Below are 72,089 nucleotides of genomic sequence, written 5' to 3'. Positions count from 1 at the left end.
ATACTTCCATACTGCATACTGCATACTACATACTGCATACTGCATACTACATACTTCCATACTGCATACTGCATACTACATACTGGATACTACATACTACATACTTGTATACTTCCATACTACATACTACATACTTGCATTCTGCATACTGCATACTTCCATACTGCATACTGCATACTTCCATAGTACATACTTGCATACTGCATACTTCCATACTACATACTACATACTACATACTAAATACTTGCATACTACATACTGCATTTGCATACTACATACTTCCATACTGCATACTACATACTACATACTACTTTTGCATACTACAGACTTCTATACTGCATACTGCACACTAGATACTTCCATACTGCATACTGTATACTACATACTGCATACTGCATACTGTATACTACAAACTGCATACTGCATATTACATACTGCATACTGCCTACTACATACTACATACTGCATACTGCATACTACATACTGCATACTGCATACTTCATACTTCCATACTGCATACTGCATACTGCATACTACATACTTCCATACTGCATACTGCATACTACATACTGCATACTGCATACTACATACTGGATACTACATACTACATACTTGTATACTTCCATACTACATACTACATACTTGCATTCTGCATACTGCATACTTCCATACTGCATACTGCATACTTCCATACTACATACTTGCATACTGCATACTTCCATACTGCATACTACATACTACATATACTACATACTACATACTACATACTTGCATACCACATACTACATATTGCATACTACATACTGCATACTACATAGTTGCATACTTCCATACTGCCTACTGCATACTTCCATACTGCCTACTGCATACTACATACTAAATACTTGCATACTACATGCTACATACTTGCATACTACATACTACATGCTACATACTTGCATACTGCATACTACATACTTGCATACTTCCATACTTCATACTGCATACTCATCGATCAGACAGTATGCAGAGCGTTTACCCACAATGCATTTCGCTCCTGCCCGAGCCGAAATCAGCCGGCCTGAAGCTGATTTCTCTTAAGCTCTAAACTCTGTAAACTTTAGCAATATTTGCAACATTTTCAGGTGAGAAAGTAGTCGTTTAGATCCCCAACGTGTTGAAAACCTGACAAAATACCGGCTATTTACAGTTTTGTTCCCACGAATTCGGCGCTACTAAAGCTAGCCGCAGTGAGTAACACACTTCCGGTTATTTTCACAAAATAAAATACCCGTCGCCTTTTATCATAGGAAAAGCCATTACCATACGATTGGTGCTTTTGTTTTGAAAACAGGATGTGAACTTACCCTCGTTGTAGCTAGCTTGAAACTGCCGTTTTGACAGGAAATGACGATCGGCGACGTCACGTTACGTTGCATCTTGGTTAGTTTAAGTATGAGTAGTAACCTCATGATGCATCCAAAACATTTCGGAGAATCTAGTATGCATCCGGGAACTTCTCGCTTACTCAAACTCCCATACTAACTCAAAAAGTTAGTAGGAGTAGTAGGAGTAGTAGGAGTAGTAGGAGTAGTATGCGGTTTCGAACACAGCCTCTGTTCTGTTTTTTGGTTCCGTTCCTGTCTGAGTTCTGATATTTTGTCTGGGCTTTATTCCATGTGTACTCTGTGTTAGTCTTTAGCCCTTTGCACTAGATTCTGATGTGTTCCGGTCTGTTTAAGTCCTGTTTAGTTCCTAGTTAATTTCCGGCTTCTGTTTACTTTAACTTCTTCTATTCTCATCATGCTTGTTGCATACTTTTGAGGTTTCAGTTGGACTCGGTATGATAAAAACTCCTCTTCCTTTGACATCTTTCAGCAGCCATTAAAAGTATAGGGTTCGGGTTAGGGTTAGGTAGGTTACCCTAACCCTACAAATCCACAAACATAGAATAGCAATGACTAACTTTTCTTCCCCACAAATCATCTCTTGCTTTTCTTTTTCTATCCCTCCCTCCGGCTGCCTTTCTCCTCTTCCTTATTTCTCCATCTGTCTCATCCTGGCAAGGCCATTAACTCATAAATCCAATACAGGCCACCTCAACACTATTTGTCTTCTGCCAATGGAGAACAGGATGGGATGGAGGGAGCAGAGTGGAGGATCAATGGCTCCCCTGTCAGTTTGTTCACTCGTTTTCACATCAATCTACCCATCGCCTCTTCTACCTCAGCCCCTCTGCATCAATGTATTTTTCTTGTTTTATTCTAAACCTAGTGGGCTGTTGCCTGGGGGACCAAATGCTGACACAGCTTTTATGTATATGTGATCTGAAGTTTCAAGCATTTCTAAAGAAAACACAAAAAAGGTGGCATTGTATCAGAGCTGTACATATGTGTGTTTTGGTTGAGTGATCTATTTCTGGTCAAGCTAGTCATTTAAGGGAATGACATGTTTCATGCTCTCCTCAGTTGAACTTTCTTATGCAAGTGGTAAGTCACACATAAAGTGCAAATTATTCGAAGAGATTGTGTATTTTTATTCCTGTTTGTGTTAATATATACCTAAAGGATGTCTTCTCTGCTTGTCCGGGAAGCAGACACCCTTTCCACTTTTAAGACCAGGCTTAAAACTTTCCTTTTTTATAAAGCTTATAGTTAGGTCTGTTGAATCTGATAGTGTATCTGCTAGTGTGTCTTGTCCTGCCTCCACCTCTGGCACCCTCTATACTTTCATTACCCCCTACCCGAACCAGGGTTTGAATCCCATTCCCGCTTATCTTACCTCTTTTATTTCTCCCCCTACCCGAACCAGGGTTTGCATCCCCACCCCGCTGTGACTGGTGTGCAGTTGGTGAGAGGCTGAGGTAGCTTGTGGCTGTAAAAAGATGGTTGTTGTGGTGTGAGGAGCATATCTATATAGGGAGTATAGGGAATTACTCACTGAGTCTGGTCCTTTATTTATTTATTTATTTTCGTTAGCACAAGTTTCTTGTGTTTACCTTGAATAGGGATGGCTCAGGTAATCCTGAAACATCCCATATTTAAGCTGCTATAGGCCTAGACTGCTGGGGGGCCTCATCTGTCACACCTTTCCTCACTTTACTCTCTTTATGTATATGTGATATTATTGTGGTCATTAACTCGTGTTTCCCTGTTCCAACAGATATCCTTTGAATGGTGTTACAGTGCCGCCGCCGCCGCCCCCCCCCCCCTTTCTGTCTTCTCAAACCCCAGCTGGTGGAGGCGGATGGCCACCCTTCCTGAGTCTGGTTCTGCCAGAGGTTTCTTCCTGTTAAAAGGGAGTCGTTTCTCTCCACAGTCGCCTCAGGCACGCTCAGTCCGGGAGATTGGACCGAAAAACAAAAAGTTTTCAGTGCAATCTTTGGTTTTCTTAGCTAGGAAATTGTTTTTGAATTGGCTCTATATGAACGAATTGGATTATTTTATGAATTATGATTATTATTAATTAATTGAATTCCAATTGGGTTGAATTGGACTTACTATCTAAGTGCCTTGAGATGACATTTGTTGTATTTGGCGCTATATAAATAAAAATGAATTGAATTGAAAATTAACCACAACACAGAGGCTACTAGCTAAGTTAGCCAACTAGTGACCAACTATCCACAGACATATTATTTTATATACACATCTACATATTCACATATTGTCACGCCTTTGCTTGGAACCCAAATATGACACCAACTGACCAAGAACAAGTTTATCTATAACAAGGAAGGTGTGGGAAGGTGGGGCTCTGGTCCAGGGGGGGTTATGGGCCGGAGAGGGGGTCCAGGGAGAAATAGCTGCAGGTTGGTTTGAGGAAATGGCTGAATGGCAGGCAGGCAGGCTGGCACACAAGCTGATCAGGAAAGTGAACAAAAATAGGTTTAAGTTAGCACACATAGTTCGGGTACTAAGACTGTGCTCGGCTAGAAATCACTTCTGACAAACCGTGAGAACAGAATGATGATCCGGCAGCTACTGAAGGTAGGACAGAAACTAAATGCAGACTAGGTGATGAGCTGAACATACAAACAGGAAGAGACAAAGACAAAACAGAAACAAACAATACAAACAAGCACAAAAACTGTCATGACGCTGGCTTTGTGACACATATACTCACTAGTTCCATACAAAATATGCAGCATATTTCCAACAAGATTCACAAAAACACCCATACTCATGCTGACGATACCCAGCTATATCTGTCATTCCCACCAGAAGATCTTTATGCAGAAGTCATCAAAATAGATGTTGGCCCTTTTGCTTAAAAACAATACAAAACCAAACAAACAGAAAAAACTGCATATTTTGTTCTGTCAACTGACAAATCCATAGATGATTGGGTGTACAGGTCAGTGGAACTCTAGTTCAGATGTGAATAGATCTGGTTATGGCTTGGGAATGATTGTGTACATGGCTGACTAAAGTCTGTCATAGATGTTAAATCAGTTTGACATGTGTGACTGTGAAGGTCAGAGCATGTCTTTTTCACTGTTGTTGTTTGTATAAATTTGTTTTGGACAGGGGCATTGTTAACCTTAAAGAAACCCGTCCCATCAGAATGGAAAGGCTTTACCAGAGAGTAAGGGATAACTCGTGTGCACTTTGACACTGAAGACAAAAGCCATGTGTTAGTGGGAGTAACTATGCCATCAAAGTGTCCCCTACAGTATAATGGCTGCAACAAATCCCCCGATGTAGTGGTCAAGTGATCTGTATGCAGGAGAAAACGAGGAGAGCTTGGTTTCCTTCAGTCACATGATGGGGTTGAAGGGTGTCAGCTCCCATTGAACCACACTGGTTCCTGGTGAACCACAGAATCCACATGGTGTAGAGTGACAGGCTCCCTTTCTCCCCTCTCGCTGGCTGCATACTCACACAGTAGGCTACAGAGTTTTAATTACAGCTTAGATGACTACTTATCTCTCTCTCACACACACACACACTGGGCCCTGGGGGGTGAGTGTGCTGCTCTTTGAGCAGGTGGACTGCTTGGAGGGCTGCGCTCCCAAGGTTGCCTGCCCCTCAATTTTAACTGCCCACCATTAGACACTGAGGGCCTTTGTCCATCAACAGGGAGGAGGATTCTCCCATACTTGCCCTCAACCCATTCAACTATTGAAGAGCCAGGGGGGCGAGAGGGGAGGGGTTTCCTACACCCCTGTTGCCTGGGTGCTGCCGGGGGCGGGAGGGGCTAGGAGGAGGTCTGTGGTGGCTGGGATGCTGCTGGCCCCAGATGTGCCCGTCGCGCTACACCTCAGAGGAGATGGGGGAGGGGGCTGGGAGTGGAATCATGAGCGGATGCGTGTTTGTGGGTGTTTCTTTCTTTCTTTTGTCCTTCTCTGGTTTGTGTGGGAGTACTTGGGTCTGGGGCTTGCTGTCCTCTGGCCTGCTTGTGCTGTCCCTCTCCCCGCTGCTTGCATCTGTACTAGGGCTGAGCAATTTTATCGATACTGCGATATATACCGATATTTTGTTTCCCGATAAATTATCGATTTTTCAGCCACGAGTATCGATTATTTATTTATTTTTATTAATCTTTATTTATTTATTTATTTTGAAGCAAACTTTATTGAAAAGTCAGACGTTCCAATTAGTGAAAACACAGAACATTAAGGTAATACAATACAATGCCAGGGGGTCACATTAAAAAAAACAGCGATAAATGAGTTCATAAAAATGTTGTATAAAGTGCACAGCTCTCACGTTTGTTTCTGTTTGTCTGGCGGTGTTGTCCTTCCGCTTCAAAGGACGGACCACCAGTCCAATCAGCGACGATTCATGTCAAATCACACTGTCCCTTTTTTTCAGAAAATGATGTAAGTGTATCGTATCGTATGGAATCGTTGGCTGAATATCGTGTATCGTATGGTGAGATTCGTGTATTGCTACAGCTCTAATCTGCACCCACCTGTCGGCACGTCTTAGGGTGGCCCTATCCACCCATAACTGAGCATGGTTCATGTGGGCTTACTGAGCAGTTGCTGTGTCGCTTGTGTTGTATGTGCTTGCTGCTGGTGTTGTTGCTGCTTGTGCTTTTTTTCTCTGTTTTTGTCTGCTTACAGGTGCTTCTCCGCCTGGATTCTCCACCGAGGCCGTGGGACTCCTTCTGTTTGGTGTCTGCAGGTGTAGCGGCTGGTTGTCTGGTTTTTCATCGTTTTCTCCGATCGTTTCTTCCTATGTCTTTCCCCGTTTCCTTTTCTTTACTTGTCCTCCTGTCAGGGTTGGCATTATTATTAGGGCTGGGCAACGATTAAAACGTTTAATCTAATTAATCACGATTAATGGCATCGGTACGCAGAATCCAAAAATGAATCCAAAAGTAGTGTATAGCCTTTAGTATTTAGCTTTATTTGAAATGTGCTGCCATATGAATGAAAGTGCCATAACATTTGTTGTGCAAACACACTTTTAACATCAGCATCTTTCTGTAGTTTTTATGTAGAAGCCTCGCTCCACTGTCTGTTTCCTTGAATGACTTGCTGCTATCAGTTGTGTGTTTTGCCTTTAAGTGATATTTTAGACTGGAACTACTACGCTGAGCAGACAATTCAACTTGGCAGTGTTTACAGATGACTTTGGTTCTGTCGACTCCGCCGTCTGGAAGAACTTTAACATGAAAATGGCCGAGTAAAAGTTCCGTACCCTTCTCCATGTTTGGTGGATCCGCCGATTACTTTCTTTTCCGGTTCCACAGCAGACAGCAACAGACTTTTACAAAATAAAAGCCTGTGAGCAACAGACTTTTACAAAATAAAATCCTGTGAGCAACAGACTTTTACAATAATAAAATAAATAATAAAACAGGGGTGGTTCGTGGCGTAGTGGGCTGAGCAGGCGCCCCATGTACAGAGGCTATAGTCCTCGCTGCAGCTGGCCCCGGTTCCAGTCCCGCATTGGACGGCCCTGTGCTGCGTGTTGTTCCCCCTCTCTCTGAACTTTCCCATCTATTAAAGGCACAAAAGCCCCAAAAAATGATTAAAAAAATAAAAAAAATTAAAATTTAAATAAAAAACTGCATTAAAATATTTATCGGCGTTAAATAATTAACGAGTTAAAGGTGGGGTAGGGGTTCTTTTTCTGGAGCATTTTTTTACATATTGCTTGAAATACTCTTCACACCCCCATTGCAACCAATTAATTAAAAGTTTTGACACAAAAATGAAAAGTTTTAGTGGCCTCTAGAACGTACAATCTAGGAAAAACACTATCCAATCATACTGAACGGACCGTTAACAATGATTGGATACTGATGCCGTCTATCAAACTGCAATCTGCTCCTCCCTCCCCCTCCTTCCCCCTGTGCGCGTACCCTGCTCCGTGAATGAATTACGCGTCCAGAAGCTTGGCAGGAAGCTAAACTAGAGCCAGCTTGGCTAGCACCTAGCATTATTAAACGTATAGTTAGCACCTTCGTGCTCGTGCGCGTTCATGTACTCTAGAGGCGTGGCTTCGGGGGGAAAGTGAGGAAAAGGGTTGGGACTTTTGACCTGTGTATTTTCAAAATGCAGCTTCACTGGACTCAAAATCCAGGATCTCCTACTCTACCTTTGAATTACTCATACTCAAATACTCATGATTCTAGAATGCGCTGCTGAGGGTGGCAGCACGTTGGAGTAGCTCTGAACCTCACATTGAGATTTTTCTTTTTTCAAAATTTCATTCCTGTTATTTCTTGGAAGAAATTGCATTTTTTGGACAACTGTTCCTTCCTGCCTTGGATGCTGTGCAGCTGGATTAATTTTTCCCAATACTTTTGTATATTTTACTCTTGTCATGATGCATAACCATAGCAACAAGGTGGTTTACAACAGGGAGCAGCTGATTAACATTGGAAAAGCAGAAATAATTCGACAACTGAAGCCAGAAATCCCACTGGAATTGAAAAGGAGGCGTCGTGGATGCAGAGCAGGAGCAAAGAGGAGAGAAAGAAAGAAGAAGTTCAAACCATCTCTGCCATCCGTCATCATGGGAAATGTAAGATCGTTAGCTAACAAGTTGGATGAACTTCTAGCCTTGACAAGGACTCAGCAAGAATATCGGGAATGTAGCATTATGTGTTTTACTGAGACATGGCTGCAGGATCATATCCCCGACTCCAGCGTCTCTCTGCCGGGCTTCCTGACTGTACGAGCAGATCGAGATTTAAAGAGTAGCAGGAAAAGGAAAGGGGGTGGATTGGCAGTGCTTGTCAACAACAGATGGTGTCACCCAGGACATGTTACTGTGAAGAGTCGTCTCTGCAGTCCTGACATTGAGCTATTGGCAGTAAGTTTTCGTCCATATTATTTGCCAAGAGAGTTCACCAGTGTTGTTTTGGTGGCTGTTTACATTCCACCCTCAGCTGTTGCCGATACTGCATGTGATGTCATCAGTTCCGTTGTTGCTAAGATACAGACACAACACCCCAATTCTTTTGTGGCAATATCTGGTGATTTTAATCATGCCTCACTCTCTGCTACACTGCCAACTTTTCAACAGTTTGTCAGCTGCTCTACCAGAGAAAACAAGACATTGGATTTGTTTTACACAAATGTCAAGGATTCATACATTTCCAAATCAAGACCTCCACTGGGTAAATCAGATCACAACCTTGTTTTTCTCTGCTCAGCATATAAACCCCTTGTCCAGAGACTACCTGTCACAAAAAGGACTGTTAGAAAGTGGTCACAGGAAGCTGAAGAAGCCTTACAGGGTTGTTTTGATGCAACCGATTGGATTTCTCTTTGTAAGCCACATGGAGAGGACATTAATGCCATGACTGAGTGTGTGACTGACTATATAAACTTCTGTGTGGACAACACCATCCCCACCAGAACAGTGAGATGCTTCCCTAATAACAAACCCTGGATCACCAGTGAGCTAAAGGAACTATTGAACAAGAAAAAAAGAGCCTTTAGGGAGCGAGACAGGGAGTTACTGAGGAGTATACAGAAGCAGCTCAAAGTCAAGATCAGAGAGAGCAAGGAGGTGTATAGAAAGAAGCTTGAGAGTAAACTGCAGAGGAACAATATCAGAGATGTGTGGTCAGGAATGAAGAAGATCACAGGCCTCAAGCAGAGGGAGGATCGGATGGATGGAAGTCTGGACAGAGCAAATGAGCTGAACACATTCTTCAACAGGTTCAGTTCAGGAACAAGCTCACCATCCTCCCCTCCTGTTCCCAGCCAAAGAGACATCCCACCCTCCTCTGACCCACAGCTTTCCTGTAACATCTCCACCTCCACCTCAGTCATGGATTCTTCTGCTTCCACTAGTTTGTCTTCAACCCAATCAGGAGATGCTGCTGTCCCCTTTGCCTCCCCCTCCCACTTTTCTGTTTCTAGAAGTCAGGTGAAGAGGCAGTTGGAGAGACTGAACCGGAACAAGGCTGCAGGTCCAGATGGTGTCAGCCCCCGAGTCCTGAAGGCCTGTGCAGAGCAGCTCTGTGGGATTCTGCAACACCTTTTCAACCTTAGCTTGACCCAAGAGAAGGTACCACTGTTGTGGAAGACATCCTGTCTGGTTCCGGTACCAAAGAAAACTCACCCTTCAGACATCAATGACTACAGACCTGTTGCCCTGACATCCCACATCATGAAGGTCCTGGAGAGACTCCTGTTGACCCACCTGTGTAAGCAAACCAGCACATATCAGGACCCCCTGCAGTTTGCTTATCGCCATGGAGTTGGAGTTGAAGATGCTATCATACACCTGCTTCAACAAACCCACTGTCATCTGGACAAAGCAGGCAGCACTGTGAGGATCATGTTCTTTGATTTCTCCAGTGCATTTAACACAATCCAGCCTGATCTGCTTCGTCTGAAACTCCAGAAGACTCAGGTGGAGGCCTCAACAATCACCTGGATTAATGACTACCTGACAAACAGACCACAGTTTGTCAGACTGAAGAATTGTGTGTCTAACCAGGTGATCAGCAGCACAGGAGCACCACAGGGGACTGTACTCTCACCATTCCTTTTCACTCTGTACACTTCAGACTTCCAGTACAAGTCAGACTCCTGTCATCTACAGAAATATTCAGATGACTCTGCAGTGGTCGGGTGTATCAGAGATGGACAAGAAGCTGAGTACAGAGAGCTGGTGGACCGCTTTGTGGCATGGTGTGGGAACAATCATCTCATCTTGAATGTTAACAAAACAAAGGAGATGATTGTAGATTTCAGGAGAAACAGGGTCAGATCAAACCCTGTTTCCATCATGGGAGAAGAAGTGGAGGTGGTTGAGGAATATAAATACCTTGGTGTTCATTTGGACAACAGACTGGACTGGAGACACAACAGTGAAGCCATCTACAAGAAAGGACAGAGCAGACTGTACTTCTTGAGGAAGCTAAGGTCCTTCAAGGTTTGCAACAAGATGTTGCAGATATTCTACAAGTCTGTTGTTGAGAGCGTCATTTCCTCTTGCGTCATCTGTTGGGGCAGCAGCATCAGAACCAGGGACCTAAAAAGACTCAACAACCTGATAAAGAAGGCTGGTTCTGTTCTGGGGACGACTGTGGAACCTCTGGAGACAATAATGCAAAGAAGGATTTTGCATAAAATCAAGAGAATTATGGACAACCCTGAACATCCTCTCAATGAGACTGTTATCGGAAAACAGAGTCTCTTCAGTCAAAGGCTTCTTCAGTTTGGATGCAAAACGGACCGCTACAGGAAATCTTTCCTGCCCACAGCCATCAGCATCTATAATAACTCCCTGATTTAATTGAGCTACATCAACATTTAATTTCCCTCTGGGATAAATAAAGTATTTTTGAATTTGAATTGAATTGAATTGAATTGAATTTAACTCGCCCGGCCCTAATTATTATAAATAAAGTATTGTAACAAAAATGAATGAATAAGCAGTACTTACTGCAGTTCAGTGTCTTACCCACGGACGCTCCGACATGTGGTCCAGGAATGCTGGCAGTCAATCCATCAACTTTCTAGCTAACAGTGGCAACACTTTTTTTTTATTTATCTCCTGGGGCTGAACCCCCCCTTTAATCCCAGAGACCACAGATACGTGGCTGAGCCCCCAGCACACACAGCTTTTCTCTCCAGGCTAACTCCAACCTTCCATCATCCAGATGTGTTCCTAAGGATAACTGAAGCATTGACCTGCAGATGCAGAGAAGCTGCTCATTTAATCAGAACAGGTGTCTGCATCTAAAGTGTGCAGAAACAGCCACACTTGATCTGATTGTGTCTTTGTCTTTCTGTGGCAGACGCACACACATCAGCACACATGCAGGCAGGTCGTGCCCTTCTCATATTTCCTTTGACACATGGTAATAGATTCCGCTGTAGCTCTACGCCTCGGCTAAGTGGCCTCACCTTTCACTGAAAACAAATCACTCCCCCCCTGCCCCCCCCCCCCCCTCCTGCACACACACACACACACACACACACACACACATTTCTTCTTCTTTTCCAGCCACAGCTCTTTTCTTCACACATTTTCTCTTCCACCTGCTCTTTCATCTTCATCCACATCTCTGACCTTCCTCGTCTCTCTCTCATCTCTCTCCCATGGGTGCTCTCCTCTTCCTCCTCATCACTCAGCCCACCATCCCTTCATTTTCATTCTCTTTTTTCTGTTCCCTCCTCTTTTTGCCACTTACTGCTCGTCTCTTTTTAACCTGCTATTGTCACATGATCAGCTCAGAAAACACAGAAATGAGTCCTCTGGGAGTTTTATCTCTTGGAGTTCAGTTGGAACTTTTGAAGGGTAATATTCAGTTATACAGTCCACAAATACCTAAACTTAAGAAATAAAGCATTTTACTTTAATGTATTACTGTTACATTTAGGGCTGTAGCGATACACTAATCGTAACGATACACAATATTCAGCCAACGATACGACTCGATACGATACGATACGATACGATACGATACGATACGATACGATTCGGTTCGATACGATACGATATGATATGATACGATTCGGTTCGATGCGATACAATTCGATACCCTTACAGCCTTTTCTGGGGGGAAAAAGGGACAGTGTGACAGAGCTGTGCACTTTATACAACATTTTTATGAACTAATTTATCACTGTTTTGTATAATGTGACCCCCTGGCATTGTATTGTATTTTATTAAATTGTTCTGTGTTTTCACTAATTGGAACGTCTGACTTTTCAGTAAAGTTTGCTTTAAAAAGAAAAACTTAAATAAAAAAATGTAAAAATCTATACTTTTTCGGGAAACAAAATATCGATATATATCGCAGTATCGATAAAATTAATCAGCCCGAGTTACATTGTTACACATTTAAATGCTTTTTTAAACTGAATACTTTCTGTCATCAGGAGGACATTTTTTCTCAGTTATACACTTTATATATTTAAATGAAACAGCGAGTGTGAACAATGTTTGGCTGTGTTCCATTCCACTCTAACCAATTAAATTGATTTCAGTACCACACTGACTACAGTAGATGAAGATAATGGCTGTGTTCGAAACTGCATACTTCCATACTGCATACTGCATACTCATCAATCAGACAGTATGCAGAGCGTTTACCCACAATGCATTTGGCTCCTGCCCAAGCCGAAATCAGCCGGCCTGAAGCTGATTTCCCTTAAGCTCTAAACTCTGTAAACTTTAGCAACATTTGAAACATTTTCAGGAGAGAAAGTAGTCGTTTAGATCCCCAACGTGTTGAAAACCTGACAAAATACCGGCTGTTTACAATTTTGTTCCCACGAATTCGGCGCTACTAAAGCTAGCCGCAGTGAGCTAACGCACTTCCGGTTATTTTCACAAAATAAAATACCCGTTGCCTTTTATCATAGGGAAAGCCATTACCATACAATTGGTGCTTTTGTTTTGAAAACAGGAAGTGAACCTACCCTCGTTGTAGCTAGCTTGAAACTGACGTTTTGACAGGAAATGACAATCGGCGACGTCACGTTACGTTGCATCTTGGGTAGTTTGAGTATGAGTAGTAACCTCATGATGCATACCCAACATTTCGGAGAATCTAGTATGCATCCGGGAACTTCTCGCTTACTCAAACTCGCATACTAACTCAAAAAGTTAGTAGGAGAAGTAGGAGAAGTATGAAAAGTATGCGGCTTCAAACACAGTCTGTGTCAAAGGGACAGACGTGCTTAAACAAGTATATTCAATTCTATATTTTGAAAAAAAATCTTGTGAGCTTTTCTAGAGTAAAGCCGTATTAAAACATGTAAGAACTGACCTTCAAGGACAATTAAGCTGGCATTATGTTTAGTAGTTTTATTACATGACTGGAAAGGTGGAGCTAAAAGGAAACAGCTGGAGGTTAATTAGGTTGCATGGCAACAGGTCAGTAGAATGATTGGGGATAAAAACAGCACTTTAGAGTGTGTCATGTGTGGGTGGTGGCGAGGAAGGAGGAGCAAAGCTGGAAATACATCAAACTGAAACATGGAAAATAAAAACAAAACACTGAATAACTAAAACGGATAGACTGACCAAAACAGAAACAAGACACTGGGAACAGCACGAGTGACCGTAACGGTGAGGAAACCGGGAGTTTCCGTGGAGGAATCATCGTCTGTGACCTTCGGGCCCGATTCTGTCCTGGAAATCACTGCCTGGGCTCAGGAACACTTCCAGGAATCATCGTCTGTGACCTTTAGACCCGATTCTGTCCTGGAAATCACTGCCTGGGCTCAGGAACACTTCCAGGAATCATCGTCTGTGACCTTTAGACCCGATTCTGTCCTGGAAATCACTGCCTGGGCTCAGGAACACTTCCAGGAATCATCGTCTGTGACCTTCGGGCCCGATTCTGTCCTGGAAATCACTGCCTGGGCTCAGGAACACTTCCAGGAATCATCGTCTGTGACCTTTAGACCCGATTCTGTCCTGGAAATCACTGCCTGGGCTCAGGAACACTTCCAGGAATCATCCTCTTTATAAATCAGTTGTTCAACAATGTGTTAAATTCTCATCTGTAGAAGTTAATGAAATGGCTGAAAGATGAGGAAGGAGACGCTCTTATTTTGGAGGGACTGTATTTCATAGAGAATACGTCACATCTAAACAGGGTGATGAAATAAACCACTTTCAGTTCACACTTTGAAGCGTACTCAGCCCCAGGTTTACTCTTTAGTCTCCAGGCCTGATAGTGGTACCTCCTGCCTGTTTCCCAGTGGATGAAAGGGTGGGTGGTCTTCTGGAGAGGACCACTCCCCTCTAACTGTGACTGAGGGAATATACTGTGGAATATATATATATTCTATATAATATATATACTATGGAAGAGGACGCATTTGTCTTTCTGGAAGGAGGACATGTTACACATTCTGAAAGTAGAAGAGCCCAGTAATGGAAACCAAATAAATATTCTTACTTTAGCCAATCCTCAGTCAGCGGTTTCATCAGCCAACGGATCCACGAGGCCTTTATTTCTTCAACATGTGACCTGGAAAAGCCAGGAGTCGGACCACCTTCCAAAGGAGTCGGACCACCTTCCAATGGCTGCAGCCGCCCCTCATGCAAACATTTTCATTTTCACTTTCACTTTTTTTTGCATTTCTTTTATATACCTTCCTCCTCCTAAACAAGAGAAATCGGTCATCAAATCACAAAGAGCTCCACACATTCACTCCTTTCAAATAGCCCAGGTCTTTTTATTTTCTGACATGACAGGAAATCCAAATGATTTCATTCCCAAAACAAGCCCTAAAGTGGCCTAATGGTGGGGCTGTGATGATGATCTGACAAAGAGCAACGCAGAAATAAGAGATCAACCTCAGACCAGAACAGCCTGAATCAGTCTTTCTGCACATTTTTTCAAACACTAGTTAAATATTGTGAAATAAGTTAATTATCTCTTGTTGTGAAGAGTCGATGGTTATGACTTTATGACAATTATGTACAAAAGTACAGACAAAACCAAGTCAACAATAACACTTAATTACAGATGAAGTGATGGTTGCATTGTCTGTGGTTACTTAGGAAGATCTGAAACAACATGTTTAAATAATCAAAGAATAAATTCAAAGGGAATTTCAGTGCACCTGAGTGGTGATAAATGTGGAAACTAGCACAGTGAACAGTTAAAATGACTCTAAACCAGGGGTCTCCAACACGTCGCTCGCGAGCTTCCAGTAGCTCGCCACCCATTTCCAAGTAGCTCGCCAAAGGGCCAATGAAAAATTCACAGTGTCAGTGGTGATGTGAGAAGGTAGCCTAGAAATCTAGACGCCCCTAGCGACTGCAAATTGAATTTGCTCCCGGGCTGGTGCAGTCACTTGTGGTCGTTTTGCGAGGCTGAAAATCGAAACTTAATCAGGCCAATCAAATCGTGAGGAGCGGGGTCGGAGGCCGGTCTACCTAGTGACGACAGAGGTGCTACGTTTCAGTGTGCAGTTCCAGAGGTAAACAATGGCTGCGCCCAGCGAACAGTCTTTCGAGTTGGCTTTGGCAGCGACTCTAGAAGATTTCAATATACATTTTTCTTTGTGAGACGAACAGATAACTGCACTTGAGTTTTTCTTGAAATAAAAGGACGTTTTCGGAGTTTTGCCCACCGGGTATGGTAAAAGTTTAATTTACCAACTTGCTCCGTTGGTGGGACGACGCTCTGATTGGTTGTTGCGCAACAACCAATCAGAGCGTCGTTGAGACAACCGTTTATCCCGCCCACACTGCTATCCAGCGTCAATAAAAAGCTGTACAGGTCTGGCTTGCTAGGCTAGTGAGAAGGCGTTTACGATGGCGACAACAAGTGGACAAACCAACAAGCGGATTAAAACGTACCATTTTCACCAAGAGTGGGAGACAGAATTTTGTTTTACCAACGTGAACGACAGGTGTGTGTGTCTGATCTGCGGTGCCAGCGTGTCGGTCGGTAAAAGGTGTAATGTGGAGCGCCATTTCACCAAAGTCCACGGCAACTTTTCGCGGGATAACGGAGCTGAAGACAATGCTTCAACGGCAACAGTCTCTGTTCACCAAACCGACAAAGAAAGCCAATTCAGCAACAGAAGCTTCATTTAAAGTGGCGCACATTTTAACAAAGCGCAAAAAGCCGTTCACCGATGGCGGGATCGTGAAGGAGGCCATGACCGCGGTGGCTGAAACGTTATTCAGGGACCATAAAAATAAGGAGGACATTTTGTCTGCTATTGCCGATGTACAGCTTGGCGCCAATACCATGGCAAGGAGAGTGTCTGCGCTGTCTGAGGATGCGGTAAAACAGCTGGAATCTGACGTTAACACGTGCAAATGGTTCTCTATTCAGTGCGATGAGTGTGTGGACCGCAGTGATACAGCCCAGCTAGCTGTGTTCATTCGGATGGTGTTTGACGGCTTTTCCACCAAAGAGGAGTTTTTGACCTTACTCCCATTGAAAACAACAACCAGGGGAGTTGATATTTATAATGCAGTAAAGGATTACTTTGTGGAAAAAAAGATCCCTATTGAAAAGCTGGTGTCTGTAACAACTGACGGAGCACCTGCAATGAAAGGTCGTCACTCCGGATTTATTGCGCACTGCAAAGCGGACCCGGACTTTCCAAAGTTTTTGAACTATCATTGTATCATTCATCAGCAGGCTATATGCGCAAAAGTGATGGGATTTGACCATGTCATGACGCCTGTTATCAGGATCATCAATTCCATTCGAGCAAAGGCAAAGCAACACCGGAGCTTCACGCTGTTCCTGGAGGAATGCTCTGCGGAGTATGGGGATCTCCTCCTCCACACCGAGGTCAGATGGCTAAGTCGGGGCAAGATACTACAGCGCTTTCTTTCCTTGCTGGCTGAAATCAAGGCATTCATGGAAACGAGGGAGGAGGACACCACCCTATTATCTGATGCAGAGTGGCTACTTGATCTTGCTTTCCTGACCGATGTAACTGAGAAAATGAACCACCTGAACCTACAGTTACAAGGCAAAGGTAAAAATATATGTGACATGATCAGTGCTGTCAAGGCGTTCAGTGTAAAACTCTCATTGTACATTCAGCAAGTGAAAAGCAGAAGATTTCAGCACTTCCCCTCTATCTGAAAGATGCTGGACAGTCACACGGTGCAGCCAGCGTTTTAAATGTGTCCAAGTATTGTGACCTCTTATCAAGGCTTGGACAGGAGTTTGCTGACAGATTCAGTGACTTTGAGAAACTTGAGCCCTGTGTGACATTTATGGCCAACCCTTTCATGAATGTGGACATAAGTGAGATTTCAGGACAGATGGCTGAACTTTTTGTCGATCCTGTGGAAATGGAAATGGAGGTTATAAACCTTCAAAACAATGTGCAATTAAAGTCTCAGCAGCATTCACAGCATTTCTGGAGCTTGGTAGAGCCAGATAATTATGAAAATCTTCACCAAGCAGCTCTGAAAATGTCTGCTTTGTTTGGGTCTACATACCTCTGTGAGTCAGCTTTTTCTGACATGAATGTCCTGAAATCAAAGCTCAGAACGAGACTGACTGATGAACATTTAAATGACTCCATAAGAGTGAACTTAAGTGGATACACTCCAGCATACACCTCTCTTGTTGACTCCTTGCAGTGTCAGTCATCTCACTAGCTAAAAAGGCTGAACTTCTGAACACATTCACACTCACACACACACACACACCTTCACTGCTCAATATTGAACTGAACTAAATGGTTTTTATTCTGAATGCAATTTTTGTTCTTTATTTTTGATGTTTTAATACAGAATGTGAGATGTGGACAGTAACATATTGTAAATGTTCAGGAAAAGAAGGCTTATTAAGTTTGTTTGTTCAAAATGAGCGATGATAATAAATGTTACAAAACACGAGTAGCTCTCGGCCATTTTTATTTTGTTAAATTAGCTCTCGGAGGGAAAAAGGTTGGAGACCCCTGCTCTAAACTATTTGGAGTCCTGAAATAACTGACTGGTGTTACACTCAGATTCCTTCCATTTGGCACCATCTAGTGGCCTTAATTGGAAACGCTTTTAGCGTTTAGCTTTGAGTTAAATATAAATTCAGGAACTTCAGAACAAGAAGCAGAGAGTAATGTGTGATCATAGATGGAACAGTTGATTGCTTGTGAATATTAATGATAATTAAGCTCATTTTGTTATTTGCCAACAAATGTATTAATAGATATCAATTTAATTCATAGCTAATGAGACAGAACTACAGTGCTCTGAAGGCCAAGGTGTTGTGGGTAGCACCGTTTAACTTGTTTCTATGCTAAGTGTAACCACAAATCTTTATTTTAAATGTCTAATAAGATGCCTCAGGTGACCCTGAAACATCCCATAGTTTAGTTGAAGTTTTAGTTTTAGAAGTTTTAGAGTAATCTGTTGGTTTCCTTAGCCAGGAAATTGTTTTTGAATTGGCTCTGAATGAATGAATCAGACTGTATTATTGAAGTGCCTTGAGATGACATTTGTTGTGATATAAATAAAACTGAATCGAATTGAATTGTAGCTGTCTGCTGTCTGTAAATTTGGCCAAAGGACGCACAAACTTTCTCACCAAAAGCATTTATTATATTCTTCATGGAAGAAGAACAAACTTTGGATCCGCACATTTGTTTTCTCAGTTGTCAAAGCTGTACAAAATCCCCATGTCAAAGATGAACTAAAACCTCTTTTTCTAATAAGGAAAGAATCTGAGTGTCTGTGCATACATTCAGCTGCTCGGCTTGGCTCTGTATTCACAGATTTCCAGCACTCAAAAGATCTCATGTGCTCACGTTTATGCGCTAAAAACGTGTATGTCCTCTCACAGTGCCATAGTCCTGTTCCATCAACTAGTTTCAAAACATAAAGAACCATAAATTTAACTGGATTTGTTTGGAATATTTTATTTAAGGTAAACACAAGCAACTTGTGCTAAAGAAAAAAAAATGGACCACACTCGGTGAATAACTCCCTATACTTCCTATAATATAGATCAGTGAGCAGTGCTGACCAACATATCATTGGGGTCATCAGGTGGGAACCTCCTTTCATCAGTGTTTGTCTAGTTGGGCCCACGACACCTCCAGGAGGCTAGACAATGACCACTGGCGTCCCAGAGTCACCCCCCTAATGCCAGCCAACACTGCCCCTCACACCACAACGACCATAATCTACCTCAGCCTCTCACCAACTGCACACCAGTTAAAGCGGGGTGGGGATGCAAACCCTGGTTCGGGTAGGGGGTAGAAATAGAAGAGGTAAAGATAAGTAGGAATAGGATTCAAACCCTGGTTCGGGTAGGGGGTAGAAATAGAAGAGGTAAAGATAAGTAGGAATAGGATTCAAACCCTGGTTCGGGTAGGGGGTAGAAACAGAAGAGGTAAAGATAAATAGGAATGGGATTCAAACCCTGGTTTGGGTAGGGGGTAGAAATAGAAAAGGTAAAGATAAATAGGAATGGGATACAAACTCTGGTTCGGGTAGAGGGTAAAGAAGGTATAGAGGGTGCCAGAGGTGGAGGCAGGACGACACACTAGCAGATTCAGCAGACAAACTCACCTAAACAGTCCTATAATCACTAAAAATGCCAGCAGAAACAAAACCATACAGGCCAACTCACCTGAACAGTCCTACAGTCACTAGAAATTAGAGTTGTAGGCCTTAGATTTGTAGAGGCTATCTCCTGGGGAACAACAAGCTTATTTCCTAAATCTACCTGCATCTCCCAATCACAAGCATCCTCTAAGCTGCTGTGCCTCCTTACCGTCTTATTAACTTTCTGCCCCTGTCTAATATTCCTTTCGTCCATACTCCACAGCTCTTTCCAACTACGAACAGCCTTCGAGATGGCAATGATGATGGCACCACGGGCCGAGTTGCCGACAGTCCGCACCTTGGGCTGTTATTTCCATTTTTGCCAAAGCCTGTGGCGGAAGGTCCAGGAGCTTGGGTTCGGGTCTGGCAGGTCAGTGTTCATGTATAAACAGGACAAAGGGGCAGGCTGGGCCTTATCTGTCCCTATGAAATTGTGGCGAGAGCTGGAACCCATTTCTGTGTGTCGTCATAACACAAATGTTTTCTGACCCTATGTTGACGACACCCTTAAATAGAATCAAAACATTTGATTAAAGCAATAATATACAAGATGCCATTCTTTATGGTCAGTTATAGTATGACAGTGCAGATCATTAGACCTACAGCCATTGATTTAGTTGTATATCTGTGCCTACAGCATCATATGAACTCAAGTGAACAGGCTACAGTAGGGTACAGTACAGTAGAATTATTATTATTTATATTATTATGTACAATAATATATGTAGAATCAATGCATTGTGCCCCCCAAATATATTTAGATATTACTTAAGAGTATTATAAGCTGTTTATTAATATTTTATTATAAGCTAAGTCACTGCCCATCTTTGGCCGCAGGCTGCAAACCCATCTCTTCAGGAAACACTACCCAGATCCGCCCTCTGAGGACATCACCTGTTTCCTCCCAGCTCCTTACGCAATGATTTGTTTCCTAAATTGTCTTTTTTCTCCCATCTGTCTCGGTACTTAACTTACCGCACTTACTTTAGCACTAGTTATGTTTGGTTTTGAAGGTAATGCACTTGTGATTTCTTGTGACATGAAGTTCTTTTGCCTAACGATGTGGAACACACTGATTGTAAGTCGCTTTGGTTAAAAGCGTCTGCAGAATGACCGTAACGTGATGTAATGTAATGTATTACATGCAATTTTCAGTAATATCTCAATCAAATTTCAGTGAGTTATTTTGACTTTTTCTCCTCAACTTCTGCAGCTCCATACAGAGTGGATCAGGAAGGCCATGTCGGTGGGCTACCTTCCCCTAACCGTGTTGCGCCAAAACTTCCCCCTCATGGCCACATCCCGACAGACCACCCAACACTGGATGATTTCATCCTGTGCATGGAGAATGTCTGTGGCAATAGGACCAACAACCGTGTGGAAGGTAACAACTTACATTCCTTTACTGTAGCCTAATGGGTAGCATACTATTTTACTGTGGAGACTGGGACAAATTGAAGGTGCAATAATCAGTAACTTGCAGACAAAATGGGATTCATTAGCCTAATTTCACAGAGCAATGTATGAAATAATGTCAATGGGCTGTGTGCCATGTGTGCTGCATGTAGTTCTTACACATGTATGATTATTTCAGCTTTCCATCACAGCTGGAACGCTGCAATGGAGCGGCGCCGCCCGACACTCTGGGTGTTCATACGCCGGCTGAAGGATGAGCAGCGGAGACCAGGTGTGGCTTAGCCGAGCGTGGGGACCCTGCACCCCAACAGCGGAGGGGGCGGAGGGGATGGAGGAGGCTGGAGGAGAGGCTTCAGCAACTGCAGCGTCCATTGAACTTATTGATTTGAAACTGATAAAAATGATAATAATATACCCATATTTCGATATTTGAAATTTCAGGGGGTTTTGATAATGATTTATTATAGTTGGTTTGTGAGGTTGTGCAGTTCTTCTAAAAAAAAAAAAAAAAAAAAATCGGCTTTAATAGCTGGGAAGGCTGCAGTGGAGGTCGCTGAGCTGATTTTCCTCGTTAACTCCTCGAAGGGTTCCAACACGTCATTTTTTTCCAGCGAACATCACACGCACAGAGAGGTCGCCACTCTTTCAGAAGGCTCCTGATCATATAGAAGGAGCTGCTCCATCTTGTCTGAACATCTTGAACAAGGTGAGCTGGGGTGGTCGTGGTTCCCACACCGTGCATTTCATGGTTCCAGTATAACATCAAAACCATACTTGTGCAGATCTTGTACGTGAAAAAGTGATACCAAATGAATTTTCCTCAAAACTGAATTAGATTTGTTAGGGGGGCAAGTTTCTTACAACTAAATAAAGACAGCCAATTTAGTGAATTCCACGTTTGGAGCCAAGGGGATTGGCTGTTTCAAAATCATCACAGTACACTTGAATTTGTTAATGCATGTCTTTGTGCTGTAAACAAAGGATTTAAAATAACTTCCATCAAAAAAGTCAGTATAAGTGTCAGGCTCTGATCAACACTCTTTCTTTAGGAAAACACAAATGTCTGGATTTCTGCACATGAACTTCAATGTTTCTAAAATCGGCACATATATAAAAGTATACTTCACAGGTACTTGATCATAAGTACCGGATTTCTGATTTCGCCTGTTGTCATATCTCACTCCCAGTGTTATTTCTACTGGCTCAACAACTCCCCATTTTAGGTTGAAGTATTGATTTAGTTTCCATTCTATATTCAGATTTGTCAACGGGTTTTCAAATTTTTCCAAAGATTAATTTATCACAGATATGTTGGGGTCAGTTATAGGTGAAGCAGAAATAACAGTATGCTTAGCTTGTTAGTTACTCTAAATCTCCTACAATTGAGGTTACCAAACTGTTGGAAATCCCACTCCCCTGTAATTGGGCCACGATGGATGCCCACATTTCTTCGCTTGGATCTTCAGTAAGTCCTGAATCATGGCTTTCAGAAGAAACACTGCAAGAGCTACATTGATTTGGGGGATTAAATTGGTCCTCCAAAGCATGCCCCTGAGATGAAGTAGCAACTGGCTCAATGGAGGAACACGCAACTGTTGAAGTTTGAGCAATTTGCTGAACGTTGCTATGAACACTATCAAGGTGCTTCCGAAAACCTGAATATGTTACGAACTGGTGAACAAAGCAATTTAAACTTGGGTCCAGGATAGTAACCATGTTCAACTCTTCAATGTTAAATCAACCGCTGTCTGCTGGGATACAGTTTCTGACACTTGAGACGGGTCAGCATTGATTTAGCCTCTTACTCGCAGAGTGTGAGCACTACTGGCTGGTTAAGCAGTCTGGCTCTCAAGTCCCTAACTCTGGGTGACTCCTTCATTTTCCCCACATTAATGTTATACACTGTTGTCTGCAAGAATGTGTCAAAATTCACCAATGCAGCATCATAAGACAAATTAAACACAAAAAGTGCTTTGAAAAGTTCATCAAATGCCCCGATGGAGCGGTTTGCCTGGCATGGGATGAAATGTGTATCCATGGTGATGTAGAAGCTGCCAATCCTGCTCTTTTGACGCCCAACAGCGAGGAGGTATGGCTGCCGACCCTGCTGGTTGCAAAGATGCTCCTCCAAACTGCAGCATGACTAGGGCTGAGATAAGGAAACTGAACATTAAGCCCCATTTCCACTATGCAGTCCAGTACGGGTCGGTTCAGTCTGGTACGGGTCGTTTCAGAACGGTACTTTCTGTGGTCAGAAAATACCACCTGTTTACAATTTGGTTCCCACGAATTCGGCGCTACTAAAGCTAGCAGCAGTGAGCAACGCACTTCCGGTTATTTTCACAAAATAAAATACCCGTTGCCTTTTATCATAGGGAAAGCCATTACCATACAATTGGTGCTTTTGTTTTGAAACAGGAAGTGAACCTACCCTCGTTGTAGCTAGCTTGAAACTGCCGTTTTGACGGGAAATGACGATCGGCGACGTCACGTTACGTTGCATCTTGGGTAGTTTGAGTATGAGTAGTAACCTCGTGATGCATACCCAATATTTCGGAGAATCTAGTATGCATCCGGGAACTTCCTCGCTTACTCAAACTCGCATAGTAACTGTTGTGTATGCAGTTACACACATTCAACCTTATGTGCCCCAATAAGCACAGACAAGAAGTTTCCGTTTTACGAGCCGTGGCTCCTTTACTTTGAACTTGCTCAGAAGAAAAACATACACAGTGTCCTCATGCGCTTGTTACCTGTTAAACAAATACTATCAATGCGCAACTAACATAACATAAAATAGGTCCCCATTTCCCATACATAACACTCCTCCCTTCCAGCATTAATATCCCCATTTAAACTAAAGGTGGTTTACCTGAGTATTAACTAGAACTAAATAAACCCTAACTATTTATCTACTCTCAATCTATCTCAACATATTTCAGTCCTGGAATCTCTCTGGAGGTCTCCGAATTCTTTCTGGGTAACGCCTCACTGGTGAAGTGTTTACAGTAGGACTTTGTGGAGCAGGTGGTGCTGGGGCAGAGCCACCTGCATCATCTTCAGGGCCGCCTGTGTCTTGAACTTCGTCATTGAACTAGTATCCCTGGAATGGTGTATCGTTGGCATCTACGCTTGTTGATCCAGATGCATCCAACAGCTGATCCACGTGTCTACGCCACACCAGGTCCTGTCCGACTTTCACTTGGTAGGTCAACGGTCCTGTTTGTGAAACAATGGTGCCAGGCTGCCACTTTCGTCCTTGATTGCGGTAGTCTTTGGCTATCACCTGTTGTCCCACTTGGAATGTACGCAATGAGCGTGTCTGGGATCGGAGAGCAGATTCAGACTGTTTTCTCTGTACATGCTGCTGTAGACTGGGTTTCAGTAAGTCTAAGCATGATCACAGGGGACGCCCTAGGAAGAGCATAGCAGGGGTCTGTCCTGTTACAGCATGTGTGCTGTTGCGATAGGCCAGCAGAAAGTTTGCAATTTTCTGCTGCAGCGATGCACAGTCCTTATCCATAGCCTTGATTGAATGTTTGAAAGTTTGAATGAAACGTTCAGCTTGGCCGTTAGAAGCTGGATGGTACGGCACAATGGTGGTGTGTTGTATGCCATTCTTTCTAACAAAGCGCTGAAACTCTTCAGAGGTGAAAGGTGTTCCGTTGTCACTCACGATCTGGTGCGGAAGGCCTGTACGTGAGAACAGGGCCCGTAAGAGTTCAACTGTCTTTGCAGAGGTTGCGGTCTTTGTGCAGAAAACCTCAGGCCACTTTGAATGCGCATCAACGACGACCAGGTACATGCGGTCAAGGAAAGGTCCTGCGTAGTCAATGTGCACACGGTGCCATGGTTTCGTAGGCCATTCCCATACATGTAGTGGGGCTGTTGGTGACTTTTGGGTTTGTTGACACCCATTACATGTCTTGGCAACGTTTTCAAGCTGTTCATCGATTCCAGGCCACCATACAAAGCTTCTTGCGAGGCATTTCATTTTCACCACGCCTAAGTGTCCCTCATGTATCACAGTGAGAACCCTCTGGCGCAGCTTCGGTGGTATGACTACCCTCGCCCCCCACAAAATGCATCCTTGATGCACTGTGAGATGTTCACGGCGACTGGAATAGCCCGGTAAGGATGAGTCACCATGGCGTGGCCAGCCTTTCAGCGTCAACTCGTAGACTCTGGACAAGACAGGGTCACGGCCTGTCTCTCGTGCGATCACCTCACTTGTGACTGGTAGAAGATCCACTTGTGCTATCTGGAACATATCCACTGCTTCCTTGGTCTTTACTGGCGGTGCAACTTGTAGTGGCAAACGGGACAGCCCGTCAGCGTTCCCATGATGGTGTGTGCCCTTGTACTCAATGTTGTAGGTGTGAGCACTCAGGAACAAGGCCCACCGTTGCAGTCGTGCAGCGGCCATGGCTGGCACTCCCTTAGCTGGATGAAAGATGGAAACTAGAGGCTTATGATCGGTGAGGAGGGTAAAGTGCTTTCCATAAAGATACTGATTGAACTTTTTCACTCCCCAGACCAGACTAAGAGCTTCTCTGTTAATTTGCGCATAGTTACGCTCAGCTGCATTCAGAGATCGGGAGGCAAATGCTATTGGTCGCTCTGTTCCATCATTGAACCGGTGTGATAGCACGGCTCCGATTCCATAAGGCGAAGCATCACACGCAAGCTTGAGAGGCACTTGGGGGTCATAGTGTGTCAACACATTGTCTGATGTCACTAACTCCTTTGCTTGTTTGAAGGCCTTTTCACAGTCCTGGGACCAGTGCCACGTTTTGCCTTGTTGGAGTAAGCAATTCAAGGGGTGTAGCACTGAGGACAGGTTGGGCAAGAATTTTTGGTAATATTTACCAGGCCCAAGAAAGATCTCAGTTGAGAAAAATTTTGAGGTGGTGGGGCCTTCAGAACAGCATCAATTTTGTCTTTGTATTTGTGTAGCCCGTTTTTGTCAATTTTGTGGCCACAATATTCAATTTCATCCTGAAAGAATTCACATTTTGCTTTGTTGGCACGTAATCCAAATTCATTCAATCTTTTGAGCACTTTTTCCAGATTTTCAAGATGTGCGTCATCATTAGCTCCTGTAATGACTATGTCATCCAAATAGCACTGTGTATGCGGTATACCTTGAAGGACTTGCTCCATTGCCCTCTGCCAGATTGTCGGTGCTGAAGCGATACCGAAGACCAGGCGGTTGTACTGATAGAGACCCTTGATGGTCAAGTACTTTTTAGACGACTCCTCCATCTCCATCTGCAAGTACGCTTGTGCTAGGTCAATCTTGGAAAATCGCTTGCCTTGGCCCAGCGCTGCAAAGATGTCATCAATACGCGGTAGAGGGTACTGTTCAGCCTTCAGGACCGGATTGACTGTGACCTTAAAATCTCCGCAGACGCGTACTGAGCCATTTCCCTTTACCACTGGCACTGTTGGCGTTGCCCATTCAGACCAGTTCACTTTCGATACGATGCCCTCTTTTTCCAGCTTTTGGAGTTCATTTTCCACTTTGGGGCGGAGAGCGTATGGAACTGGACGCGCCTTGTGGAATTTGGGTACAGCGTCATCATTCAGCACAATCTGGGCTTTCAGGTGCTTTAGTGTGCCTATGCCATCTTGAAAAACTTCTCCTGCATTGGTAAGTATTCTGTTAAATTTTTCAGTTGTAGAGCCCTTGCTCTGCTTTTTGGCCACTGTTGCTTGCACTTCTTTAATTGACTGCCAATTCAATTGTATTTCACGAAGCCATTCACGGCCAAACAGGGGTGCACCTCCTCTCTCAACAACATACAGGGACAGCACACACCGTTGATCACTGTAGTGTACATTCACCTCGATCACGCCCATTGGGGCTATGCGCTCCCCTGTGTAAGTTTTGAGCATTACATCATCCATCCATCCATTATCTACCGCTGAATCCGCCAGTCGGGTCGCGGGCGGGCTGGAGCCTATCCCAGCGGTCAATGGGCGAGAGGCGGGGTACACCCTGGACAGGCCGCCAGTCCATCGCAGGGCAATATAGAGACAAACAACCATGCACGCTCACACTCACTCCTAAGGACAATTTAGAGATGCCAATCAACCTAACATGCATGATTTTTTGGACAGTGGGAGGAAGCCGGAGTACCCGGAGAGAACCCACGCATACACGGGGAGAACATGCAAACTCCACACAGAAAGGCCCCAGCTGGGTGTTGAACCTGGAACCTTCTTGCTGTGAGGCGACGGTGCATTACATCAGTAGACTGCAATTTCAGATGTGAGAAGTGTGCCTTGTAATCCTTCTTGGAGATGACTGACAATGCAGATCCAGTATCCAATTCCATGGTCAGTGTTTTTCCTTCCACTTTAGGTGAAACCCATATGATTCCCCTGTTGGGTCTTTTCATGGAGCATACATCAAAGCAGGCTAAGTCTTGTGCACTATCTGTATCAGAAGAGCAAGTTTCAATGTCATGCATTTCTTTTTGTTTACCTTTTCGCTTGTGGAACTTTTTCTCTTTCACTTTTTCTCTGATTTTTGTTTTGCACACTTTCTGTATGTGACCTGTTTTCTGGCACTTGTTGCACTCCTTATCTTTAAACCAACAGTCAGTTGGAGAGTGTGACTTCTTTCCACAGCGATAGCATGCATCATTTTTCTTTTGTCTTTTGTCTATCTTGTGTACATTGCACTCATGTACATGACACTCTGGCGCCATCTGCTGTTGCAGCTCGGTAGCGCCTTTGGCAGCAGCTTCCATTGACGTGGCGAGCTCAATGGCACGTTTCAACGTCAGGTCTTTTTCTGTTAACAGTCGTTTTTGTACACTTTCGTTGTGCAGCCCGCACACAAATCTATCTCGCAGTGCCTCTGACAGATTTCTTCCAAATGAACAATGCTCAGACAGCCTTCTCAACTCTGCCACGAATTCAGCTGTAGACTCTGTTTTCAGCTGGTTTCGTTTGTGAAATTTAAAACGCTCAGCAATGACGAGAGGCTTCGGATTCAAATGAGTCTCTAAAGCAGCAGTTATGACTGCATACGTTTTATCAGCAGGCTTGTCTGGAGTCATTAGACTGCGCAGCAAATTATATGTCTTAGCTCCCATTACACTAAGCAGTACAGCTACCTTTTTGCCGTATGGAATATCGTTTGCAACAAAGTACTGATCCAACCTCTCAACGTATGTTGTCCAATCCTCCGCTGCACTATCGAAACTGTCCATTCGTCCGATTATCCCAGCCATGGTTGGTGCAGTATTTACCGTCGGGTTTGCTTGACTTTGTGACATTTTCCTCAGCGTTTCAATGAGCTAGCTTCCCTCTCGGTGTAGCTACTCTTCTCCCCACTGAAGGTTTTTTTCCACTTTCCTCACGAGTAAAAGTCCAGCTCCGCTTGGTATCCATTCACAGATCCTCGTCGCCAATTGTTGTGTATGCAGTTACACACATTCAACCTTATGTGCCCCAATAAGCACAGACAAGAAGTTTCCGTTTTAACGAGCCGTGGCTCCTTTACTTTGAACTTGCTCAGAAGAAAAACATACACAGTGTCCTCATGCGCTTGTTACCTGTTAAACAAATACTATCAATGCGCAACTAACATAACATAAAATAGGTCCCCATTTCCCATACATAACAGTAACTCAAAAAGTTAGTCGGAGAAGTAGGAGTAGTAGGAAAAGTATTGAACACAGCCATGGCCTCTTGGCAAGCAGGTTAGGGTTAGATCTAGGGCTAGATCTTTATATATCCAAGTGATTTTATTTGTTGTTGCTCTTTATTGTTGTTCTTGCACTACAAATTATTTTTGCACATTGCTGTTGCAGTTTTTTGAAATGCGCTCTACAATTAAAAACCACATGTGGCACCCTGGACATCATTCATTCATTGGTATTTGCATTATTATTTATGTTATTAACTGGACCACCGCCTCAAATGTGTAAAGACATGTCAGGATAATGTAAACAACACTGCCAGAGCCGCAATGAGTTTATAGAAGGTGTGTCAATGATCAACAACAATATTATTGGCAGAAATAGAGGGCCACAAAACCCAATTTTGCTTAGGGCCCCACGGAGGCTTGGGCCGGCTCTGCCCCAGATTTAGGCTGTTATAGCAAATAGCAAAGCAAAGAAAGCACACCATAAACCAGACATGCGCCCACGCGGATTAATTTAAAAGACATGAACAAGTCAACTTTATTGGATGTCATCCTCACAAATACCCCACATAAATATACTGCTGTTGGTATATTCTGCAATGATATCAGTGACCACTGCACAATTGCTTGTGTTAGAGATTGTAAGCCACCAAAATCTAGTCCAAGATATGTCTTCAAACGGGACTATAAGCATTTCAATGAGCAGGCCTTCCTGCATGATGTTTTTCATAGTGATTTGCACTATGTGTGTAATATGACTACTGTAGAAGAGGCTTGGGACTTTTTTAAAGCAACTTTTCTTTTTTTAATTAACAAACATGCTCCATTGAGATCTTTTAGAATAAGTGGTAAAAACAATCCTTGGTTCAAAGATGATATTGCTGTGGCCATTAGAGAAAGGGACAGAGCCTGGGCAAATGCTAAGAAACATAATGACCCCAATCTGTGGTTGAACTACAGGACTCTCAGAAACAGGTGCACAAGATTAGTGAAGAACGCAAAAAGTGGTTATTACCTTGAAATGATAAATGAAAATCTAAATGACCCTAAAAAGTTTTGGAAACTGATCAAATCTACTGAAGGTACAATGGCGCCACCTACCCTTCCAAACTCTCTTTCATGCAGTAAAGGGGAAATTTTAGGGAAACAAAACATTGTAAATGCCTTCAATGAGCACTTCATAAATGCAGGGGTTATGACTCAGACTAAAACTGATATAACAAATACTGACCACATATGTACTGCATCTAATACTAGTTATTTTAATTTTACTCATATATCCACCTCGCAGGTACGAAAGGCGTTGGCAAACTTGGATTGTAAAAAATCAGCAGGTCCTGATCAAATTGAACCATTCTTTTATAAAACTGCTGCACTTTTAATTTCTGATGCCATTGCTGCTATTTTTAACCTTAGTTTAACAAGTGGATGTATCCCAGAATCTTGGAAATCAGCTCAAGTATTGCCACTTCTAAAAGGGGGTGACCCGTCTATCTTAGATAATTATCGACCCATTTCTAGGTTGTCAACCCTAGCTAAAGTGTTTGAATCTCTTGTCAGTGAGCAAATGAAACACTACTTAGCTGAAAACAATATTTTAAGTTCAACTCAATCAGGCTTCAGGCAAGGTCATAGCACTGGAACTGCCGTGACATCTGTTTTAAATGATTTTATTTCTGCCTTGGACACAAAAAAATCATATTTTGCACTTTTTGTTGACCTCTCCAAGGCGTTTGATACTGTTGATTTTAAAATACTATTGCATAGACTTAAGGCTATAGGTTTTAGTAGCCCAGTATTACAATGGTTTTCAAATTATTTAGTTGGCAGAACACAGTGTGTTGCCCTAAAGAACCTTCAATCACCCTTACTTACCATAAAAGCAGGTGTCCCGCAAGGATCAGTTCTTGGCCCAATCTTGTTTTCTCTGTATATTAATGATATAGGTAAGGGCCTAAATCCAGCTAAGGTACATCTATATGCAGATGATACCATTCTATACACTGTTAGTACCTCAGTGCAAGATGCCTTGGATTCTTTACAAACGTCCTTCATATCCATTCAAAATGCATTATTGCAGTTAAAATTAGCACTAAACACAAATAAAACGAAGTATTTGATTTTCACACGATCAAGAGCATGTCCTGATGGTAACTTAACGACACTTGATGGTACCTTCTTGGAGCGGGTTATTTCTTACAAATATCTTGGTATTTGGTTAGACCAAAAGCTCACATTTGAAGTGCATATCAATAATCTTTTAAGAAAGCTAAGGCCTAAGGTTGGTTTTTATTTTCGTATGAAAAAATGTTTTTCATTTTTAGCAAGAAAAAGGCTGGTCCAGAGTACTTTTCTCTCAGTGTTGGATTATGGTGATACAATTTATATGCATGCGCCCTTATGCTTCCTCAAGAAGCTGGACGCAGTTTATCATTCTGCATTGCGATTTGTAACAGGTGCCCCCTCAAGAACTCACCATTGTGATCTATACTCTAAAGTCCAATGGCCATCTCTGTATTTAAGGCGTAAATTGCATATGATACTTTTTATTGCTAAGGCATTGTTGGGTAAACTTCCCCATTATATCTGTAATTTATTGACTCTTCACACTTCATCTTATGGTACACGTTCCTCACAAAAGTTGTTACTTCAGTCTTGCACTCCTCGTACTGAATTAGGAAAGACAGGCTTTTCTTTTTATGCTCCTCACCTATGGAATGAGCTGCAGAATATATTGTGTATGGATTCTCTGCCCTCTTTGGAGACTTTTAAGAGGGAAATTAATGCTGTTTACACAGAGGAATGTCATTGTTTTTAAACATACACCACATAACCTTGATCTGATGCTATGTTTTATGTAGGCCTAAGTTTATCATTATTATTTTCTCTCTTAATGTATTTTTTGTAAGTTTATTTTCCTTATTATATGTTTTGTGTCTGTCTGCATCTGGAACTGTGTGTAAGCTGCCATTTTGACCAGGACTCCCTGGCAGAAGAGACTCTTAGTCTCAATGGGACAATCCTGGCTAAATAAAGGAAAAATAAATTTAAAAAAAATAAAATCTGGTAAAAAAATGATGTGTTGAAGGAGATGCTAACGATCAGAAGTATCAGGATGAAATCATTAGAGGATGCCTACAGCACTCCCAAGAGGAACACATACTGAACAAAGTAAGGAGGGCTAAACTCAAGTTAAAATAAATAATTAATAAGAAAACACAGCCCCAGGTGCAAATACTTAACTTGGAGAAATTTGAACATGGCAACTAATCTGTGATAATCAATGAAGAATAAACAGAGACATCTCTGTTAAGGACTCAGCAGGAAACACCCCCCCAAGACTTTTAGGGACTTCTACAAAAGTCACTTCTTGGTTAATTGACCTGTTGGTTGTCGTATGTTGGCTCAGGTTTATTGTCTCAAAATAAAATTCTGCTTAGGGTCCCAGTTTCCATCCAGCTACCGCCCAATATCACTGATAAATGTAGAACTCAAAATAATTAGAAAAAATAACCCGTGACCAAACAGGTTTTCTAAAGGGTAGACCTTCTTCCATGAACACATGCAGGCTAATTCATCTCATAGACTATTCTGCCATCAACAACTTGGAAAGCACCCTTTTATCCTGTCTTAGATGTCTATTGTAGTGCCTGTCCTTAAGACATCTCAGCCCAGCAGCCCTAATGACTATCGCCCCATACTAGCCTTGACACCTGCGGTGATGAAATATTTTGATAATTGATGACCTTCATCACCTCGTCTGTACCTGCCACCCTAGATCCGCTGCAGTTTTATGACTGTTTCCACATTGGATGACAACATCACCATCAAGTTCACTGATGGGCTGATCTCCCGTGGCAATGAGTAGGCCTACGAGTCAGAGGTGGCTCACCTGGGGGGCTGGTGCAGGGAAAATAATCCCCTGTTGAATGTCAGAATGGATAATCAGCCCTTCAGAGCACCACCTGTGGAAAGTCAGGAGTGGAAAAACCAAAACAAAAGAACCCCACAGATCCCAACAATATATCTAAAAGAATATTTTTTTATCAAGGTCCTGTTTAAAATACAGCTTTTATGGAATTTTCAAAATGCATTTTGGGGCTCGTTAAGTGCTTTTCAATCGATTTTCCTCATTGAATTTTGGGCCTCGCAGAGGCAAAATCGATTAAGGCAATCTGTGAGGCCCAAAATTCAATGGGAAAATTGATTGAAAAGCACTTAACGAGCCAAAAATGCCAAAAACAGTGAATGTAGGTATTTTCAATAATCATTTGAATGTCCAAAAAACATATGAATAAACAGGAAGTGATATGCCAAGTTTAGATATTTCAAATTAAAAGAGAGCATCCTAATCTGCACGACCTGAAACTAGAAACAGGACCATATGCAAATAACTTTATCTAAACAACACTTCTTTACATCACAGGCCACAATCAGGTGCTCATACACACACCAATGAACATATCAGGTTTCAGCACCCCGTCCTAGGAAACACATATCCTGGTGAAACTGGGGATGGAACCAACAGGCTTAAAAGTGATGGAAATTCTTTTTCATTAACCCTTCCATTCAGTTTTGAAGCTCATGATAAGTTTTTTGGGGTAAAAGAAATGGAGACAGACGGACTTGGACTTGATTTGGTAAAACCCTGAATATCTGCCCCTTCCTGTCTGACCCACGGTGCATTAACGTCAAAGCTGTGCAGACTGACAGAGGGCAACAATGGATGAAAGGATGTTCTGAAGCAGAATTCTCTTCACCCGGCAACTGACACACACACACACACACTGGAACTTCTTATCTTTGGTGCCGTTCTGCACCTCGACGTCCAACTTTGTTCATCTTGACTTCATCCCCAGTTAAACAGACGGGTCGAGGACGCATGGGACTGTTTGTGGTGCTTATTGACGAAGTGTCCCAGCGTCACTCCGTCAACTTCCTGTCTGAGGGATTAGCCGTCAGACAAAAGGAGAGGCACAAACCGTCTTTCTGGACGAGGGTTCTCAGCCTCTCCGTGCCCTTTGATATGCATCCTGGACTCTTTGTTTCAATCTGTGTGTGTCTCCCGACCTTTCCTCCATGTTGATACTGACCCCAGAATTTATGTACACAACTTTGTCATGTCGGTTTCTGCGTTTTAACGTTTTATTTGAGGGCTTTGTGTGTGTGTGTTCGCAGTCGGTGTGGCTCCAGGCCCTCATGCGTCAGAGAAGCTTTCTCTTTCTGTGGCCCCTGAGCAAACATATTAAGAACTACCTTATCAACGCTTACACAGCCAGCGCCGCACACACCCACACCACACGGACATTAAACGCACCCCTAAACACACACACTACATTCACAAAAAGATAGCTCTGACACCAAACACACAAAGCTCGCCGCCAAACTCCCCAAATGTCACCGATCCAGTCCGAAGGAAGGGGTGGAACCAGAGAGGGCTCGCCGCCGTCATTGGTCGGCGCCGAGCAGTCGCTCAGACGTTCAGGGCCAGACTCCGGTTTATAAAGGCCAGATTAGTGGCGTTAGGCAGAGGAACATGCTGCTGACAAGCCTTCTTTAAGAGGCGCATCCAGGGAATATGAAGTGAGAGACTTACTCGGTTTTACGGATTAAAGAAAGATAGAGAAGATGTGGAGCTAAAGTAGACGAACACCACTGTCTGGTTGGAAAAGAGGAAACTTTTAGCCGGAGTCAATTCTTTTTGGAGTTTAGAATCATTCAGAGTCGACGGTTCTTCGTGTAACAGGTCGCAGATAATAGTCAAAAACCAGACGGAATTGGATTTCAACGAAGCAACTTGGGATTCATCTCAGTGAACATCGACACCATCTGCACAGCAACAAAAGTCTGACGGGTTGGATGGATAGTTGAGCATCAGGAAGCGCAACACAGACTGAGAACTTCAGAAGAGCGTCCGGAAAACGTCCGGAAAACGTCCGAACTTTGAACCTGGAGCTTGGTTTCCCTCCCACAGCCACGATGCCAAACAGAGCAGCTGTCCTGTCTGGGATGAAGGTGGCTCTGATGGTGCTGATGATTCATGGGATGCAGGTGGACATGGCCCCCGCTGACAGAGGTAAAGTAACGTCTAAAAACCCTCATACACAATGAGAATCTCAAGGTTGCCAGTGGTATCGGCTGTCTGTAGACCCAACCCTGTGGCCACATTATTTCAAATTAGAGTATTTGTTTCTACAATATTTGGAACGGCAGCCAAGCAGTGGTTGGGATTAAGATAATATCTGACAGTCAGTCCAAAGGAGAAAGAAATGTAAGAGCCATCCATTTTCATAGCTTTTGCTTATCTACAGAAAGAATATACCCTTTCATTCATTTAACCCTAACCCTATGTTCACATTGGTCCATTTCACAGGTCACTTTCAGGGAAAAAAAGACCACCACACTATCACTTAACATTGTTATTGTCATTCAGCAAAGGTAACCCAAGTTAGTTTTATGGAACTGAAAGAGAATACTGTGAAAGTAGAAGGACCGTACACGGCTGTCTTATACTGAGATCACATCAGCAGCTCATCTTCACAACCAATCATAACCCATCCATTACAACCTTTCTCACATCTTAAAGATGTTGGATTTTTTTTTTCCACGAGTGAATACTGGATAGAAAAGAGGGAAGAGAGATGGGCGGGGCATGAAACTAAGATCCTCAAACTCTTTGGACAACCAAAACAGAATGAAAAGGTGTATAAAACAAATAGGGCTGGGCAACCATTCAAATGTTTGATCTAATTAATCACATGATTTCCCTGATTAATCACGATTAATCGCAAAAGTAGTGTATAGCTTTTAGCATTTAGTTTTATTTTAAATGTGCTGCCATATGAATGAAAGTGCCATAACATTTGTTGTGCAAATCAAAAAAAAATGTTTTTAAAGTTTTTTGTATTCTTTAAAAAAATATATAAATAAATAAAACCTGTGTTAATGTGCGATAAAATATTTATCGGCGTTAAATAATTAACGAGTTAACTCGATAATAACGAGTTAACTCGCCCAGCTCTAAAAACAACTTAGCAGACAGTAGGAAACATCAGGGGCCTAACAGGGGGTCCGCTTTGCTGCAAATAAGTTCCCAAACTCAGAAACTAGGGGAGCAAAAACAGAAGCTGTTCCTGGACTTAGCTTAATGTGGACTGTTGCAGCTGAAAACAGCCCAATAACAAGCAGACTGAGAGAAAGTTACAACAATGTGAGTGCTGTTACTCAGACTTTGCTTCAGTATCACACCATTACGCACACACTGAAATGCAATCCATACAATTCTCATGTCGCAGCTCAACGTCTCATAGCAACTCCCCAAGTAAGCAGTAAAACAGTGGAATCTGTCCAAAAATCGCATGGAAATGTGTGTGTTTAAGAGTGATGTCATAGAGAAAAGGCTGTGAGCGAGAATCTGAACTCAGCTGCTTTCTGAAAGGGCATCAAGTGTGTGTTACATTCCTTTTTATTGATGGATCATTTACTTTATGATTCCTACTGATAGTTACATTTTCACCAAAACAAACTTTAATGTTATTTCTGTTTTTTTTCCTCAGATCCTCCTCCGAGTCTCACTTATGCACCAGCAGTCCCGCCAAAACCTTCCACCCTAAATCTGAGAGAAAACATGAAACACTGGCCCCTGAGCTCCAAAACCTCTGGACCTGATAGAACTACAAGAAGCAGAACTGACAAAACGCCTGCAGGGGGCGTCAGTGCTGGCAGATCCCCCATCAGCACGTCTGCTCCGGATAAACGAGCCAAAATGCTGAAGATGATCTCAGCCCTGGAGGAGCTGCACAGGACATTTAGCAGCACGCTGAGCTCCCAGATCACCATCATGTCCCGAGGTACCGCCGACGCTGTTTACTCTGTTTACTGATGGGTTAGAACACCGATGAGAATAACCAGGACGGAGAGCTGTCCCAGCGGAAGGGCTTTCCATTAGGGCTGGGCAACCATTACAATTTTTAATCGAATTAATCACATGATTAATTAGATTCAAAATGTATCTAATTAATCGCGATTAAATGCGATTAATCAAAATTGATCGCATTTGTACGCAGAATCCAAAAGTAGCGTATAGCTTTTAGCATTTAGCTTTATTTTAAATGTGCTGCCATATGAATGAAAGTGCCATAACATTTGTTGTGCAAACACACTTTTAACATCAGCATCTTTCTGTAGTTTTTATGTAGAAGCCTCGCTCCACTGTCTGTTTCCTTGAATGACTTGCTGCTATCAGTTGTGTGTTTTGCCTTTAAGTGATATTTTAGACTGGAACTACTACGCTGAGAAGACAATTCAACTTGGCAGTGTTTACAGATGACTTTGGTTCTGTCGACTCCGCCGTCTGGAAGAACTTTAACATGAAAATGGCCGAGTAAAAGTTCCGTACCCTCCTCCATGTTTGGTGGATCCGCCGATTACTTTCTTTTCCTGTTCCACAGCAGACAGCAACAGACTTTTACAAAATAAAAGCCTGTGAGCAGCAGACTTTTACAAAATAAAAGCTTGTGAGCAGCTGACTTTTACAAAATAAAAGCCTGTGAGCAACAGACTTTTACAAAATAAAAACCTGTGAGCAACAGACTTTTACAAAATAAAAGCCTGTGAGCGACAGATTTTACAAAATAAAAGCCTGTGAGCAACAGACTCTTACAATAATAAAATAAATAATAAAACAGGGGTGATCCGTGGCGTAGTGGGTTTAGCAGGCGCCCCATGTACAGAGGCTACAGTCCTCGCTGCAGCTGGCCCCGGTTCCAGTCCCGCATCGGACGGCCCTGTGCTGTGTGTTGTTCCCCCTCTCTCTGCCCCCTGCTTCCTGTCTCTCTGAAATTTCCTATCCATTAAAGGCACAAAATAACAATAAATTTTTTTTTTTTAAACTGCGTTAAAATGTTTATCGGCGTTAAATAACTAACAAGTTAATGCGACAATAACGAGTTAACTCGCCCAGCCCTACTTTAAACGCTCATCAAACATGCCCAGAAAGAAAACCTGGACTATGAAGCACCTTTTGTCTCTGATATCAACCTGTTTTGTCTTTCATTTCAGCAAATGGCAGGAACCCAGGAAGAAAAAGTAAAATTGTAAGTTCCAAAACAATATTTGTATTCAGATTTTATTTTAGGAAATATACGTAGCTTTGAGGTTCATGCAAGAGGTGTATTTCTGGGTCAGTTTTTCAAAAACCTAGTTACCAAAGAACATCTGAAATCGTCGGTAGGCGAGGACTAAATCTCCACTATGTGACCAGATGTTCTTGCCATGTGTCCCGTCTTGGGTCATTGTTGGCATTTTTAATGCTGTGTAACTGGCAAAATCTTAGCGTAACTAACTTTTTAAAAAGTTGCAACTGGGAAAAAAATGGCATTAGAAAGCAGTGACTTATGATTCGTGTACAGCGACGATACAGAAGTATAAGTATAAACTGCTTGGTGTGGGATTGAGGTGACTGTTGCTTTAATTAATTAATTAATTAATCTGTTTGGGAAGCTTCAAGGTGCTGCAGTCGGAGAGGTGAAGCCGACCACTGCAACCCTCTCTGCAGTTGACAGCACCGCTTCCAGAGCCAGTGCAGAGGTCATAGGCCCTAAACAAAACAACAGGAAGTCCCTGGCATCGCAGAACAAGAAGACCAACAAAAGAGGTGAGAAAGTCAATGGCTGTGTTCGAAACCGCATACTTCTCCTACTACTCCTACTACTCCTACTAGCTTTTTGAGTTAGTATGCGAGTTTGAGTGAGCGAGAAGTTCCCGGATGCATACTAGATTCTCCGAAATGTTGGATATGCATCATGAGGTTACTACTCATACTCAAACTACCCAAGATGCAACGTAACGTGACGTCGCCGATCGTCACTTCCTGCCAAAACGGCCGTTTCAAGCTAACTACAACGAGGGTAGGTTCACTTCCTGTTTTCAAAGCAAAAGCATCCAATTGTATCCTAATGGCTTTACCTATGATAAAAGGCAACGGGTATTTTATTTTGTGAAAATAACAGGAAGTGCGTTGCTCACTGCAGCTAGCTTTAGTAGCGTGGAATTCGTGGGAACAAAATTGTAAATAGCCGGTATTTTGTCAGGTTTTCAACACGTTGGGGATCTAAACGACTACTTTCTCACCTGAAAATGTTTCAAATGTTGCTAAAGTTTACAGAGTTTAGAGCTTAAGAGAAATCAGCTTCAGGCCGGCTGATTTCGGCTCGGGCAGGAGCAAAATGCATTGTGGGTAAACGCTCTGCATCCTGTTTGATCGATGAGTATGCAGTATGCAGTATGGAAGTATGTAGTATGTAGCATGCAGTATGTAGTATGTAGTATGTAGTATGGAAGTATGTAATATGTAGTATGCAGTATGTAGTATGCAGTATGTAGTATGTAGTATGCAGTATGTAGTATGTAGTATGTAGTATGTAGTATGCAGTATGTAGTATGTAGTATGTAGTATAGAAGTATGTAATATGTAGTATGCAGTATGTAGTATGCAGTATGTAGTATGTAGTATGCAGTATGTAGTATGCAGTATGTAGTATGTAGTATGCAGTATGTAGTTTCGAACATAGCCAATGACTCCTCTGAGAGTGTGAGCTTTCATTCTTAAACAACAGAAAAGTAGCAACATTCGGGGCAACCCAGATTTGATATCTGAGCCAGAAGGCCCTCTTTCAGCTATAATACGATGCAACAATTCGTGGCCCTTAAGGGTACATGCAGAGGGCACCCCACGATTCAATTAGCCCTGACATCAGTACCTCTTCCCCTGTTCCATTTCGAGCATCTGGCTGACCCAAGAGAACCTTAGAGGAACAGTAAGAAACTGTGTAGAAATCTAACCAAGTCTTTCTTTCTTTCTTCCGCAGTGTGTTTTTGGAAGTACTGCTCCCAGAACTGACTCCTCCTTCCTGTTCCTCCTGCCTATCATCTCTGCCACTCCATCCACCCAACCATCACCCACAAATAAAGAATCTAAAATAACCATGTTGCAGATCAGAAAACATTTCAGCCTCCAGTCCCACGTGGCAGGAAGTTTCAGGCACACAGTGTGTACCATTGGGCTGAGTTGTGCTTATTGTTCAGTGGGTAGAGACTTAGTGTAAACACCTCCATAAAGGAGGAGTTAGACGACTAAAGAAGTCTTATTTCCAGTCTTTCATCCATCCATCCATCCGTCCGCCCGTCCTGCCTCCCCTCCCGTCCTCCGCCCTGTATTTGTCCTCTGAGTGCTGGGAAACTGTTGCCGTGGCATCGGGAAGCGGAGCGGCGCCAGCCTCGTCTCGGACGTTTTTATTCACTCATTCATTTACAAGATTGACCAATCAAAGAAGACGATGTGTGCTCACGGGCTGGGCACATGAACACACAACCCCGTTAACACTTTTCTTCTCATCAGGAGACAGATACACCTCAGTTTTGTGTATGTGTGCCAACTTTAAAATAAAGTTCATCTCTTTCATGCAAATACCACTGTGACAATAAAGAGACTTTATTTTCCTACAGTTAGCCACTCTGCTAATTTTTCAGCATGACGACAGACTCTCAGCTCTCTTTACTAAATCACTTCAACATGATTGATTGTCTTGGTTTGACTTCAGTTGGAGTGCAGGAAGCAGCAGTCCAGAGCCACAGTGATGATAGAACTGAAGTTTTTATCCAACAGAAACCAAAAGTGGAGCTCAGGGAAACCATAAACTAAAGTGGGAAAGCTGACGATGGCTTCTCACGTGCTCCGATCATTCAAATCATTCAAATCAGTTTTCATTTCTTGTCTATAACAACACAATGAAACTATGATAGAACAGCATCTATACCAGAGACACTGGGGTGGACACAGGTCTTTAAACTCAGCTGATTCCTGTTTACATCCTGAAGTTTCCAGATTACAGCACTAATGACTTTGATAAAAAATGTTCTAGGTGTAGATTCTCAGTCATCCAGGTAATCCTAAGAGCTTGAAGAAGGGCAGCTGGACTTCTTTTAGATTCTCGAAGACATTTCACCTTTCATCCGAAAGGCTTCTTCACTTCTAAACTAATTGGTGGGGAGTTCCAACTCGTCTGCCTGCAGTCCAGACCTGAAAACAGTTCAAATCCAACAAAGAAGAGCCGGGAATCCTCTCTATCATTCCTCTCCCAAAGGTCCAGCAGCTGGGCTCCTGGGTTCCAGATGGTTCCAGATGTTGGTAAAGCAGAGGGGATGCTACACAGTGGGAAACACGGAGCTGTCCTAGCTTTTTAGAGGCTGCCATCAGATTCAGGATCAACTCGTAGTTTTCATGAAACAGTGAAATTAACATTTGATGTATTTTTCTATTTTTCACGATCATTGCATTGTGTTTTTATTCTCCAGTTTGACTGTAGATGAGTTTATTAGTTATTATTTATCTCTTTATTATTAGTTTATAATTTGCCACACGTGTTTCTTGTTTGCCTGATCTGTAAACTCAGATTGGACTTTATGAGCTCTGCAGTTACAGATCTATAGATATCCTTCGTCTCTTTCAAATCCTCACAGACTTTCCAGGGGTGAGACCGTGTTTAATTATGTCTAAATATACTGTTTCATATCATTCAGATCATGGAATTTACAGGGTTGGGGTTCACGCCAGGTATTTGGGATATCCGGTGCAGTAAATGAAAGCTCTGACACCGAACCTCAAGTAATTCATTTATCTTGTTAACTGTAGAAACTAACTCTGCAGTTAATATTATGTGATGTGTGACTTTGTCCAGCGTTATTACTCCCGCTGCAGTAAAACAGCAGGGCATTCTTCCTCTGGATGTTTCCATGGTAACTGACATTTTCAGGAGAGAAAGTAGTCGTTTAGATCCCCAACGTGTTGAAAACCTGACAAAATACAGGCTGTTTACAATTTGGTTCCCACGAATTCGGCGCTACTAAAGCTAGCCGCAGTGAGCAACGCACTTCCAGTTATTTTTACAAAATAAAATACCCGTTGCCTTTTATCATAGGGAAAGCCATTACCATACAATTGGTGCTTTTGTTTTGAAAACAGGAAGTGAACCTACCCTCGTTGTAGCTAGCCTGAAACTGCCGTTTTGACAGGAAATGACGATTGGCGACGTCACGTTACGTTGCATCTTGGGTAGTTTGAGTATGAGTAGTAACCTCATGATGCATACCCAACATTTCAGAGAATCTAGTATGCATCCGGGAACTTCTGCTTACTCAAACTCGCATACTAACTCAAAAAGTTAGTAGGAGAAGTATGCGGTTTCAAACACAGCCTGTGTATACTGCAGACATCCTGACTGTAACGGTCCTGAGTTACACTCCCAGACAACAAAAACAAAATGGCAAAGTATATACAAATATTTATGTAAATACATGTTGTACTTTTGTACCAGCTGAGCAAAGAGGCATAATATGTAGAAGTAGAACTGTAGCACGACCCCAAAAAGTGAAAATTGCAAATTTGCAGGCTGGAAATCTCCTAGAAGGCAGCTGAGTGGAAACCAGGGAAACGGCTGGAACTCTGGAAGACGGGAGCACAGGTTATTGAGCTGTAAGAGGGTCTTTGCAGAAATTAAGATGATCAGAGACCCTAACCCTAACAGGTGGAGGGAGGATACAATGGGGCTCTGGAAGGTTTAGCAGCTTGGATCCTGATAGTGTTTCTTACTTTGAGCATGGCGGAGAGCGGACAGGGTTCGATCAGGGAATGAAGCATGGAAGGAGGTCGAGGCTGCCAGTCATGGGTTTGATCCGGGAATACGGAGTTTTCAGGTGAGGAATTTAGACTGCGGGTAACCAGGCTTGGTTCAACCAAGAAGGGAAGTAACCTCGGGGAACAAAGACAGGACAGGTAAATATTCATGGAAGGATCCCAAAAAGGTACAAGACTTGAGGTTCGAAGTTACCAGTATGGCTAACACTCAGGCGCCGAAGGCCTGGCAGCATGCTCCTTAAATGCTTCTCCCTGATGAAGGGAAACTGCTCGCAGGTGTGCGTGGTTAGGCTCCGGACTCCGCCACCGTGCTCACAACGCCATCTGGTGGGAGGAAAAGGCAAAAACAACTCCCGGTACCCAATGGTTTAGTGTTTAAAAACACTTAAGTTCTCTCATGTACAAAACATACACACACATATAAAACAAAAATACATTTCAATATTCTTTTCTCTCCTTTTTTTAAGCAGGAGATAAGACTCTTGATCTTTAGAATATCTTTATAACATTGTCCTGGCCAAGACTCAGATGAGTAATAATTACAAAAAACACACACAGCAAACTGTAATAACTCACCTTTTCAAGCGGAAGTAAGAGAGCGTGGAAATAAAGATTAAAGACAACCCTACAAAAGGAATGAGCAAAAAAACAGCAATAAATCTACTATTAAATGAAAAGGGCCTAAAACAAAAGGGTTACAACACCAAACAAAAATACATATTTAAAGGGGCAGTGCACATGAAGATCAGTTAAAGTGGGCGTGGCATCCAAGGTTCACTAAACTGCCTTACAAGTCAAAATAAATGTATAGCGTCAGATCAGATCAGGTAAAGTGTGCTCACCTCATGATAATCATGGGGTCAGACTGGTGTCCGATTGAAGGAGATCGCCCCCCAAACAGTGTCATACACTGCTGAGGTGGGTGAGCTAATCACAACAAAAACTGCAGGAACCACTCAAGAACAGGGTGAGAATCTTTTGAGCCATTTTCCTGGACTCAAAGATGTGTTTGATGCAAATATTCCTGTACAGTTTACCAAATGAACCCCTAAATGGACATTTGAAGCTTTGTTAAGAACACCAGGGGCCTCATGTACAAAGACTTGCGTGGATTTCCTACTGAAACATGGCGTGCGCTCAAACCCAAATGCCCTCCTACTCACAGAAATATCCGGATGTATGAATCTGTGCGCACGCATCAATCCAAGCACTTTTCCTTTGGACATCCCAATCAACGTGGAACTGAGCGCACATGTCGGAGCACCCGACTCCCCCCTGTCCACGCCCCTACTTAATAACATTTGCCCACAGAGATGATCAGGGGCTTGTTAGAAAGATCTTAAGCTGAAGTTTAACCAGCAAAAAACAGCAAGAAACTAACTTTAACCACCAACTAATATATATAATATAATAATGATGCTGTGAAGACGGGATAGAAACTGGGGGCGCACATACTCAGTGCACGTCACGGGGAATAATATTAGGACAATTACACGAATAAAGTTACTCACCAAGAAGCCAACCATCACGCACAGTCCCAGCCTGTAAGTCTGTTCCCAACGATGCTGGTACTCAGAATGTATGAATCGTGCGTTGAACCAGGCCACCTCGCCACAATGTTGGTTAATTGCATTTACGCATCACATATGATCTGTACATCGATCGAATGAAAATGTTTCCTGTTAACATACAAATTCATCATGTGATGGCGCTTTTATAGCAATGTGTTTGCAGTCGATAGCTCCGATTACAAAACCGGCTCTCGCTTCAAATTGAGCTTAAATGTTGGCCTGTTCAACTGCATTGTGGGAATTTGATATACGTGGCTGAGATGCGGATAATTCTGTCCCACACAGCTGGCATGGCTCGGCTCAGGGTAGACTGGCACAGTCCCAATCGGTTGGCCATCATGTGCCAGCAAATCCTCTCTGTCTCTGAACACACCCTCTCTTCGAATTGCACCATTTCAAAGTCTTCTAATACCACTAAAGCAGCCATTGTTTTTAATGGTATGCATTGCACCACTTTGCGCATGCTTTTATATCCACTCAGGTAATTGTCTTTTGGCATATTTTTTGCTCTTTGATTTCCTTGTAAAGAATAAAACCCTCATTATTACTGCCTCCTCCATCAGGAACTCCTGCTTTTGGGTCCTGCTGTACAATCCTGACACGCCTTCCTTGGGATGGAGGGGAGGTGACGACAGGTGGCCTCTGGGTCTTTGGTTGTCCTCAGCAGAGAGGGACACGAAGATGGGGTGGAAGGGCTGGACCTATGAACGGATGGACAGTCAGCATGACGAGACAACAGAAAACTCAGGTCACCTGAATTGTAAACACGTTTTTCGAGTAAAAATGTAGATATTAGAGCTGGGAAATATTCTTTTTTTTTATTTTTTTTTTATTTGGTTTATTTAGTCAGGGACCATGTGCAAAGCTCATTAATGACAAAAGTAAAAAGATGACCTGCACCAGATTGTAGCTTAGCAGCTAATTTCCATCTGCAGTCCCTGGGCAGGTTAGAAACATAAAATACAATAAAATAGAAGCAGTCACTCAGGCAAAGACCACACACACACACATACGCACACAACATAAAAAGATTATCATATGCAAATGCTCAGCAAAAAGTCAAAACAGTCATGTGCAAATCTATTAGTGGTGACAAGACTGATTACATAAAAGCCATTGCTTCACTTCACGTGAAAAGGTATTGATATTTGCAATGTTTTTTATGTGGGTGGGAAGGGTATTTCATTGCTTCGTTGCTCTAAAAGAAAAGGCAGATTGTGCAAATGCAGTGCGCCGACTTGGGAGGCTACAGTTTCCCCTGCTGGTAGATCTAGTTGCTCTGCTTGTGCGTTCAGAGCAAGGATGGATGAAGGTTTTCAGAGGTGGTGGAGCGGTATTGTGGATAATTTTGTGCATGAGGCGTATATCAGAATATAGGATGAGGTTGTCAAAGCTGAGCAAGTTATACTTGTCCAGTATGACACAGTGGTGAAATTGAGAGGGACGTCTGTCCAAAACTTTAAGAGCTTGTTTGTAAAGTGATGCAATTGATTTCATGGCAGTCTTGGTAGCCTGAGACCAGCTTGACATACAGTAGTGTAAATGAGACATTATCATGGCATTTACATAGGTCTTTGCAGCATCAACAGTTAGGGAATTGCGAATATGTCTCAAATTTGCTATGCTGTATTTCACAGTGTTGCCCAGTTTTTTAATGTGTTTCTTAAAAGTAAGTGTGGAGTCTAAAGTCACTCCCAAATATTTAAACTCATCAACATTTTTCAACGGTTCTCCACTTACATATATATTTGGTACAGACTTTAGTTTACATCTGTTTTTAAAAAACATGGTGACAGTTTTATCAGTATTAAGTGTAAGACAAGAATTGGTCAACCACTTGGTAACCTTAGTGAGAGTTTGTGTCAGTGTGTTTGCAACTTGTTCTAAGTCTTTGCCATGTGTGAACAATACTGTATCATCAGCATACATCAATATTTCCACACCATCACATACTTTTGGGAGGTCATTGATGTATGCGCTGAACAGAAGTGGCCCCAAAATGGAACCTTGCGGTACCCCCATAGAGCATGTTCTGAGGGATGATGTTTTATCCTTTATCCTGACACACTGGGAACGATTTAAAAGATAAGACTCAATCCAATCCAATACACTTGGAGACAACTGAAAGCTAGCTAATTTGGAGAGGAGTACTGGGTGGTTTACAGTGTCAAATGCCTTTCGTAGATCTAAAAACACTGCACCCACTACTCCTCCCTTGTCCAGATTTGCCCTAATGTGTTCAATAAAAAAACAACATGCAGCGTCTGTAGAGTGGTTAGCTCTAAATTCAAACTGCATGGGGTGTAATAAATTTCTTTCATTGAAGTGTGCTATTAACTGTTCTGACACTGTTTTTTCAAGCACCTTAGAGATTGCTGGTAGTATACTTATTGGCCTATAATTTGTAACATTCTGTCTATCCCCTCCTTTGAAGATTGGAATTACTATTGCTGTTTTAAGAGTATTGGGGAAAACGTTTTCCTCCAATGATCTGTTTACAATGTACATAATGGGAATAGATAAAACATCCTTAAAGTTTTTCAGTAGAGAAGTGTCAAAGCCCCAGATGTCTTTTGCCTTGGACTGTGATATTGTTGATAAAATTGTGGCTATTTTTGTTTCATCTACATTATTAAAATTCATAAAAGTAACATTGTTTTCAACAACCCTTGGCAGATGGAGATCTGATGAATTACTGCCCAATTCTAAAACGGAATCAATAAAATAATCATTAAAACAGTTGGCGATTACTAAACTATCGTCATATGATCTACCATTTAATTTAAGCTGTATAGGTGCACTCTTTTTACTTTCTTTACCAGAGAGTTGGTCAATTGTTCTCCACAATATTTTTGAGTTACTTTTTGCTTGTGTTATAATCTCCAGGAAATAGTTGGCTTTAGCCTTTCTAAACTGTGATGTTGCCTTGTTTCTGAGGCTTTTATATGTTAAGCGATCACTATCAAGGCCAGATTTCAGACATTTTTTCAAGGCTGCGTCCCTTTCCTTAATCAGTTGCCATAATGTGGGGTTAAACCAGGGCAGCGTTTGTTTTCTACGTTTAAGAGGGATGTTTTTTGTATGTTTAGATACAAGGCATTTAATCACATCCAGTAAATCTTTGCAGGCTTGTTCACTGTTTTTATATTCAAGCTTTACTATACCATACATCCCCCTTACAGTCGAGGGTAAAGATGTTGTTTTTCTATACGATTCTGGTGCTTACAGAACAGTTATTACATGTGAGCAGCTCCTAATTTATGTGATAATGTCAGATTATGCATGATCCGGTCACAAACAAAAGCATAACTGTTCAAGTTTTGGTGTCTGATGGACATCTTAGGCAGAAACTTCCTCAAAATAAGAGGAACGGCTGTGATTCCAACATCATGAGATCCATCATCCATTAGCATGAGAGCATTATGTTAGTCACACGAAATTACTTTACGACTGGTTCAACTGCTTTTTGTTTCAACAGCTTCTTTACATTCCAGGGCACTCAGACTAAAAGTTAAATGAACGCTTTATCTTTGCAGTCAGAAACTTCTACAGTGTTCTTTTTTGTCCCTGTTAGACTATGGGGATGTTTTCTAAATGCTTCATACTTCATCGTCTTTTCTTAGAATAACTGGATGTTCACGTATGCTTTGTAACAAATGCTTTCGGATATTCTTCTCTTAAACAGAGAAGGTTGTTGTAGCGGCTGCTGTTCGTGGCAAAGACATTGTTAATGACCCACTTTCATCTCTAGACACAAGTAAACTTCTTTTTAAAACCTGCTAACCCTAACCCACGGTGCAGTCAGACCCTCAGTGCTCCTTATGCCTGGAGTAAGCTTTAAAAGGAGCTTATTGTCAGGAAGCAGGGGTTTGGGTTCTCTTTTCTCCACCAGAGGGAGCCATGGAGCCTCATCCAGAGGGCTGACCAGCTGGTGATTGCTCCCACCTGAGTTGCATCCAGACTCATCAAGCTACAGGATAAGAGGAGGGGATTGCTATACTCCAGGCCACTCTCCCTAGAGTTCTTTATACTCCTAGGGTCTGTGGTCTATTTTAGAACTAACCTTATCTAATCTGCTACCAGGTGACTCCTCTGTGATCTCCAGAAAACAGGTCATCCAGATTCGTCTCCTGAGATCTCTGCACCCGCTGTCTGATTCATGGTTCTCAATCCACGACTGGCAACCGCAGCCTCCTCTTATCAAGCCACCACTAATGATGGCAAAACGAGGCTTCATGAACCAATGAGGCTTTCCAGCCCAAAGGTTCGCCAAAAGGTTCATTACCCGAAGCCTCATTGAAACGGTCTCTCTAGTGACACCTGCTGTGCAAAAGGAATATATGACAGACTAAATTAACCCTGAGTTAGAGCATCCTGCAATATAAAATAAACAATTGTTGTCACTGTGTCTCAATGAAAATAAATGTGTGAAAACTGCATATATGGAAGTATTATTGAGTGCTATGGTGTTGATCACTCAAATGAAATATATCAATGATGTACACTGACTACAGTGCTTATGGAACTGGGAGTATGAAAGTGCTTATGGGACCGGGAGTCAGGAATAAACTGTAACCGAGCAGTATGGGCAACAACACAAATATAAGTTATTGGTTTTTATTTAAAAAAAGAAGCTTTTTAACAGTATTCGGGTTCAAACGATTCCTTTTTTTTTACACAATCTCGCCAGCTTTTGAAAATACCCTTTCACATGGCACTGAAGATGCCGGAGTGCATAAAGATGTCAGTGCCAGCTGATACAAATGTGGAAACTGGTGCTTTTGTTTGCTCCAATATATGAGTGGATCCTCATGTGTCTCCAAATTAATCTCAGCTAAATAGCGGTCTGCTTCAATTGTTGCATCTGCTGTGGCGTTTGAGCTTTGCCTGCTCTGTCCAACAGTGCTATCCAGCAGATGCCAAAGGTCACCTATAGTAAAAAGGGGAAAAAAACTATTAATAATTGAGATTACATAATATTACTGTTTATTATATATATATATATATATATCCTACTATGTCCTATCCTATATATATCCTATATAACTATTCTAACACTATTCTAACCTAATTACGATATATTCTAATGCAGTATAATAATAATAATAATAATAATTGATGATATAATGACTGATATAATAACTGAACTTAACCACTAACTCTGATACAACCAACGCACACTCTACCTCTCACCAATACCAAACGCCAACTCAAAACCCTCGAAGTGCCGCAAGGTTCAATCCTTTTTATGCGGTAGTGACGCTCAAAATGAATCAGTGACGTGTACACTGAATCCGAGGCCTCGTTTGTCATCAGTCACGTGATTTTTACGGAAAGGATACAAGCCTCGAACCAACGCTTCATCTGGCTCGCCCCTTTTTGCTCGACACATGCTCCGAGGCCTCGCATCAAACGCCACATCACTACCCACCCCCTGCGAACCCTGTCCCCCCTCCAGCCTTCACCTTCGCCCGGCTCTCTCTGGACTCCTGGAAGCTCTAACTGCTCCTCCATACTCGTCTGGACAATCAAACTCCTCTCACCTCTCCCTGGAGGACAAACTGCCTTCACCATCAGCAGTAAGTCGTCCTTCCACCAAACCTTTCCAACTCAAAAGTACCCAGTTTTTCACCATCTCCACTTCTGTTTCAGTGATCCAGTCTCTCTTCACCGTTCCCCAGGACAAAGGACACTTCCATTCTTCATTTTTTATAACAAACTTTATTCTGCCTCCGGAGAGTCTCTGCATGTGGGTCAAATACCTTCCTAAGACCATGACACTCATTATCACTCCCAATTTTATACATTTCCAAAGATTCCACTGAGAAAAACTGCTGCTGGAACTAACATTTTAAATAGAACCAAACCGCTTCTGTGTTGAGTTAACCAAGTGAAGTGTGATTTAATCGGGTTTTCAGGCTTTGATATTATGATTGATGTTTCTGAGCTCTACTTATTTTCAGATTCACAACCAGTCCAGGGACCTCTGGGCCTCTCGCTGGGTGTCGGCTGTGGTGGGCTCCAGCCCCTCTGAGGTATTTCACATTGTGAGTTTATGCTCATTCATAGAAGTGGAATGAAGAAACGCGTCTTAAAAGTGGGGTGAGCCTAATGCCACAGGCTTACTGAGGTAAACACAGATTGCAAGGCAGTTCTATTAGACTGGGTGAGCTTTATTTAGGTCAAGTCGACTTGACCCTTTTCCTTTATTGACTTGAATATCAGGACAAAACGTTGCCAACCCTCCCACGTATCATAAAACTGTATGAGTCTGGCCAATCATGTCTGACTGGGATCTGCCAATATGACTGCATTCCAGTATTTCCTTATGATTGTTTCCAGCAAACATTTCATGTCCTTGACAGATAAAAATGATATGTTAACATCCATGTTGGTTAATCAACTGCAGACTTACAGTAATGACAACTAAATGAGTTTAGTTTTATCTGAGGACTTCTCAGGTGTGGACATATCTCACGTTTAACTGCAGAATGTGACGTTCTTATTGATCTTATCTGATCTCATCATAAACAGCAACTGATCTCACTCATACATCATCTTTCACTTCAGGAAAACTTCCAATGATTTCTTACTTACTGATCATTAAAATTAAAGAAATGTTCAATTCAATTTGACTTACATTGTGCCAAATTACAACAAATGATGGCACGGCACTTCAAAGACACGATTCAATTAAAGCCAATCAGAACTCAATTCATTCAATTCCAAATCAGTCCAATTCCAGTTAACTGGTTAATCATTAGGGCTGGGTGAGTTAACCCGTTATTATCGCGTTAACTTTTTCTTTTTATTGGCTCTGTACGAATTGGACCAATTTGGAATTGAATGAATTGGATTGTAATTAGCTTGAATTGGACTGTATTTTTGAAGTGTCTTGATAGACTTTTGCTGTGATTTGGCGCTTTATAAATAAAATGACAGTATCCAGCCGTTCATCTATCCAACCCAGGGTTGCAGGGCGTTGGAGCCTATCCCAGTTGCCCCCGGGGCAGGAGTCGGGGTGCACCTCGCCAGGTTCCCGGTCCATCGCGGGGTGAATGCACGCTAACACTTACTCCTACATTGTTCATTTACAATACAAATGTCATACGCAGGTTTTAACATCAGTGAAACAATGTGAGGAGGCTGATCAGAGTAAGTGTCTGATGCAGAGATGGGGACTCGTGTCACTGTGACTTGGACTCGAGTCGACTCGAGTCGCTGTTTTGATGACTTGTGACTTGACTTTACAACAAATAAAAGAATTGAGACTCGACTCGGACTTGGAAGTTAAAGACTCGGGACTTGACTTGACTTGAGACACGATGACTTGAATGACTTGAGTGTTATTCAGTTCATGTTTTCAGTTTGAATATAAAATTGATAAATCAATTTAAAAAATAATATGGGTTAGGAGCGCAGGCTGAGAATGGCGTCATGATTGGATCCCTACCCTGTCAATCAGTCATGCCCTCTCTACGTACCTTACGTGTTTATTGGAGAGAATAAACTCATATCAGATATGCATCAACATGTCAGCGGCAGGGGGACAGAGAGTCATTGTCTTCGGCTTTCATAATCACCATTTTGACGGCAAAAGACGAACAGCACAGTGCAAGACATGCGGCATCAACATCTCAGACAGCCAGACGACAACTTCCAACTTTGTTCCTCATTTGAAGATCCATTCTGACCAGAAAGTGCTCATCAAATTAGCTAATATTATCCTGTTAGCCTAGTCGGTAGTTAGCTAACGTTAGCTTGATATGATACGGGGTGGGGGTGGGGGACAGTTACTTATATCTTGTCTTTTCACTTTATTAAGATCAGATTCTGCAGGTAAAATTGCAATAATAAGGTGACTTTGACCTGACCAAGAAAAAATGACTTGAGACTTACTTGAGACATGAAAGCTGAGACTTGAGACTTGCACATGTGTGACTTGGTCCCTTCTCTGGTGTGATGCACCTGTGGAATTGTGGAATATGAAATGAACAGCTTTGGTTTCAGTGAGGCAGAGCTGTAGCACAGCTTGGTGTCAGAGGACCCAGATTCTTATTGCAGTCTTTTCCTAAGTTCTCACAAATGTCCCAATCTTTTCTTGGTCTCCCTGGAAAGCAGCACGAGATAAGAGAAAAAACCACCGTGCTGCCATGAAACCTGACTTACTGAGCCTAAGTAGAGCATGCCGAGTCTGTAACCAGGTCTGACATGCTGAATTATTGAGGTTTGGGAATGCCAACCCCAAAGTAACCCATTCAGGATGCGCATAGAGAAGGGAAAAGGGTCATGAAATGAAGGTCGTAAATCATACAAAGTCCTTTTTGTCCCATCAGCAAACAGATCAGATCGAGGTCAGCTGCAACTGTTTTCCTTCTTTCCGGGCCACAGATCAACACGTTTGGCACTGCCCACGCCCCGCCCACATGACCATGACCTACTGGCTGAGCTCGCTCAGCCTTTATATAGAGCCTCCTCACTTCCCTGCATCACTCAACAGATCGTGGAACAACATTTCCTCACCTCCACCAGCAAAGTGAGACTCCTGCTGCGCTGCTTTATATTCACTGAGCTCAGAGTTCTGCTCTCTTTATCCTCCTTTTTTTCCTCCACACAGAACCATCAGCGGCACTCATCATGAAGACTTTCCTGCTCTTCCCCTTACTCCTGTGTGCAGCATTTGCAGGTAAGACACCCCATTTCTGAGTTTACCAGTCAGGCGTCAGCCTCCAGGAATGGACAGAAGAATAAGATAACATGCATGGTGCTTACTGTGTTTTCCTCTGCAGCTCCAGCTGAGGAAGTACACCAGCCTTCAGGTCTGTTGGATGGGGATTTGCTTGGAATGACACAGACGGTGAGACTGTAAGATCTCTCTGACACCAACGTTCATGTGATTTTTCCACAGAGACAGCAGATGAGGTCCCACAGGAGGTCCCACAGGAGGTCCCACAGGAGGTCCCACAGGAGGACTCAGCACCTGCACCCGGTCAGTGTCCTCTCATTTAGATTCCACATGAAACACACCCACTCAGGAGACGCTTTGCTGCAGCTTTTATAGCTTTATCTTGTTGGTATAGACCATCTCTTGTTACACACAGTGCAGGGGGGTGAGCAGGACCTACTAATCCAACTTTGTTCTCCATGAAATCTCCGGCATTCCCTTCAGCTGGCCGTTTTGTGGGGATTCCGTTAATTCTTCTGCAAAGGGTTAGGGTTAGTGAAGTTGTTAGTGAAGTGAAGGTTAGGGTAACCCTAATAAAGGGAGGTAGTGAGTCTGATTTGGTTCTAGGAAAAATTATTAAGATTATGAAAATTAATATTCCCAAATTTGGCTTGGTATGGTGGACTTAGGGTTAGGGCTTTAGCCCTGTGACCCTTAAGGTTAGGGTATGTGGCAGGGAAAGGTTATATCACGGGAGGTAGTGGGTCTAATTTGTTTTTTGGGGAAAATGATCAAAATTATGAAAATGAATATTTGAAAATGAATATTTTCAAAATGTGGCTTGGAGTGGTGGGGTTAGGGTTAGGGTTAGGGTTAGGCTAACCCTACCCTAACCCTAACCCACTGGCAGATGAAGGGAGAAGCTGAGAGAGAAAAGAAAGAAAATGTTGGATAGTTATGTTAAATCACTAATGTTGACACACTGTGTTCCCTCTGTTTTTGGACACTGTCAAACCCTAACCCTGACATTAAAATATTTCCGGACCAAAGTTTGATAGCTCTGAGGCAGTTTGAAGGGGGATACATTCCTGCTTGTTAGCAAAATCACCAGAATGCAGCCTGCTCAACCTATGAAGAGATTGGACAGAACAGTTATGCTGTGTATTGTACAGTGTACAGTGATGTTATCTATTCTCCAGCCGGTAGATAACACTATACAAAATACAACACCATTCTTCCCGAAGATAGACCCTCTTTTAATGTTTGGATGATACTGGTGGAGAGCGCAACATAAATGTACGGCAGAAATGTCCCAAAAGTGTTCATTTGACCCGAGATCACAGACCACAGCACATGACTTTTCACTTTTCATAAGGGCATTGTATTTCATTGACTTTCAGCAACTCTTCCCTCTGAAGAGACCAGACCCAAAGCATGTGGGTTAAATATCATTTATCATTAAACAGAGCTGCTGTGGCCCCTCACTGCAGGGGCCAGAGGTTCAGGCTGTTCCCCTAACCTGTCACCAGATTACACTTGTTAGATTTTCTAACATTTCCAGTAGGGCTGGGTGAGTTAACTCGTTATTTGTGCCTTTAATGGATAGGAAAGTTCAGGGAGACAGGAAGCAGGGGGCAGAGAGAGGGGGAACGACTATAGCCTCTGTACATGGGGCGCCTGCTCAACCCACTACGCCACGGACCACCCCTGTTTTATTATTTATTTCATTCTGTAAAAGTCTGTTGCTCACAGGCTTTTATTTTGTAAAAGTCTGTTGCTGTCTGCTGTGGAACAGGAAAAGAAAGTAATCGGCGGATCCACCAAACATGGAGAAGGGTACGGAACTTTTACTCGGCCATTTTCATGTTAAAGTTCTTCCAGACGGCGGAGTCGACAGAACCAAAGTCATCTGTAAACTCTGCCAAGTTGAATTGTCTTCTCAGCGTAGTAGTTCCAGTCTAAAATATCACTTAAAGGCAAAACACACAACTGATAGCAGCAAGTCATTCAAGGAAACAGACAGTGGAGCGAGGCTTCTACATAAAAACTACAGAAAGATGCTGATGTTAAAAGTGTGTTTGCACAACAAATGTTATGGCACTTTCATTCATATGGCAGCACATTTCAAATAAAACTAAATGCTAAAAGCTATACTCTACTTTTGAATTCATTTTTGGGTTTTGAGTACAAATGCGATTAATTGTGATTAATCAGGGAAATCATGTGATTAATTAGATGAAAAATTGCCCAGCCCTAATTTCCAGGTATTCACAATCTTGTTGAAGTATTTCAAAATGTCATTGGAGTGTATGGGAATATAGATCAATAGTTTAACTGCTTATGTCTGCTTCTTGGTGTTTGTTCAGCCGATGTAGTTGAGGAGGCAGCAGCACCTGAAGGTAAGCAGCCTTTCCTCTAATTCACCCATGAATGAAGTTGGTAGTTAATGAAGCATCAACATACTTTGGAAACACTTTTGGCCATGGCTCAGATGGCAGAGCGGTAGTCCTCCAACCAAAAGGTCATTGTCCGCAAAATGTTCATCCATGTGTGATTGTAGAAAATAAGCGCTGTACAAGTTAAACCCAAAGTCTCTTCATATCCCACCAATCAATGATGTTTAACACCACCACTAACTGCTGTAAAGGAGGCTATAACTGGTGATGTTTTAGTCTGTGAAAGTCCTCAGTTAAAGTCACGTCAATGCTCGCTCTTCTGCTCCCACAGTTCGTCTAAACTGTCCGGAAGGCTGGGAATTTCATGGATTCCAGTGCTTCAGGTTTTTCAGCTCCCCCAAGAGCTGGTATGACGCCGAGGTAAAGACACAGCTGATGTTTCTCAAGCTACCACAGAGTGGCTACAAGCTATTTTTCCCCCATTGTTTTCATTGAATTTGACTTTAAGCTTTGGTGTGATGTAAAATTGAAAACTCTTACACTGTTTCTTTGTTTCTTGTTTATTTTTACCATTGATCAGTCGGTGTTTTTGGCTGATTCGGTTAATCTTGTTTAATCTAGTTTTCTCGTGTTTGCATGGCTGACTTTGTGAAGGGTTTTCTTGTTGATTCCGATTGAATTCTTTCTATGCCTCATTGGTTCTACAGGAGTACTGCAACAATCTGGATGGCCACCTGGCTTCAGTCCCTGATCCCAGACAGTACAGCTTCCTCCAACGGATAGTAAAGGGAACGAGCACTGTCTGGCTGGGAGGCTTCAACCTGCAGGTCTGCTATGAAGACTTTGTCAGTCCAGACCAAACCCAGGACCTGCTCTAAAGGAGACTGAGAGTAAATGTATAAACTCAGACAGCACTTTCTCATACAAATATTCTTTGTCTCTCAGGGCCGTTGGATGTGGATTGACCGTCAGGGGTTCTACTACACCAACTGGCACTCCCAAATTACTCCCACCAGCTATCCCTGCATGTATTTACGCTCCACCCGTAAGTCACATCAGTGTCTGATCATCTGATATTTTTAGTTCTTATTCTAATATTGCATGAAAAAGTCAGATGTATGCATCAGATATATTTCTTCAGATTATACAACATGTTTACATGACAGTAAGTGGGGGAAAAAGCTATTGTGCTGTTGTTAGTCCCATCAAAACAGACTCTAAAGTTCCATGAAAGCCTGTTGGGCTGCAGGGTGGTGTGGTGGTTAGCACCGTCACCTCACAGCAGAGGGTTCCTGGTTCTAATCCCAGCTGTTTCTGTCTGTCCGGGTAGCCCTGAATTGGATTAAGCGGGTATAGAAAATGGATGGATGGATGGATGGATGGATGGATGGATGGATAGATGGATGGATGGATGCTTATGATACTAAGCTTCTCCAAACTGGACTAAGACTATCGCATGTAAAACACTAAACTACGACTTTTCCTTTTTCAAATTTCAGTTGGCTGGGGTAACCATCTCTGTAAAACTGGGTTTGGCTTCATTTGCGCCAAGAGCCCATTTGGCTGTTAACATGGATGCTAAATATCTGAAGTTCTTTTGCCTACCAATGTGGAACACACTTATTGTAAGTCGCTTTCGATAAAAGTGTCTGCAAAATGACCGTAATGTGATGTAATGCTGCCTGGGAATGGAGCTCCCATCTTTTTATGTGTAAAAACATACATTCTATTGCTTGTATTACTGAATAAAAGTTTTTATATGCGTATTCAACAGAGGATTGATTTAGTATTAAGTTCTATGTAAAATCATTTCTGTCAGTGATTATTCTTAATAAAAACCTGTGAAAATGGAGACAATGTGTTATCTTATCTTTTAAAGATTACTTTAAAAGTAGCTGTAGAAGTCCAGCTCCGAGTAAAGTTAACCATTACAGGTAAAAGTAACCATCCTGGGTATAGGAGCAGTTTAATGTTATGAGCTCTGAATACAACTAAATCTCTTCCAGACTTAAGCTTTTTTCTTGGTGCTAAAATAAGTAGCATAAATCCCATAAAAAGTTTTATTTGGCAGCTCGTTCATGCTCGAACTATTTTCTTAGCGGTGGCGGAGTAATATCAACGAACATCCAGTCTTCCATAGAACTCAATGGGATTTACAAAATGTCAAATAAAACACGACAGAAGCAACTTTTCGCAACGAAATTTGATCTGGATTACCAGTGCACACCAGTAACCACTCCGGTGAGTTGATTATTTTGAAAACGGACGTTTATGGTGCTTTTACGGACCTTTTAGGACATGCACATGACTTGCCATTCTGAAGCAGGTTGAGAAGAATCAAAATTAGGCAAATACCGGAGACAGCAGTAAACATCAAAAAAGCTGTGAGGGGGGTTCTAAAACATTGCAGACGACTCATAAAAGAGGCTTAATGTTGAAAATACCGCAGTTCTCCTTTAAACAATTAGCTGTTAGCTACCTAGCTTGGAGACTGGGGATTACTGACAGCTTCAGACAGTTTTTGCTCTCTGAACTAATGTTGTTCCACTGTTTCCTTCTAAAGAATAACTATATATCTAGCTATAGTTATGCCCCCTGGAGATTTAAATGAGAAAAGGGACAGGCCGTCAAAACCACACCGAAATAATCTTCTTGGTTTCTGGTCTCAGAGGGAAATAGATTTTTTTATTTGTGGAAAGATTAGCATTTTTACGTCTTCACTCACATAATGATAACGGTTGTTAAAATCTGCTGATACAACAGGAAGGATTCAGGACAGTGAGATTAATCAGCATGACAAGGGCAGAAACGGTCAACAAAAATCACAAAGGACCCTGCACATAATGATAAAACCAGTTTATTAAAGACTCCATGAAAAGAAGATATAAGGCCAGAACATAGCAGTTGGTTTTGTACAGATAAATGGCTGTGAAGTCATAACGGTGTAGTAGAAAAAAAAAAAAAACCTAACCAATTCTGTTCAGTATATAGAAAATGGATTTTATGAGATAACGCCAGACTGACGGATGTTAAGAAGACACAAACCTGAGCATTTTAGGCCTAAATAAAGCTAGATTTAATTAGTAGAACTGTTCCAAATGACTGTGATGGACGCCCGATGACTGATAGGCTCTGCCCCCCCCCCCCCCCCCGAGACCCGCCCGACGGATTCAGCAGGGATAGAAAATGGATGGATGTTCTAAATGACTCTATCTTGAGAGTTCTATAATACGTAGGGGTGAGTAAAGTGTAGTCGATCTATCACTGGAGATATGGTGATTCACAAAACCATCCCAATACTCCTTCAGCCAATCAGAAGCATCACACGCTCAAAAGTAAGATTATGAAAATGCTCCTCGCTACTGCTTTATTTTTTCATTTCAACACTGATTCGTCATTATTAGCAAGACATTTGAATTGAATAAAGAAAACAGAATCACATGATGCATCTTTTAAGTCATCTTCACATCAAACAGCAGATATTTGTAGCATTCAGTTATTTCAGTGGGTTTGTACAGTAGGATTCATAGCATGCTAGCTGCTTTAGCTGCTACATCCCTGCTCACTGATGGAGGCATCCTGATGCAATGTGTGTCCAGTCATTTTGCTGGGAAGTGATTATGATGTGAGTTAATTAGCTTTTTTTTTGGTCCTGCCATCATCTGAAAGTGAGGCCAACCAACTTAAAAGATAAAAGATAAAAACAGGAAAGCAGAAAGAGGATCTGCAAGCCACTTCCTCACAAATGCTTGTCATTTGTTAAATAGTTAGCATAAAGATGCAGCCCAACCTGTGGGTGCAAACACACACACACACTCCTTCTTTACCTTTACTGAGATAGTGATATCTATGTCCTCTTTTATTCATTTTCATATTGTTGTTGCTTCATTCTCCCCCACCTTTGCTCTTATTTTATTTGCTTTGCAACGTTCAAATAAGCAAACTCAATCTCCCTCCCGGCGGGGCAGGTGCTGGTGAACTCCTCCCTCTGGTAGGCACAGTTCAGATACCTCCACACCCCCGTCATCTCCGCAGGGATCTCAAAGCCACGGTACTTCTTAGCCACAACCTGAAAAACAAACAGACGGAGGTGGACACCACTGGCTGTGCCCATGTAAGAGTCCGCGCAGCTGAAATAAGCTGCCCAACATTTTCACTGCGGCTCGGTGAGCAAACCTTCAGAATGTGCAGTTTGGGCAGCAGGTTGCAGTCAGCCAGCGTGAGTTCAGGCCCATCTAGGAAACTCCTGGAGGACTCGGGCAGGTCTCCTGAGGCGTTGGCATCTATCTCATCAGACAGAGGAGTCTTCAGGAAGTCGTCGAGGCGCCGAAGAGACTTCAGCAAAGTTTTCAGTGCAATCTGTTGGTTTTCTTAGCTAGGAAATTGTTTTTGAATTGGCTCTATATGAACGAATTGGATTATTTTATGAATTATGATTATTATTAATTAATTGAATTCCAATTGGCTTGAATTGGACTTACTATCTAAGTGCCTTGAGATGACATTTGTTGTTTTTGGCGCTATATAAATAAAAATGAATTGAATTGAATTGAATTTCTCTAAGGCTTGAAATGGAAGAGATGCAGACGGTAAGTAGCCCCCATATGGGCTGATCAGGGTTAGGGTTAGGCTAGAATAAGGGAAGTCGTGGGTTTTATTAAAATGTTATTTCATTTAAAATGATTAAGATTATGAAAATTAATATTTCAAAATGTGGCTTGGAGTGGTGGACTTAGGGTTAGGGTTTTAGACCCTGTGACCCTTATGTTTAATGTATGTTGGGAGGGAATGTTGTAATAAGGAAGGTAAGCGGTCTAATTTGGTTTTTAGGATAAAATTATGAAAATTAATATTTTTTTTTTTTTTTTCGAGAACAAAGTCTCGGTAGGTCATAATATGAAAAATATGAGAAATATATGTGGGCAAAAAGTATATACAAGAATTGAAAATATCAAAGAATCAAAAAATTGAAAAATATATATGTAAGAGTGAAACAGTTCCCCGGTGTGAAAAATGTAGAAATAAAGGGGGGAAGTTGTTTCGAAAAGGGCCAAAGAAAGATTGTCCCAGAAAATAGGTCAAAACCATAATCCTGTCCAGGTGTTCAGGTGTATTTTGTATCTTTAGGCGTCCATTCTGACATTTAATCCGTCTGGGAATTTGCATTGTCGGCGTTTTTCCTTATGTTGTGTGTTGGCATGTAGTCTGGTTGTTAGGGAGTTGCCCGTTTCTCCTATGTACTGTTTTTTGCACTTGTTGCACCAAATGAGGTAGATGATGTTTTTGGTTCTGTGTGTGATTTTATGTTGGATGGGCCATCTCCTGTTCGCTTTGGTGCTTCTGATGGTTGTTTCCATTCCATGTGGGTTTCCTGTTCCTTTTTTGCGGTCTGTGGTGAATTTGGATCGGTTAGGTGGTTAGGGTTAGGGTTTGACACACTGCATTACAGGGGTAGGGTAGGGTTAGGGGTTAGGGTTAGGGTTCGACACATTGCATTACAGGGTTAGGGATAGGGGTAGGGGTAGGGGTAGGGTAGGGGGAAGGGTTAGGATAGGGGTTAGGGATAGGGTAGGGGTTAGGGTGGGGTTGGGGTTAGGGTTTGACACACTGCATTACAGGGGTAGGGTTAGGGGTTAGGGTTTGACACACTGCATTACAGGGTTAGGGGTAGGGTTAGGGTAGGTGTTAGGGTTAGGGTTTGACACACTGCATTACAGGAGTAGGGGTAGGGTTAGGGTGGGGTTAGGGTTTGACACACTGCATTACAGGGGTAGGGTTAGGGTGGGGTTAGGGATAGGGTTTGACACGCTGCATTACGGGGTAGGAGTGGGGTTAGGGTTCAACACACTGCATTACAGGGGTAGGGGTAGGGTTAGGGTAGGGTTAGGATGGGGTTAGGGTTAGGGTTTGACATACTGCATTACAGGGGTAGGGATAGGGTGGGGTTGGGGTTAGGCTCAATGGCCCCCTCCTACGTGATGTCCCAGTTCAGACTCCTGTTCAATCACCATGGAGTTTGGTGTAGGTGCCAAGGGTGGTGCACTGTCGCTCAGGACCCGACTGATGGTTGCTGCGTGTGCTGGAATGGTCTTGGAGTAACTCAGGAGGCCGTGGGAAACTCCGTGTATTTCTGGTTATATGTTAGAAAGTGGGTGTGTTAGACACAAGGTCCTTATTCGTGTGTGTCATATGTTGTGGGTGGAGAAGAAAGAGAAGGGAAGGGGAGGGGGGGGGGAAGAGAGCAGGAAGGGGGGGTTTTGGGTCAGGACGGGCGGGGTTAAGTTCAAGGCGGGCCGTGTTATGGTCGGGGCGGGCGGAGTTAAGGTCAGGGCGGGCGGAGTTAAGGTCAGGGCGAGCGGGGTTAAGGTCGGGGCGGGCGGAGTTAAGGTCGGGGCGGGCGGAGTTAAGGTCGGGGCGAGCGGGGTTAAGGTTGGGGCGGGCGGAGTTAAGGTCGGGGCGAGCGGGGTTAAGGCTGGGGCGGGCGGAGTTAAGGTTAGGGCGGGCGGAGTTAAGGTCGGGGCGAGCGGGGTTAAGGTTGGGGCGGGCGGAGTTAAGGTTAGGGCGGGCGGAGTTAAGGTCAGGGTAGGGGTTAATGGGGTTATGAGTTTATTAGATGTTGGGATTATGAATTTATTCTAAGTACTGATTTTTGGATTGGGGGTAGGTTTTCCAATGTGGTTAGGGTTTGGGTTAGGGTTAGGGTTAGAGTTAATGGGAGGGGGTTATGAGTTAATTGTGAACCGGGATTTATGAATTTAATAAAAAATATTACTAATTGATTGATTTTTAGAATTGAGGGTAGGTTTTCCAATGTGGTTAGGGTTAGGGTTAGGGTTAGGGTTGGGGTTAGGGTTAATGGGAGGGGGTTATGAGTTTATTAAGAGTTGGGATTTATGAATTTAATAAAAAAATATATATATTATTACCAATTGATTGATTTTTGCACTGAGCGTAGGTTTTCCAATGTGGTTAGGGTTAGGGTTAGGGTTGGGGTTGGGGTTAGGGTTAATGGGAGGGGGTTATGAGTTAATTGACAATTCGGATTTATGAATTTAATAAAAAATATTACTAATTGATTGATTTTTGGACTGAGGGTAGGTTTTTCAATGTGGTTAGGGTTAGGGTTAGGGTTGGGGTTGGGGTTAGGATTTAGGGTTAAATGGAAGGGGATTATGAATTTATTAGGGTGTGGGATTTATGGATTTATTAACATTAATAAGTAACTTTATTTTTGAGGGTATTAGTTAAGGTATTCCCTCCAGAGGTTCCACATGTGTCGGCCCGTAGCTGGGGTCCAGTGTATGTGGTCGGTTGTGTTGGCGAACTTGTTGTTTGTTAGTGGCGGTATTATTTGATCCTTTTGTAGGACTTGCCCCAAGAATTTATTAAACTGGTTGAGGTTGTTTCTTTGTTTTATGTTGAGTTGGTCTGAAAAGTTTAGAGTTTGGAAGTAGATGTTCGCAAATGGGAATGTGTTTTGTGCCGTGTATATTAGTCGTGAGATTAGTTTCTTGAGTGTGATGTGGTCATTGTTATCTTTATTGTTAATTCCAAATGATAGGATAACTCGTTGAGTTGTGTCCGAAACTGGCGTTTTGTTCCGGAGGATGTGGATGGCGTGCGTCAGGTTCCCACCTGGGAAGCTGTCTATTTGGAGCTGGTTGTTTTTGATGACCGGTAGTCTTCTTAAGTTCGAGTCGCCGAAGATGATAAACGGTTTTTCTGGTTCTAGAAACCAGTTCTGCATTTTATTGCCAAAATGATCGTGGACATTGAGGCTTGTTCTTGGTAGGATGGTTGTTTGGATTATGCGTCGTGGTTCCGTTTGTTTGAGGGTGGTTTTGGTTCTTTTGTTATCTGGTTCCGTTTCAATTCCTTTTTCCGGGGGTGTTGTTTGTTTGTGTGCTGTGTGCGGTAGAGTTTTGAGGCTCTTTGGGTGTGTGAGTGGTTGTTTATGTGTTGTGTGCAATGGTAGGTCTAAGCCTCCTTGTGTGTCAGTTCTGTCTATTGTCTTTCCCTGTTGTGGTGTGGTGTCTTTTCCCTGATTCAGTTCTATGGTGAAATGTGGCTGGGCGGATTTTGGGTCGTCCTTAGGTTCTGTTCGGTTTTGGTTCACTGTTTCTGTCGGTCTCTCCCGGAGTGTTGTTTGTTTGTGTGTTGTGTGTAATGGAGTTTTGAGGCTCCCTGGGTGTTTTTGTGGGTGGTTATGTGTTGTGTGTAGTGGTAGGCTGGAGCCCCCTTGATCATCAGTTCTTTCTGTCATCTTTCCCTGCTGTGTTGTATTGTCTTTTCCCTGCTTCTGTGTTTCCGTGATATGTGGTTCGGAGAGTTTGGTTTTTGGTTTTGTTCGGTGTTGTTCGATCATTTTTCTGGCTTTAGCCAGGGTCGCTTGTTTTGGTTTAAATTGGGTCTGTGCTTTGGCTGTGGCTAGGATAAGTAGCCAGTAGAATTGTTTTTTTGGGATTTTTTCTATTTCGTTTAGTGTTTTTTCAAGTTCCTCTTCCTCTTTTATATTTGGAACATCCCCTTGTAAGTGTACACGGAGGATGTATGTTAGTAGGACCTGTGTCCAGGTATTTGCGTTGTTCGGGTTCATTTTCGGTTGTTGTTTAAAACGTTGATGCGTGCGATTTGTCCCTGGCTTATTTTAATCACTCTTTTTTTGGTCCTAAGTTTGTGTTTCGTAGCGCTGTTAGTGTGGAGATACCAGGAGTATTTCCACCCTATCAGGTAACTAAACTAATTGTTTTATTTGAATTTCAGGGGTTACTCATCAGTGGTGACCAATAAGGGTTAAAACGAACGTTTCAGCTGTTTAGGGCATCAAACGCCACATCACTACCCACCCCCTGCGAACCCTGTCCCCCCTCCAGCCTTCACCTTCGCCCGGCTCTCTCTGGACTCCTGGAAGCTCTAACTGCTCCTCCATACTCGTCTGGACAATCAAACTCCTCTCACCTCTCCCTGGAGGACAAACTGCCTTCACCATCAGCAGTAAGTCGTCCTTCCACCAAACCTTTCCAACTCAAAAGTACCCAGTTTTTCACCATCTCCACTTCTGTTTCAGTGATCCAGTCTCTCTTCACCGTTCCCCAGGACAAAGGACACTTCCATTCTTCATTTTTTATAACAAACTTTATTCTGCCTCCGGAGAGTCTCTGCATGTGGGTCAAATACCTTCCTAAGACCATGACACTCATTATCACTCCCAATTTTATACATTTCCAAAGATTCCACTGAGGAAAACTGCTGCTGGAACTAACATTTTAAATAGAACCAAACCGCTTCTGTGTTGAGTTAACCAAGTGAAGTGTGATTTAATCGGGTTTTCAGGCTTTGATATTATGATTGATGTTTCTGAGCTCTACTTATTTTCAGATTCACAACCAGTCCAGGGACCTCTGGGCCTCTCGCTGGGTGTCGGCTGTGGTGGGCTCCAGCCCCTCTGAGGTATTTCACATTGTGAGTTTATGCTCATTCATATAAGTGGAATGAAGAAACGCGTCTTAAAAGTGGGGTGAGCCTAATGCCACAGGCTTACTGAGGTAAACACAGATTGCAAGGCAGTTCTATTAGACTGGGTGAGCTTTATTTAGGTCAAGTCGACTTGACCCTTTTCCTTTATTGACTTGAATATCAGGACAAAACGTTGCCAACCCTCCCACGTATCATAAAACTGTATGAGTCTGGCCAATCATGTCTGACTGGGATCTGCCAATATGACTGCATTCCAGTATTTCCTTATGATTGTTTCCAGCAAACATTTCATGTCCTTGACAGATAAAAATGATATGTTAACATCCATGTTGGTTAATCAACTGCAGACTTACAGTAATGACAACTAAATGAGTTTAGTTTTATCTGAGGACTTCTCAGGTGTGGACATATCTCACGTTTAACTGCAGAATGTGACGTTCTTATTGATCTTATCTGATCTCATCATAAACAGCAACTGATCTCACTCATACATCATCTTTCACTTCAGGAAAACTTCCAATGATTTCTTACTTACTGATCATTAAAATTAAAGAAATGTTCAATTCAATTTGACTTACATTGTGCCAAATTACAACAAATGATGGCACGGCACTTCAAAGACACGATTCAATTAAAGCCAATCAGAACTCAATTCATTCAATTCCAAATCAGTCCAATTCCAGTTAACTGGTTAATCATTAGGGCTGGGTGAGTTAACCCGTTATTATCGCGTTAACTTTTTCTTTTTATTGGCTCTGTACGAATTGGACCAATTTGGAATTGAATGAATTGGATTGTAATTAGCTTGAATTGGACTGTATTTTTGAAGTGTCTTGATAGACTTTTGCTGTGATTTGGCGCTTTATAAATAAAATGACAGTATCCAGCCGTTCATCTATCCAACCCAGGGTTGCAGGGCGTTGGAGCCTATCCCAGTTGCCCCCGGGGCAGGAGTCGGGGTGCACCTCGCCAGGTTCCCGGTCCATCGCGGGGTGAATGCACGCTAACACTTACTCCTACATTGTTCATTTACAATACAAATGTCATACGCAGGTTTTAACATCAGTGAAACAATGTGAGGAGGCTGATCAGAGTAAGTGTCTGATGCAGAGATGGGGACTCGTGTCACTGTGACTTGGACTCGAGTCGACTCGAGTCGCTGTTTTGATGACTTGTGACTTGACTTTACAACAAATAAAAGAATTGAGACTCGACTCGGACTTGGAAGTTAAAGACTCGGGACTTGACTTGACTTGAGACACGATGACTTGAATGACTTGAGTGTTATTCAGTTCATGTTTTCAGTTTGAATATAAAATTGATAAATCAATTTAAAAAATAATATGGGTTAGGAGCGCAGGCTGAGAATGGCGTCATGATTGGATCCCTACCCTGTCAATCAGTCATGCCCTCTCTACGTACCTTACGTGTTTATTGGAGAGAATAAACTCATATCAGATATGCATCAACATGTCAGCGGCAGGGGGACAGAGAGTCATTGTCTTCGGCTTTCATAATCACCATTTTGACGGCAAAAGACGAACAGCACAGTGCAAGACATGCGGCATCAACATCTCAGACAGCCAGACGACAACTTCCAACTTTGTTCCTCATTTGAAGATCCATTCTGACCAGAAAGTGCTCATCAAATTAGCTAATATTATCCTGTTAGCCTAGTCGGTAGTTAGCTAACGTTAGCTTGATATGATACGGGGTGGGGGTGGGGGACAGTTACTTATATCTTGTCTTTTCACTTTATTAAGATCAGATTCTGCAGGTAAAATTGCAATAATAAGGTGACTTTGACCTGACCAAGAAAAAAATGACTTGAGACTTACTTGAGACATGAAAGCTGAGACTTGAGACTTGCACATGTGTGACTTGGTCCCTTCTCTGGTGTGATGCACCTGTGGAATTGTGGAATATGAAATGAACAGCTTTGGTTTCAGTGAGGCAGAGCTGTAGCACAGCTTGGTGTCAGAGGACCCAGATTCTTATTGCAGTCTTTTCCTAAGTTCTCACAAATGTCCCAATCTTTTCTTGGTCTCCCTGGAAAGCAGCACGAGATAAGAGAAAAAACCACCGTGCTGCCATGAAACCTGACTTACTGAGCCTAAGTAGAGCATGCCGAGTCTGTAACCAGGTCTGACATGCTGAATTATTGAGGTTTGGGAATGCCAACCCCAAAGTAACCCATTCAGGATGCGCATAGAGAAGGGAAAAGGGTCATGAAATGAAGGTCGTAAATCATACAAAGTCCTTTTTGTCCCATCAGCAAACAGATCAGATCGAGGTCAGCTGCAACTGTTTTCCTTCTTTCCGGGCCACAGATCAACACGTTTGGCACTGCCCACGCCCCGCCCACATGACCATGACCTACTGGCTGAGCTCGCTCAGCCTTTATATAGAGCCTCCTCACTTCCCTGCATCACTCAACAGATCGTGGAACAACATTTCCTCACCTCCACCAGCAAAGTGAGACTCCTGCTGCGCTGCTTTATATTCACTGAGCTCAGAGTTCTGCTCTCTTTATCCTCCTTTTTTTCCTCCACACAGAACCATCAGCGGCACTCATCATGAAGACTTTCCTGCTCTTCCCCTTACTCCTGTGTGCAGCATTTGCAGGTAAGACACCCCATTTCTGAGTTTACCAGTCAGGCGTCAGCCTCCAGGAATGGACAGAAGAATAAGATAACATGCATGGTGCTTACTGTGTTTTCCTCTGCAGCTCCAGCTGAGGAAGTACACCAGCCTTCAGGTCTGTTGGATGGGGATTTGCTTGGAATGACACAGACGGTGAGACTGTAAGATCTCTCTGACACCAACGTTCATGTGATTTTTCCACAGAGACAGCAGATGAGGTCCCACAGGAGGTCCCACAGGAGGTCCCACAGGAGGTCCCACAGGAGGTCCCACAGGAGGACTCAGCACCTGCACCCGGTCAGTGTCCTCTCATTTAGATTCCACATGAAACACACCCACTCAGGAGACGCTTTGCTGCAGCTTTTATAGATTTATCTTGATGGTATAGACCATCTCTTGTTACACACAGTGCAGGGGGGTGAGCAGGACCTACTAATCCAACTTTGTTCTCCATGAAATCTCCGGCATTCCCTTCAGCTGGCCGTTTTGTGGGGATTCCGTTAATTCTTCTGCAAAGGGTTAGGGTTAGTGAAGTTGTTAGTGAAGTGAAGGTTAGGGTAACCCTAATAAAGGGAGGTAGTGAGTCTGATTTGGTTCTAGGAAAAATTATTAAGATTATGAAAATTAATATTCCCAAATTTGGCTTGGTATGGTGGACTTAGGGTTAGGGCTTTAGCCCTGTGACCCTTAAGGTTAGGGTATGTGGCAGGGAAAGGTTATACCACGGGAGGTAGTGGGTCTAATTTGTTTTTTGGGGAAAATGATCAAAATTATGAAAATGAATATTTGAAAATGAATATTTTCAAAATGTGGCTTGGAGTGGTGGGGTTAGGGTTAGGGTTAGGGTTAGGGTTAGGCTAACCCTACCCTAACCCTAACCCACTGGCAGATGAAGGGAGAAGCTGAGAGAGAAAAGAAAGAAAATGTTGGATAGTTATGTTAAATCACTAATGTTGACACACTGTGTTCCCTCTGTTTTTGGACACTGTCAAACCCTAACCCTGACATTAAAATATTTCCGGACCAAAGTTTGATAGCTCTGAGGCAGTTTGAAGGGGGATACATTCCTGCTTGTTAGCAAAATCACCAGAATGCAGCCTGCTCAACCTATGAAGAGATTGGACAGAACAGTTATGCTGTGTATTGTACAGTGTACAGTGATGTTATCTATTCTCCAGCCGGTAGATAACACTATACAAAATACAACACCATTCTTCCCGAAGATAGACCCTCTTTTAATGTTTGGATGATACTGGTGGAGAGCGCAACATAAATGTACGGCAGAAATGTCCCAAAAGTGTTCATTTGACCCGAGATCACAGACCACAGCACATGACTTTTCACTTTTCATAAGGGCATTGTATTTCATTGACTTTCAGCAACTCTTCCCTCTGAAGAGACCAGACCCAAAGCATGTGGGTTAAATATCATTTATCATTAAACAGAGCTGCTGTGGCCCCTCACTGCAGGGGCCAGAGGTTCAGGCTGTTCCCCTAACCTGTCACCAGATTACACTTGTTAGATTTTCTAACATTTCCAGTAGGGCTGGGTGAGTTAACTCGTTATTTGTGCCTTTAATGGATAGGAAAGTTCAGGGAGACAGGAAGCAGGGGGCAGAGAGAGGGGGAACGACTATAGCCTCTGTACATGGGGCGCCTGCTCAACCCACTACGCCACGGACCACCCCTGTTTTATTATTTATTTTATTTCGTAAAAGTCTGTTGCTCACAGGCTTTTATTTTGTAAAAGTCTGCTGCTGTCTGCTGTGGAACAGGAAAAGAAAGTAATCGGCGGATCCACCAAACATGGAGAAGGGTACGGAACTTTTACTCGGCCATTTTCATGTTAAAGTTCTTCCAGACGGCGGAGTCGACAGAACCAAAGTCATCTGTAAACTCTGCCAAGTTGAATTGTCTTCTCAGCGTAGTAGTTCCAGTCTAAAATATCACTTAAAGGCAAAACACACAACTGATAGCAGCAAGTCATTCAAGGAAACAGACAGTGGAGCGAGGCTTCTACATAAAAACTACAGAAAGATGCTGATGTTAAAAGTGTGTTTGCACAACAAATGTTATGGCACTTTCATTCATATGGCAGCACATTTCAAATAAAACTAAATGCTAAAAGCTATACTCTACTTTTGAATTCATTTTTGGGTTTTGAGTACAAATGCGATTAATTGTGATTAATCAGGGAAATCATGTGATTAATTAGATGAAAAATTGCCCAGCCCTAATTTCCAGGTATTCACAATCTTGTTGAAGTATTTCAAAATGTCATTGGAGTGTATGGGAATATAGATCAATAGTTTAACTGCTTATGTCTGCTTCTTGGTGTTTGTTCAGCCGATGTAGTTGAGGAGGCAGCAGCACCTGAAGGTAAGCAGCCTTTCCTCTAATTCACCCATGAATGAAGTTGGTAGTTAATGAAGCATCAACATACTTTGGAAACACTTTTGGCCATGGCTCAGATGGCAGAGCGGTAGTCCTCCAACCAAAAGGTCATTGTCCGCAAAATGTTCATCCATGTGTGATTGTAGAAAATAAGCGCTGTACAAGTTAAACCCAAAGTCTCTTCATATCCCACCAATCAATGATGTTTAACACCACCACTAACTGCTGTAAAGGAGAGTATAACTGGTGATGTTTTAGTCTGTGAAAGTCCTCAGTTAAAGTCACGTCAATGCTCGCTCTTCTGCTCCCACAGTTCGTCTAAACTGTCCGGAAGGCTGGGAATTTCATGGATTCCAGTGCTTCAGGTTTTTCAGCTCCCCCAAGAGCTGGTATGACGCCGAGGTAAAGACACAGCTGATGTTTCTCAAGCTACCACAGAGTGGCTACAAGCTATTTTTCCCCCATTGTTTTCATTGAATTTGACTTTAAAGGATAAGACCGGTTTTTTGACATTGGGCCCTTGATTTCACATTATAGCATGATGTTCTACTCACCCCTGCTTGTTGTTGGTCATTTGGAGCTGTTCCGAAGATATTCGCGAGGCGTCTGGCTGCTCTCTTGAGATATTCGGCCATGAAACGGTTTCCTATGGGCAAGCTTATACAGGCACAAACTATGCTGTTTATAATTTATTAATTACTCTACATTAGCACTAATAACGTGGAGGTGCGTCGCTTACTTAAAAAAATCCGGGTTACTAATTTTGAATTTTAGCCGAATGAATAAATAGGCAGCAGGTCTGTGGGCTGTCTGTGGCAGTAGCACGACGAGGACGTCAGTTACACCCACTTTACGACAAAAAAATCAAAATTACAATAACCCGGATTTTTTTAAGTAAGCGACGCACCTCCACGTTATCAGTGCTAATGTACAGTAATTAATAAATTATAAACAGCATAGTTTGTGCCTGTATAAACTTGCCCATAGGAAACCGTTTCATGGCCGAATATCTCAAGAGAGCAGCCAGACGCCTCGCGAATATCTTCGGAACAGCTCCAAATGACCAACAACAAGCAGGGGTGATTAGAACATCATGCTATAATGTGAAATCAAGGACCCAATGTCAAAAAACCGGTCTTATCCTTTAAGCTTTGGTGTGATGTAAAATTGAAAACTCTTACACTGTTTCTTTGTTTCTTGTTTATTTTTACCATTGATCAGTCGGTGTTTTTGGCTGATTCGGTTAATCTTGTTTAATCTAGTTGTCTCGTGTTTGCATGGCTGACTTTGTGAAGGGTTTTCTTGTTGATTCCGATTGAATTCTTTCTATGCCTCATTGGTTCTACAGGAGTACTGCAACAATCTGGATGGCCACCTGGCTTCAGTCCCTGATCCCAGACAGTACAGCTTCCTCCAACGGATAGTAAAGGGAACGAGCACTGTCTGGCTGGGAGGCTTCAACCTGCAGGTCTGCTATGAAGACTTTGTCAGTCCAGACCAAACCCAGGACCTGCTCTAAAGGAGACTGAGAGTAAATGTATAAACTCAGACAGCACTTTCTCATACAAATATTCTTTGTCTCTCAGGGCCGTTGGATGTGGATTGACCGTCAGGGGTTCTACTACACCAACTGGCACTCCCAAATTACTCCCACCAGCTATCCCTGCATGTATTTACGCTCCACCCGTAAGTCACATCAGTGTCTGATCATCTGATATTTTTAGTTCTTATTCTAATATTGCATGAAAAAGTCAGATGTATGCATCAGATATATTTCTTCAGATTATACAACATGTTTACATGACAGTAAGTGGGGGAAAAAGCTATTGTGCTGTTGTTAGTCCCATCAAAACAGACTCTAAAGTTCCATGAAAGCCTGTTGGGCTGCAGGGTGGTGTGGTGGTTAGCACCGTCACCTCACAGCAGAGGGTTCCTGGTTCTAATCCCAGCTGTTTCTGTCTGTCCGGGTAGCCCTGAATTGGATTAAGCGGGTATAGAAAATGGATGGATGGATGGATGGATGGATGCTTATGATACTAAGCTTCTCCAAACTGGACTAAGACTATCGCATGTAAAACACTAAACTACGACTTTTCCTTTTTCAAATTTCAGTTGGCTGGGGTAACCATCTCTGTAAAACTGGGTTTGGCTTCATTTGCGCCAAGAGCCCATTTGGCTGTTAACATGGATGCTAAATATCTGAAGTTCTTTTGCCTACCAATGTGGAACACACTTATTGTAAGTCGCTTTGGATAAAAGCGTCTGCAGAATGACTGTAATGTGATGTAATGCTGCCTGGGAATGAAGCTCCCATCTTTTTATGTGTAAAAACATACATTCTATTGCTTGTATTACTGAATAAAAGTTTTTATATGCGTATTCAACAGAGGATTGATTTAGTATTAAGTTCTATGTAAAATCATTTCTGTCAGTGATTATTCTTAATAAAAACCTGTGAAAATGGAGACAATGTGTTATCTTATCTTTTAAAGATTACTTTAAAAGTAGCTGTAGAAGTCCAGCTCCGAGTAAAGTTAACCATTACAGGTAAAAGTAACCATCCTGGGTATAGGAGCAGTTTAATGTTATGAGCTCTGAATACAACTAAATCTCTTCCAGACTTAAGCTTTTTTCTTGGTGCTAAAAGAAGTAGCATAAATCCCATAAAAAGTTTTATTTGGCAGCTCGTTCATGCTCGAACTATTTTCTTAGCGGTGG

At 42.6% G+C, this 72,089-nt stretch overlaps 3 protein-coding genes across 3 annotated transcripts; 2 read left to right on the top strand and 1 right to left on the bottom strand.

The window, feature by feature from the left end:
• Positions 1-34,512: 34,512 nt before the first annotated feature.
• Positions 34,513-56,469, top strand: LOC142391278 (uncharacterized). Its single transcript, XM_075477047.1, has 10 exons — positions 34,513-34,609; positions 36,090-36,383; positions 52,415-52,483; positions 52,587-52,616; positions 52,706-52,786; positions 54,829-54,861; positions 55,190-55,278; positions 55,566-55,685; positions 55,804-55,903; positions 56,358-56,469. The coding sequence occupies exons 1-10, from the start codon at positions 34,513-34,515 to the stop codon at positions 56,426-56,428; spliced, it is 984 nt and encodes a 327-aa protein (XP_075333162.1). The 3' UTR covers positions 56,429-56,469.
• A 2,073-nt stretch (positions 56,470-58,542) lies between these two features.
• Positions 58,543-65,321, bottom strand: LOC142391277 (chloride intracellular channel protein 5). Its single transcript, XM_075477046.1, has 4 exons — positions 65,240-65,321; positions 60,834-60,988; positions 59,035-59,193; positions 58,543-58,927 (listed from the first exon to the last, which is right to left on the bottom strand). Exons 1-4 carry the CDS (start codon positions 65,319-65,321, stop codon positions 58,766-58,768), a joined length of 558 nt encoding a protein of 185 aa, XP_075333161.1. The 3' UTR covers positions 58,543-58,765.
• A 1,450-nt stretch (positions 65,322-66,771) lies between these two features.
• Positions 66,772-71,825, top strand: LOC142391459 (galactose-specific lectin nattectin-like). Its single transcript, XM_075477214.1, has 9 exons — positions 66,772-66,810; positions 66,892-66,960; positions 67,064-67,093; positions 67,183-67,275; positions 69,324-69,356; positions 69,685-69,773; positions 70,720-70,839; positions 70,958-71,057; positions 71,484-71,825. The coding sequence occupies exons 2-9, from the start codon at positions 66,912-66,914 to the stop codon at positions 71,552-71,554; spliced, it is 585 nt and encodes a 194-aa protein (XP_075333329.1). The 5' UTR covers positions 66,772-66,810; positions 66,892-66,911; the 3' UTR covers positions 71,555-71,825.
• The last annotated feature ends 264 nt before the right edge of the window (positions 71,826-72,089 follow it).

The sequence above is a fragment of the Odontesthes bonariensis genome, chromosome 11, assembly GCF_027942865.1.
Source record: "Odontesthes bonariensis isolate fOdoBon6 chromosome 11, fOdoBon6.hap1, whole genome shotgun sequence".
Classification (NCBI taxonomy): domain Eukaryota; kingdom Metazoa; phylum Chordata; class Actinopteri; order Atheriniformes; family Atherinopsidae; genus Odontesthes; species Odontesthes bonariensis.
This window is presented reverse-complemented; position numbering and strand designations above follow the sequence as displayed.

Bases quoted from the DNA above. Each gene is read 5' to 3' on its own strand.
- LOC142391278 (XM_075477047.1), top strand. From the start codon at position 34,513: ATGCCAAACAGAGCAGCTGTCCTGTCTGGGATGAAGGTGGCTCTGATG. The intron at 55,279-55,565 runs GTAAAGACACAG...TTGGTTCTACAG, and splicing joins AGAGCTGGTATGACGCCGAG to GAGTACTGCAACAATCTGGA. The intron at 55,686-55,803 runs GTCTGCTATGAA...TTTGTCTCTCAG, and splicing joins TGGGAGGCTTCAACCTGCAG to GGCCGTTGGATGTGGATTGA.
- LOC142391277 (XM_075477046.1), bottom strand. From the start codon at position 65,321: ATGGACCGGGAACCTGGCGAGGTGCACCCCGACTCCTGCCCCGGGGGC. The intron at 60,989-65,239 runs GTTGGATAGATG...ACATATAACCAG, and splicing joins CCAACGCCCTGCAACCCTGG to AAATACACGGAGTTTCCCAC. The intron at 58,928-59,034 runs GTTTGCTCACCG...TTTGTTTTTCAG, and splicing joins CCAAACTGCACATTCTGAAG to GTTGTGGCTAAGAAGTACCG.
- LOC142391459 (XM_075477214.1), top strand. From the start codon at position 66,912: ATGAAGACTTTCCTGCTCTTCCCCTTACTCCTGTGTGCAGCATTTGCA. The intron at 67,276-69,323 runs GTCAGTGTCCTC...GTGTTTGTTCAG, and splicing joins GGACTCAGCACCTGCACCCG to CCGATGTAGTTGAGGAGGCA. The intron at 71,058-71,483 runs GTAAGTCACATC...TTCAAATTTCAG, and splicing joins CATGTATTTACGCTCCACCC to TTGGCTGGGGTAACCATCTC.